General features: G+C 34.4%; 3 protein-coding genes across 3 annotated transcripts in view; all 3 read right to left on the minus strand.

Annotated features, from left to right (window-relative positions):
- Window positions 1-10,563: 10,563 nt before the first annotated feature.
- Window positions 10,564-39,613, minus strand: LOC129222021 (D-aminoacyl-tRNA deacylase 1-like). Its single transcript, XM_054856437.1, has 6 exons — window positions 39,501-39,613; window positions 26,689-26,779; window positions 23,415-23,517; window positions 20,824-20,956; window positions 16,874-16,950; window positions 10,564-13,588 (listed from the first exon to the last, which is right to left on the minus strand). Exons 1-6 carry the CDS (start codon window positions 39,541-39,543, stop codon window positions 13,565-13,567), a joined length of 471 nt encoding a protein of 156 aa, XP_054712412.1. The 5' UTR covers window positions 39,544-39,613; the 3' UTR covers window positions 10,564-13,564.
- A 10,330-nt stretch (window positions 39,614-49,943) lies between these two features.
- LOC129223034 (uncharacterized) lies at window positions 49,944-51,479 on the minus strand. Its single transcript, XM_054857598.1, has one exon. The coding sequence runs from the start codon at window positions 51,477-51,479 to the stop codon at window positions 49,944-49,946; it is 1,536 nt and encodes a 511-aa protein (XP_054713573.1).
- A 19,903-nt stretch (window positions 51,480-71,382) lies between these two features.
- The window catches only part of LOC129223035 (uncharacterized), a 1,341-nt gene continuing 634 nt past the window's right edge, over window positions 71,383-72,089 (minus strand). Inside the window, exon 1 of the mRNA XM_054857599.1 lies at window positions 71,383-72,089. This exon is cut by the window's right edge and continues 634 nt beyond it. Coding sequence (XP_054713574.1) covers window positions 71,383-72,089 — 707 coding nt within the window.

Below are 72,089 nucleotides of genomic sequence, written 5' to 3' on the forward strand. Positions count from 1 at the left end.
GTTCAAATAGTTTTAACTTTCCAAAAACTTACAGTGGCTCCCAAAAGTATTCGTACACTTACGATTTTCAATGAAATACGCCATTATCGATTCGTTAAAATTAATATTTTGGAACGGATATTTGATTATAAGATCTATGATTTATTTTTTAACAAAACTACATGAAAATTGTTAATAACATAATACAACTTGATTTTTAAAGGAATCAATAATCAAAAAGTGCCAGAAACTTGACCTCACAAAAGTCTTCGTACACTTTGAAAAAATGTCAAAAAACTAGTAAATAATCTAACTTTTTACTAAGTTATTATTTAGTAGAATATCATGCAGTATCAGCAACAGCTTTTAACCGCCTAGGAATAGATTTCATTGTTTTTTTCTTTCTTTCTTTTTGAACATTTTCTGAGTAAGTGTTCAGCAGCACTTCAAGTTTTGCTGTTTCTAATTCGTTTTCCGTTTCAATAGTGTATTTTCGTAATATATCCACCAAATATCTCCAAATATATTCTATTAAGTTTAAATCTGGCGATTGAGGAGATATTTCTAAGCTTAATGACAATATTTGAGGCACCAAACGCAAAGCGTGTGCTTCTTATCAATATCTTGATTTAAAAAAAAAACGAGGTTGTTTCCGATTGCCAAATTTTGGGCTAATAATTTAAAATTGTTTTTAAAAATATTTCACTGAACAGCATGATTCATCGAAAAATTTCAAACTTCCAAGTCCTGCACCCTCACACAAGAACACCTGCACCGTCCTGATTAACTGATCCCAACTAAGTTCTTTAGATTTAATTTCTCATTTTTTTCTATTTACAATTATGCAACAATTTAACTCAAAATGTTGAATTAATTTTTATCTTTAAGTAAGACGTTGTTCCAAAATGTTTTGAGCTTATTTATCATTGATTTTACGGCGAAAAACTTAAGCTTTCTGTTTTTCGTACGAACAAGAAAATTTCTGCTGGAAGAGGTCCCATTTAATCCAGGTAATCAGAGAACTTGGCGAATAATTTTAGAGGAAAATTAAACGAAAATGTTTCATTCAATTCTGTAGAAAATTTTTCATCACTCAAAGATGTATTTTTCATAATTTTTTTTAACTGTAAATCTCCGTTACGCTTTGTTAACTTTGCATTTGACATTTTCTTATACCTTGTTTTCGATCCGATTCTTGTCTTTAAAGCATTTTATCAAGCACTTCACTATAGAATGGTATAAATTAACTAATTTAGAGACATTTCAAACCAATTTACAGCTACTGAGAGAGAAAAAACATCAAATTTCGAATTGTGTTTTTGGTTTATGCGCATAACTGCCATTTTAAAATAATAAGCAGAATATTAGGTCATAAATAAACAAAAAATTAAAGCCAAATGACTTTACAGTGTGTCATCACAATGCAAAAATAATAAAAAACAACTTATGATAATTTTAATCATGAATTTATTCGAAAATATTTCAGTGTGCGATGACTTTTGTGGTGTATTTTTTTCTCTGACCCTACGTCTTTTGACAAATTTCAAAAATAAAATCAGGCAATATTAAAAAAAAAAAAAAAAAAACTACTGGGTGTTATTCAGAATGGCATAGGAATGGTGTGAAAAAAAATGGACTTCATATTCGAATTCAGTTTTGCGTTATTTTGATTTTACTACAAAATTTCAAGGTGTACGAACGCACTTTTGGGAGCCACTGTATCTCATTTTTAAGTTATCTGACCCCTCAGATTATACTTTACAAAGTTACAGTTATTCTTGTTTTCTGAGCAATCACAATTGCTTATTGCTTTCATTTGACTGTTTTGATGTGCTATCATTTTATTTTCCCGCCAGCACCCTCTGCAGCACCACCGTCGACCGGATCCTCACGATGCTGCTCCTCTAGCGAAAACCATCTCCAGGTAGCGTCAATATCCTACACTTACGCGCATACATACACGCACGTACAAACAAACACATACACACACACATACATACAACTACACACATACACAAACACATACACACACACGCATACATACGGACATATACACACACAACTACTCACACACTCATGCCTGCACACAGACACAAACACATATGCCTACACACATACACATCCCCCCTACCACAAACACTCATACACACAACTACCCACACACTCATACCTGCACACAGACACAAACATATTCCTACACACACATACACATTCCCCCCCTACCACAAACTCATACATACAACTACCACACACCTGCACACAGACACAAACACACACGCCTACATACACACACACACACTCGTGATTGCGAAAAACATAATTTGAATTCCAGATGTCAAAATTCAAATTAATTTTTTTTCTCAAAATTATGATTTTTTCATCACTTACAGATATGTTTTTATGCCAAAATTGTTACCTTTCATCTATTATTGCAGAAAAAAAGCCAACAATATTTTATAGTTTCTATCAAAGACTCAAAGACTTTAAACTAAAAATTTATCTGAACAATATAATATATAGTGAACAATTCATTTTAACACATATCCAACGTTCTGTTTTTCCACCCTCCTGTTTCATCTATTCCCCGTTTTCTAGTTCTCAGAAAATAAGAAAGTCTTCTAAATGCTACGCTGTCGAAGCCTCCCCTTTCCTCCAAAATTATTACAGAGCGCCTCAAATTTTGTTTTCAAGGCTCAATTCCCTGAAAATTTCCGGAAGAGAGTCCTTTGAATGCCTTGCCCTCCAACAACATGGGAGATTATGTAATATTCCGTTTTTGGGACTTCAATTTCAAAAAATTGCTGGACCCCTAACGCCAATAAATATGATTCACAGTCGCGTTTTTCAGCAACTACAACTTTCGAAAAAATTAAGAAGAAGAAACCTCTGAACTTTTTCTGATTACATCATCTGATTATTTCATGAAAAGCGCTCTCTATTAGGACTTCAATTTTGAAAAATTTCCAGAGTAGAGCCCTAGTACAGCCTTTTCCCCTGCCATCATTGAAGGTTGTCTACAATTACGTTTTTAGAACTTCTAATTCGAAATATTGGGATGGAGATGTAAATCGTTCGAAAAATCGATCGAGGACAATCTTTCGAGTCATATTTTCACTAAAGGCAACACATACGGTATATAATCGCGTTTTAAGACATTAATTTTGAAAATTTTTCAGGGAGGGTATTCGAACCTTTTCTCCCCTTAACATTATCAAAGATCACCTATAAGTTCGATTTTCGAACAAGAATTTTGAAAATTTTCCGGGAGAGACCCAAACACCTCTATTTCTACGTGCTCATCTTCGAGTACTAACCGACTCCTTTTCAAAACCAGAAGTTTAATCACCTCCATAAGCAATTGTATATATACAATATTCAATAAGAGATGGAAGCTTCGAAGCCAATTTTTTATGGGGAAAAACGTTTAAAAGCCTCCCTCCCCCCCCCCAAAAAAAATTATTTTCTGGTTGCGCCTCTGCTTCGGCCCCTTAGATTCCAGACACTTCTTATACTGTGTCCCAGCTCCCCCTACTTCTACAAAGTTCCTACGCCTCTGAATGACTGAACCTTGCAAATAATAACTTGTACACTTGTCCATGCCCTAAATGTAGCACTTGACATTTTCCAACATTAACAGCCATACCCCATTTATCAGCCCACTCCGTAATATGATCTAGATCCTCTTGCAGCTGATTTGCTTGTTTTTCACTTTCTACAATCCCCATAATTTTGGCATCATCAGCAAAACAATTCATGTTCCCAGAAATATTTCTATGAATATCGTTCAAAAAACAATGAACAAAACAGGCCCTTACACTGATCTTTGAGGAACTCCGCTTAAAACCTCACTCCATTTAGAATAATTTCCCCTCACAACTACCCTTTATTTCCTTTCGGTCAGAGAGTTTTTTACTCAAATGAAAAATTTCCCTCCTATTCCTGTATCGGCTAATTTGCTAAGTAGAGCACATGCGGTACCTTATCGAAAGCTTTTTGAAAATCAATGTAAACAACACCTACAGGCTTCTTATTGTCTAAAGCCATGGTAACTCTTATTTATATCTCCAAAAGGCGTCATTCAAAAGTTTCTAGGCGATAGAGTGCAAGTCTGTTTTTGTGGTAGTGCTATTCTGTTTCATCTTGGCTGGACTTCGTGGTTTCTTTTGCTGATGGCGTAAAGTTTTTTATTTCAATTATTCTTAAACGCTAGAATGCCGAGAGGTATCATTTCGACACCTCGGTATTTTAAAAGTTATGCAAAATGTAAAATTCGCACAGGATCCATACAAATTCTTGTGACTTTTATTTAATATGTCAGGAAAACTCACACACAAAGTTACGAGAAATTAGTTTTTTAAAAATTAATTTTATGAGTGAATTTACCTAGAACGCTTGTGTGGTGTCATTTCGACACTGCAATAATTTCATCTCCAATATACTGAATTTTTTTTTTAAAACAAGTTCTATAATAAGCGTCAGAGTACTGAAAGTCACCAATGCCTGTAAGCAAATTTTAATTTTTCCCACCTGCTTATCACGTGGTAGTTTCTGCAGGGTTCATACTCTATTTGGATGAAAAAATTCCATGACTTTTCCAAAACTTTTTCTTGACTTCAATGAAAATTTTCATGACCTCATTACATGAAGCGAATAGCACTATTTAATCTCAAATTTGCTAATTTTTGGAAATGAGCATTAGCAAAACGTTTAAATGGAATGCCACAGTCTCATTGAAGCACTTACTCATAATGGAAAAAATATAAGTGTACACTTAAAAAACTAAACTATTCTTATTTGTCTTCCTCATAAATTTAAGTAACGTAAAAATGCATTGAAACAAATATGATGATGCTTAAATGTCTGATTTTTTTTTATATGAACAGGTAGTGTCAACAGTGTATTTAATCATTCACATGAATTGACAGTATTTTGGTTCTTTAAAGTAAAGCCACATAGTTTAGTTTTTTATGTTTCTAAACCAGATCTTTTTTGAAAAAAACATTCAGCTATGAATCAATTTTTTGATTCAAAAGTATACTTGTTTTGTTTACTTATTTGCACATTTTCAAATGCATATATATTTTTAGATTCAGAAATTCAAGAACATGTTTGATTCCTGACATTGAACGTAGCAGTGGGTCGCATGGATTAGTTTTGCAGGCCGTATGTTGGGCACTACTGTTTCAGAGAATTAGAATTCCTCTTTTTCTATATTCTATTGCCTGACTAAATATCTTTATTTTCTCAAACCTTCAACAAATTAAGATAAACTCAGATAAATTTAATAATAAAGTTCCTATGTATGAGCGATGGAATCGAACTCAGATGCAATTGAATTGCTTTTTTTTTGAGTGGGCAGGGCAAAACTAAGAACGTAAATTTCGCTACTACAGAATATGAAAAATAAGAAGTGTTGAAAATAATAGGAAAATCAAAATAAGTGATGTCCAAGCAGTAAAATCACACTGCAAAAAAAGGCACGTGGCTGCTACAGAAGTGGATGCAATGAGATTTCAAAATTCAGATATTATTTTGGGATCGTTCAATTTTCCATTTTTAATAGCTTTTATGTGCTGTACTTTCAAATCACTCAAGATTTCTAATGCTCCTTTAGCTACTGTTCCTTTCTCTTTGTCCAGGGCATTTTTCCATGACTTGAAATTAATTTCCATGACTTCCAATGAAAATTTCAATTTTCCATGACTTTTCCAGGTTTGAAATTGGCTTTTTTTCCATGACTTTCCAGGATTTCCTTGACCCGTACGAACCCTGTTTCTGATGCCATATGAGCGCTCATGCATTATGATTTATCAATTGCACCGGGCATTTGGATTTTCTTTTTCGCTGAGATAGTTGATTCGCTTGCATACGTGTTGGCAGCTCTTTGGATTATTTATGATGCTTTTTATTCGAGCTTTTTATATTATTATAGTTTGAAAATTTAAAAATGTCTCGCAAAAAAGGGCGAAATGCGCAGAGAATATATTAGTAATTTGCTGGAAAAAAGGAAAGGAATGAACATGAATTTCAAAATAACAGCACACCAAAGCGCAAAAAATGTCAGGTAAAAAAATGCATTGGAAATGTGGCGACCAAAATATGTTTTTCCTGTAAAAGAGGTAAAAGAGTAGTGTATGGAAAGTGCACCAAACGTATAAATTATCTCTGTGTTTAATGTACATGATGTAGGTAAGTTTTTTTTTGAAAAATATATTCTGCATAATTATTTTTTTCCCTATAGATATAATAATTCATCTATCAATAAACATAATGTCATTTTATTATCTTATTACTATCCATAAATTAAAAAGATATTAAAACAAAGATTGCATTTATTTTGTTTGAATATCTCACTTAGTTTTGATCAGTGTCGAAATGACACCAGTCGGCGTTCTAGTGTTAATATGAATTTGCAGCTCCAACGAACTAAAGGGGGCACTGCAGCCATCGTCTAATGGAGGATGAAAAAGGTAAAACAAACGCATGCCCTAGAGTAGGAAATACTCAGAAGCCTAGTAAGTTTTTTTTGTCTGATTTTTTTTATAATTATTTTTAAATTATTTTTTAAAGTCTTGTGGATATTCTGGCCCACATATAGAAAGAAATGAGAATTCAAGAAGCATTTTCTAAACGTCAGAAATTGATGCAAATTATGTAGCTCATAGTCGAAGTGAGAAGATTGGGCACCAAGCATTTTGGGCGAAGGGAACATTGGGTGCCGAGCACTTTGGGTGCCAGGAACACTGAGCCCAATGTGTTCGGCATCCAATGTTCCTGCCGCCCAAAATGCTCGGCGCCATGTTCCCAGACCGAGTTCCTAGTTCTAAGCAGCAATTTCCACGATGTTGAATTTGATATTTATCAATTCTTGATGAAAATACATTTTCATTGTGGCCATAAGACTAACAAGAATATCATTTAATGCTAGATAATTTATATGACGTAACGATTGATTATCAAAAGAGGAAGATGATACTTCTTTGTCTTGTTTGGCTAGCGCTTATTGTTTTACAATTGTAGCTGAGTTATTTATCAAATTGCACGAATCAGTTAATTTTTTCTGTCTCGAATGTTTCTAATTTCTGAATTATAATTTGATTCTGTCATGCTATGCAAATCATCAATAAAATTTCCACAAATGGTGATATGGTGGTTTCTTTTCAATTGATCTTCCAATATTTCTTTAAAAATATTGAACTCTGTAATTCACTCATGATAAAAAACAAAATGGTTTAACTGACATGCAAAATCTCACCAAGTGTTCTTTGCTTGCACAATACTAAAACTATAACCCTAAACAAGTTTTGGTGAAATTCTTCAGCTGATAATGTAAGCAATAAAGTAAAGTTGGCGCACTATTTCGACGATGAAAATTCTCAGCTTATGTTTTTGCTTGCTCAAATTCTAAACGTTCTTTCTCGGTTAAACATATTTCATTTCGTTCCACGATAATACATTCAAGAAAATATTTTGCATACTGTCCATTCCAATGAAATGCTGCAGTAAAATAAGGTTGGTTAAATTAATTATTTTTAAACTTGGCGAAGATGAAAGCCCTAATTCTTCTGCTTTTTCTTATCAAATCCTTCTTTCGAGCTTAAGCTTTAAAACAAAAAAGAGAAAAAAAAACATTCTTACAAATGCACACAAACTAATAAAATTTTTTACCTGGAAAACGTTATCCTTTTCAAAAAAAAAAAAAAAAAAAAAAAGAAAAGAAAAAAAATCTTCAAATAGACGGGCATATTTGTTGATAATTTCATGTAAATGAGAAATATGTTAATCCCGAGTTTCCTTGTGTTTACGCTTTCGCCATTAAACAATCAACTCACTTTTTAGCAGGAAATAAGGAAACCTAACATTATTTTAAGAATCTTGAGAATACCATTAAGGCATGAAACAATTTTTGTAGCTGAAAGCATCTAAGACACATCGAATGCGTTAATAAATACTCATAACAAACTGCCTATGTTTACCAACAGACACACGTGGAACGTTATGTTTCACCCATTTCTTTAATTTTGTAAATCAGTGTAAGGTAGCTTATTCAAGCGCTGGAGTTGTGAATTAACTTATTTCTTTATAGGGTCTAAACAAAAGGGAGACCCTAAGGACATGGTGGATGAAAGCAGAGACGTCCAGATGGGAGGTCATGCCTGGATGTTCTTTTTCAGTGCATGTGTATTTGTGAGCATGGCCGTATTTTATCAGTCAGCGAAATTTGAATTCCATTTAGCAATTTGAGAGATAGCCTCACTCGCTGATCTACTGGTCAACCTCAATTTAATGTGGTTGATTGAAACACATAACATTTTTGACCACCAATAAGTATTTTTCACATGTGTGTTATTCGTCTGAGCAAGTGACCGGATATCAACACGTTCGATGAAGCATTGGTTGGGTTGTATTCGACGAGTTCAACTAGTGACTAACTACAGCATTCTATGATCTACCGGTCAACCGCAATTTAGGTTGTCGATTGAAGCATGTGACATTTTTGACCAGTAATAAGTGTTTTTTCACTGCGTTTTATTCGTCTGACGTCATTAGCTGTCATGTGATCAACCGACCGGTCAAGGTAAGGCCCCTATATATACGAGCCGGCGTATCAGCTTAAGTTCGGAGCACGTGTTTGAGTGGTTGTCTTTTCTGGGGAGTTATCGTGTTTGGTGATTATTCACTGAGAGGGATTATTAGCTGCACGTATTAAATAAAATATTATTTACAGCAAATTTGGCAAAACACGAAACTTTGCTGTGGTAACCCTAGCTGCGTAACAATGAAAAATCTGATCCAAAATGGCTAAACTTAAGCTGATGCGGCGGCCTATCTATATAGAGGCTTTAGGTCGAGGTCGTCGAATACAAGCTTGGTGAACAACCGGTTAGTAACTGCTGACGTTATTAGCCGTCATGTGATCTACCGATCAAGGTATGCGAACGCAACTCCAGTGCAGTATTAAAATTTTTTTAAGAATTCGCTTTTCACAGCTTAAATCATGAAAGGAATATGAGAGTGCTTGGGAACCATGATCATGTGGCCAACTTCACCAAAGCAAAGCCGTAGCTTGAGCGATGCATTATGGACAATGCCCTAGCTTTTGGTGACTAATGCTCTAACCTTGAAAATTACAGGTTAAAATTTTTCATGGGAGAGTCCCAGAACCCCCGCTCTCATATGTCATCGAAGATCGTCAAAAATTTTGAATTTTTTGAGCTTCAATTTCGAAAAAAATCGCCGGGGAAGTCTCCTTGAATCCCATTTCATTACCTAATGTTCCCAAAGTCATCCTACAATTTTGTTTTTAAGACTCCAGTTTAAAAAACTCCTGCAGAAAGACTAAAACCTCCCCTCTTCTTAACATCACACAAAAATCTTTAACTATGTTTTTGGAACTTTAATATCAACATATTTTTGGGGTAGAGTTTTGAACCTGATGCCTTTGCCTAATGTCTTTATAGAGGGCCTTTAACTACGTGTTTAGGACTTCATTTCCAAAAAAATTCTAGGGGAGAGCTCTCAAGTCATTCCCCTGACATCAATGAAGATCTTCTAACATTGCGTTTTTGAAGCTTCAGTATCGAAAAGTTGAGAAACAGCTCCTAACCCCATCCTTCCCTTAATGCTACCAAATATGGCAAACAATCACGTTTTGAAGACTCCAATGTCAAAGAATTTCCAGTCAAGGGCATCCATATAGGGGTGAGGGGGGGGGGCAAGTGGGGGCTCAAGCCCCCTTTGGAATTAGAACTTCCTTGCTTTTAGTACTTTTTTCTTCACAAAAAATGTAAAAACATTTCTCCAACAATTAATGAATAAGTCATTAAAAATGCCAAATTTTAATAACTCTAATCGGTACTGAAATCGGTTTCTATGAGGAAAGTATCCTGCTAAACCACGGGGGAAATATTTGAGCTCCCCCCCCTTAAAATTTTGCATATGGGTGCCCTTGTTTCCGGTGGAAAGTTCCAAACCCCGTTCCTTTTCACAACGTCATAAAAGATGGCCTACAACTGCATTTTTAGGACTTCATCATCGAAAAATTTCCGGAGAGGAGCCCCCAACTCCTTCTTTCCTCATCTTTCAACATCATTCAAAGGTCGACTAAAACTGCGTTTTTGGAACGTCTACATTGAAACATTCCTGGGGGAAAGTTCCAAACTCCATGTCTTCTGCAACGTCATCAAAGGTGGCCTATAACTGCGTTTTTAGGCCTTTAATTCCAAAAAAAAATTTCGAGGGAAAACCCCGAGCTCCCTTGTTTTGTGCTACATTAAAGACCTCTAAAATTGTGTTTTTTGAGCTCTAACATCTAAAAATATCTAAGGAGAATAATTCCTGAATATCATCCTTTTTCTTCAAGCCATCAAAGATGGCAAACCATTGTGTTTCCGAAAATATACCCTTAAATTTCAAAAAAATTGCGGAGAGGGTCCTTGAAACTTCCCTTCTTCCTATTAACCACCAAAGAGCGTCTAAAAATGTGTTCCTAACAAAGATTTTCGGGAGAGAGACCGAAAACACTTTTACTAATGCACGAATGTTCAACAGCTCAATAATCAAATTAATCCATTACTACGAGTATCTTCAAATTTTATTCATAAATGCAATTTTTGTATTTCATTATGTCTGGTACAAAAACTGGTAAAAAGAGATGCTATCTTGATAATGCAACTTTTTTTTACAAGGAAAAAGTACAATTGAGGACTTAAATGCTGCTGAAAATACTTCATGAGTCCTCAAACAAATCAAAAGTTGATGGGTTTAATTTGAATAATGGATCCAGACTATTAATAGAAATACTTATTATTATTATTTTTTTTCAAGTTTTAGTTTTTTCTTCTTGGTACTTGACACACTTTCAACTTTCATTCAAACTCTTTACATCACACACATTATTCAGAAAAAAAAATCGTGCTTCAGTTCTTAAATTTTTTTTGAATTTTATTTTCATTAGTCCCTGTCCATAATGCATTAGTCATTCGCCCCTCCTAAAAGGATCGTCTGGATCCTCCACTGTCTCAAGTTACAGCTTTAAAAAATGGAAAGCACATGATTTGATCAACATCAATTTGTTAAACATTAAAGGAGAACAAATTAATCCTTTTCATTTTTTTTTAAAAATGGGTTTTTTTAGTAATCTCACTTTTAAAATCGCAACTATTGGAAAATTTGATTTTCGAATTGAATTTCTAAAATTGCATCTTATGTTTACAAAAAAAATACAACACGAAAATTTCATAAAAAGAAATTAATACTTCAATTTCTGTTTGGGAGTTTTTTCCCCTTCCCATGAGGACGAAAATAATAAATAAGTAAAAAAAGCCAGAGTTGGAGTAGGATGTTTCAAAATTCAAGAGTCAGAGTCTGCCATTTTCCTTCCAACTCCACAGCCCTGGTTTATGTATTGCAAAGACCCAGACACCCAATTTTAGCTGCACAATGATCAAGATGATTTTTTTTTGACCATTGCCAAAATAATCTGCACATTATTATGAAGCTCTTTTTATGAAAAGTAATATGATATACAACATACAATTTTGAGGAAATATTTTTTCTTCTGACACAAAAAAGCTTCATATTGTGTAAAAAAAAAGGGGGGGGGGGAGAAGTCATGAATGATAAAAAATGTTAAGTGGTGAAGAAACTTTCACTTCCCTATTAGGCATTTCACATAAAATTTTAGCCCACAAAAATAATTACAAAACACTAATTTGAAATTAAAAAACATTTGGAGGCGCTTTACCCCCTCCCTCCAGTGTATGAAGTAATTTTATACAAAATGTGTAGGTGTTATGGGGTCTCCTGGACATTGCATAGCCAGAGCACACACACACACACATGTATACAAAAATTGAGATTTTTTTTTCAATGCATAAGACTTCAAAACTTTTAAAATTTAAACCACTCAATAACACTTTTTAAACAACACAATACAATTATAACAGTTACCTGAGTAAATAAAAATAATAGCAAAAATTAAAAGATTTCTACTTTTATCTATTGATTACAGGTATTAAAACTATCAAGATGGAGAATAATGCATTTTTTAATAACGTTTTGAGCAAGGAAGAGAGGTTTCACTATAGTGTACAATAGTGGCGACGATTCGAAGGGGGGGGGGGGGGAGCATTCCCCACTTTTTATAGAAAATATATTTTACTTTCCAATTTAAAAACCAAAACTAGAAATTATAGAAAAGAGCAGAAATGTCAAAATTTTCAGATCATAATTATTTGTTTTACTTTGTATATCTGTTTACAAAACATTATTTAGCACAAACAGTAATTTTTAGTTTTTGTATTCACTGTTTAGAAATTAGTAAATCAATTGTTTCACTTAAACAAGCCATACTTAATAAAATGATTACCAAGTTTTTGTGACATCTCAAAATACTTTGGTTCTAAATAATGTAATCCTAATTTATGTCAAAGAGTTTCTTCGGGGAAAGTTATTGTGTACATAATTCATCAAAATCTTAAGAAAAACGTGAGTTAAGCTGTTAAATTTACATCAATTACTACTCATATGCTTTCAAAACCAGACTTCACAAAGTTTCGTAGTTTTTTCTTCCTTTTTTTTCTTTTCATTTTTTTACTGCAGCAAAAAATTCGACAGTTTTTAGTTGTCTCCCCCCCCCCCCAACTTTTCAGTACCAATTGCCGCTTGTGGTGCACAAAATATGAAGGTGAGTCAGACAATAAGTTTTCTCTGGCTACTGTGAACAGAGGTATATACGAAAGTCAAATAATATAAGAAGACATGAAATATACCTCAAAACTTTGTCAACATAAGTAGTCCCAAGCATGTTGAGACATTTGTCATACAGCTTGATAAGCTTCAAAAGGCTCTCCAGGCAAACACCAGGACTTTGCATACAGATGAAGCATTGAATGGTTATGGGCTAAGGGGGCAATTCAGAAAAAACAGCCTGGTCTTGTGATGTTAGAATGACAAGGCGAGACCACAGTTGGTGACAGCAATTCAAAACCTTGTTGGAACTTTTAGTTGGGAGTGCCTACACCATTCCAGCTGCCATACAGTCCTGATATTGCATCAAGTGACTTCTATCTTTTCTCGTCTTTAAAGAAGATTCTTGGCGGAAGGCGCTTTGAATGCAATGTTGAAGTCAAACAAGTCATTAAACGCATCTTCCATATGCAAAGCCTTGAGTTTTTCTGGGTGGGCTTTTTGAAACTTATCAAGCAGTATGACAAATGTCTCAATGTCCTCGTTGGTACTTATGCAGAAAGCTGAAGTTCTGTCTCATTTTAATTGCCTCATTCTATTTTTTGACTTTCTTGCACAACTTTGACCACAGTCAACAAGGGAACTTATTTTCTGACTCCTCCTTGTACAAAATGAGAAATGCAAAAATACATTCCTTGCAAATACATAACAAACATTTGTTTGGCTTTTTAATAGAAAAAAATATTACTTCAAGCTATAGATGCTCCAAGAAGCACATAAATATTTAAAAATAGTAACTATAAAAGTATTGCATGCATGAACCAATTGAGCTTTAATTTTTAACATAACTAAAATTACGTCAGTTTAAAATTTTTGTAATTTTCAGTCTTCTTGTTCAGTTTGCAACTTCTCCTTCATTCTGAAAAAGGAAAAGTAAATTTAAGCACTCTATATGATAGTCTCACAAAAATACTGAAAATTAAAATACTTTTAAATGCGACTAAAAGAAAAATATTTATAGTTAGGTTTTGAGAAGGAATACAGTGCAAATACTTTTACAGTCCAGCTTTTTTAAATTTAAAAACAAGATATTTTAACTTAAACAAGTTATATGCTTAAAAAAATTAAGTTCAGCAGTATAAATCACATAGTACATGGTATGCGCATGTCTCAAATTTACTTGATACTGTTCAGCATAGGAAAATAGATCAGACAAAGGCAAACATTGTTTTTTTAATTGAGATATCTTTCTAAAAGTAAATGCTGAATCCAGGATTTTGTTTTTTAGAAGGGGGAGGTGTTCAGGCCTTTTTAAGGATAGTGACAGCAGGGAGGTTCTTCCTCCCAAATTTCTAAAAAATTGAATTTCTAATAATCTTCAATAATGGTTAGGGTAAGGAAAACGCTCTTTAACCCCAGCTATACCTCTGGATACTGTACTCGGTACTTAGAAATAAAGTAATTTTTTAAGAGTTTGGAGTTTAGTTTTATAGTTAAAACTTAATAATTTTCATTCTTGGTAAAAATGTTAGCTATTTAAACAGCTAATATGGTTTTATTTTTTCATCATTTTTTAAACATTATTTTGCTCTACCAAATTTTTATCAATAAATTTATTGGATTCTTCCAACTTATGCATTCTTTGATGGACCAAGTCTTGGCCAGTTCAGTACTATTCTGCATTTTAGAATTTAATTTATTTGGTGTAAACCATTTTTAATCACTTCCATCAGTTTTGAAGAGATTCGAAGATTTTGCAGACATTATTTTTATTTGTTACATTTTTTAAAAAATAGAAATATTAATGTGAAAAAAACTTGCAAACTGATAATAAACTTTCTAAGAAAAATAACATTTCATATGTTTTAACAAGGATAAAAAGGATCAACATTTTGTAGGACCATGGGCGGATACAAGGGAAGGTCATGGATGTCATGACCCTCCCCCCTAAACAGTTGACAATATTATCCATCCACATTGTGTATGATAAAATTTAAACACATGCAGTAATATTTTCAATTATTTTGGAAGTAAATATTTGAAATACTCTTTCTTTTCATTTCTTTTAAAATTAATTTGTAATGTTTATGAGCTATTAGTGCATTATTCCTGGTAGATTTGGTGCTTTTTATTGAAACCCAAGCAGTTTCAAATTTTTCGAACCCAAAACTGTGACTTACCGTATTTTCGGGAATAAGCGCCGCGGCGCATACAAGAAAAAAAGTAAAAAAATTGCCGCTGCGGCGCATATGAAGGGTGCGGCGGATACAGTGTATTTTTTTTCAAGTTAAAAAAAAATGCAAAATGCTGCTCACAGATGGCACCACATCGTTCGCTTTCATTTCGCGGAAATCCCTCGCCCTTAGGCGTCAAGTAAAGCAAAGAGGGGGAGGGGAGTCAGCGATTGCGCGTGTTTCGCTGAGGAGAGTTGATACACGTGGGCAAGCAAGCCTTATCGCGTCGGAGCAAAAGGGTCAGGGAGAGGAGGCAGCAAAAGTACTAGTAAGAGAGAGGGATGGATGTCCAGTGTGTAAAGGGAATTTACCACCCCCCTCACGAAAATGGGTTGCTTGGTCAAGCAATGTAATGGGAAACTTATCTCCTAGCTCTAATTTTATTATTCACTCACATCGTCGTGTTGCACCTTTTGCTGCCGTTCGTGCGTTCTTGGCTTATCGTTTTTACGAACTTTTTTAGAGTTGCTTTTGAAATGGCTCCTTAGCAATTGAAAAGTTATACTGCAGCCTTTTAGTTTATGGTTATAAAGGCAGAAGCAATTGGAAATCGTTTTGCTGCCAGAATTTGGCACTGACGAGAGATGCGTTTGCCGTTGGAAATCGGATAAATTAACCATCGAAAGTGATGACCAATCGAGGGATGCCGAAGGCAAAAAGTGAAAAATGGAGATATTTTTAAATTTCTTTATCGTTAATTAAAAATACTAACGAGAAATAAAAAAAATATTTTTATTTACATTTAATCCAGCTTTCTTTACTACTGATTGTGCTTTTAAGTTGTTTAATGCTGAGTGCGCGCTTATGGAAGGTGCGGCGCTTACACCGGGTGCGGCGCATACATTAAAAACTTTTTCTTTGAGAATATATTACGATGCGGCGCTTACACCGGGTGCGGCGCTTATTCCCGAAAATACGGTAGTCTGTAATGGGGGGTGGTGTGGGGATCATTCTTCAGCATGACTCTTTCCTAAAATAGGACCCGCCCCTGTGTGTGACTAAGACAATATTGAAAAGGTTAGTTTCAAAATTTAGATACACTAATGAAAAGAAAAACCATCCTTTGCTTTAAAATTAACGGATAAATAATCGGAAGCAAGAGGCCTAATCTAGTTTAAAAATTTCATCTACCTAATGTAAATTATTTCATACCAGTCAAGAACAAAAATGCTCAATACTTTGGAATTCTGCGTCATTCTGTTCCCATGTGCTAATATGAATCAATTTTTAGACAAATTTGGATTATGTGTGCAAACACTTTATCTATTTTTATTTGACTATGTTTATGAATCATGCAGTCTCTTACTATTTATCTGCAATAAAGTGCGTAACAGTTTGAATACAGAAACAATACAGCCATTCAGGGTATCTTTGAGCCATGTCCAGAAAATTTTGCGCCACTCTACCTTTTTTAATTTTATTATACTATATTTTAAAATCAGAGGGCAGAAGTCTTATTTTATGATCTTGCCAGCAGGAATGCATCACTAGGCCAATTGTTTTCCTAAGTCAAAAAAAAAAAAAAAAAAAAAGTGCATAAAGTTATCCATATTGGCTCAAAGATACTCTGAATGGCTATCTTTTGTTTCAATCAAGAGTTTAAATTAGGGATATTCAGAAGAAAGTTATTCAGCAATATCTTGTCATTGGTACAGAAAATCAACAAAATGTATTATAATTAGAAGAAAGTCATTAACTTTGACTTAGGCCAAGTAAGTAATGATCTAAATTTCACAGTTTTGACAGTCTATTGGCAATCCATTGTCCAAATACATACCTCTTATCCTGATATTTATGAAAAAACTGAGAAAAACATACACATGTGTGTTATGTGAATGATTTCTTAAAAGATGTATTAAGTTGTAAGGAACACATTCTAAAACCATAGTTAGGTTAATATTTATACAGAGTAAAACTTAAAATATAGCAGTACTTCATAGTGAAACTAGAGTAAAAAATATTAGTTTTACCCTAGGAGATTCTAAGTTAATTGTGACTGGTCCATCATTTTGAATATTAACTTGCATAAGAGCTCCAAATTTTCCATCTGAAAATAATTAACATATTTTATACATAAAATGTTAAAAAACCTTTTTTGTTGAAAACATTACCCATATAAATTATGTTGCTAATGAATTGTATCAGTGGCGGCTGCTCATTTTGTGCCAGGAGAGCCTGGCTCTCCCAGAAAAATTTAAAATAATTAAATACATTAAAAAATATCATTCAGCATTTCAGTTTAAAAAACAATAAAATAATGAAACAGATTTCAAATCTCTTGCACTCCCCAGAACACTAATACTATATAAAAAGTTTTCAAATTCTAATGGCATTGGCACCTTGCAAACTTTAAGAATGATCCTTAGAGCCTATTTGACTGGGCCCATGAAAAATTGCAAGAAATAATGTAAAAAAAATTACTATTTAGTGCAGGGTTGAGGTGGCCTGATTGGTACAGCATCAGACTTGTGACCAGAGGGTAACTGGTTCAATCCTAGAGGGTCGACGATCCACTGTCTTCATTAAGGGTGACTGGGGGACATTAAATATGCTCATTTATACAAAGTCCTTCAAGTGAAACGATACCTCTGGGGGTGCTAGGCCAGAAGTTATTCGGATTTTGATTTGGTTCTAAATTATCGAACTGTCCATAGATGGTGTTGCCATTTATTGTGTTGTCTGAGCCAAATTGGACTTCCACCTAGAAACGGGTGCTTGATTAAACGGAAGCCATACCTCTCTGCCTTAAAATGGAGTAGCATTGCTACTCGGTCTCGGGTTCCCAAGTGGCATAAGTAACAACACTATTTAGCCCCTTCATGTATTTGATTCAAATGTAACTTTTTCTGAATTTAAAAAAAATATATATTTCCCATTGATAAATGACCAACAGAACATTGTATTTAGGTAAAATATGAGATAAAGAGCCACCTGGTGACCGCGCGTAACTCAATTTTTATAGAAAGTGCAGATACAACTTTTGTGCTTAGCGCGGTAGCAAGGATGGATACAAAAGAGGGGCGATGGGAGCGATCGCCTCTCCCTTGAGGAATCTTGCACTGACAATTTTTCCGAACTGAAATCCTAAAACGTAAGTGCAGACCTTTTTTGATGATGATAAGGAAAGGAATAGGGTTCGAATCACCCTCTTGGAAACTTTTCAGAATTGAAGTAACAAAAAGGCAATTTTAGACAATTTTTTATGATGTTAGGGAGAAGGGGTTTTGAAGCATTCCAACAGAAACATTACAAAATTGAAGATCTAAAATGCAATTTTAAATTACACCTTTCAACGGAAAATTAAAGAAATAGGTTCAGGGACCTCCTTGGCTACATCTTTATATTTTAGTTGCTTTAGGGAAAAATGCTGTGGCAGCCTCTCCCCCCGTCACCTCTAGAGCATAAGTTAAAAATTCAACTGCCCCCTCCTTGAAATATTTCTAGATCCACCCTGGCACAGCAGTATAGCTCACTTCATTTTATTTTCATAAACATTATTGTGAAAACTTTAAATAGCAGCGGGCTCACCTGCTAAATTGAGTTGCCACTAAATGGCCACTAAAAGAATGGCCTAAAACACACTAAATAGCTTAAAACAGAAAATTTATGTGTATGATAGATTTTTCAAGTATAACAATGATTTCAGAACCAGTTACATTTTGGCTTATTCAGGGTGACGACAGGAACTGTGAAAAAAAGTTCCCTGACTTTTCCCTGATTAAGTTCACCCATTTCCCTGATTTACGTTATCAATGATAATGGTTTTCTTTCTTTGCTCTACTTGAAATCCATTGCATGTTTGTATAAAATGCAGTATTTTAAACGTTTTAAGTTGTGTAAAGTTGTTGAACTAAAGATAAATTTTAAAAAGATGCTACTTTTTAAATAAAATGGTTTAAAAAAAAACATATCAAGTCAATTTTTTTGGGGGGAAAAAACCCTACAAAACAGTATATTACATTTTTCTACAATGAAAAGATTATAGAAAATTCAAAAAAAAAAAAAAAAAAAAAAAAACTTTACTTCCAGAAACCACTTAGCATAAGAATTTTAAGAAACCATTCAAATTACTCTTAAAAACATATGTGTATTTATGATAGAACAAAAAAGTAATTGAAGTTATTTTGAACTAAGTTTTCAAACAGTACAACAATTGCTGCAAGAATAACAAGTAATAGCGAAACAGATGAAACCATTTGACATCCATTAATAGGGAGCTTTCCTCTAATCAAGAACATAGGTTTTAATGAATGAATACAGCATTTTAACAATTAAAAAATAAAGATATTTACTTAAGTACACAAGTAAACTCTATTTCAAATGATTTCAGTAGGTAACGAAAAAAAAAATCTTAGATTGCTTTTGTAACAAACAACTTTGAAATGCAAGAAAAAAAAAGAAATTAGTTAATTTCAAAATATATAAAAGAAGAATGCAACTTGGTTATAAAATTAAAGAATCACTTAAGTCTGAAGAAAAGAAAACCTTTTAATCTATGGTGACAACAAATAGTATGACGGCAAAAAACAAAGTTCAATTTTAGCAATTAAATTAAAAACGTGAAGAAGTACTTTTGAGTTTTTATAGTATTAATTCAAAAACCAAAGATTTCTTCTTGAAATTGTGATTACACTACGCTAACTACTTCGAGACAATGGAATAAAAGCAAAGGAGCTAAGGCATTAATGAAGGCTTCCTCTTTGCCTGTATGGTTGTTTATTTTACGTAGCGTTGAAAGCGTAAAAGGAAACTTCAAGTTAGGCGAAATAAACAACCTAACATACACAGAAGCAATCTTAGGAAGTTCATCCTGTGGTTAATAAGTAAGATTCAATACTTTGATGTTGAGGAAAAATGATGCACAAATATGCGGCAGTGTATAATCACACCTCATCAATTTAACTTTTTTTTGAGCAGATAATTAGCGGAAAATTCATAGGGAATTAGAGTACTTAATTTTGTAAAGCAAAAAAAAATTTCTTCATAAACACAATTTTCCCTGATTTTTTGTTTTTTTTTTTCAAAATTCCCTGATATCTCCCTGACTTTTCCCTGATTAATAAAGTTCCCTGACTTTTCCCTGATCTGTCGCCACCCTGTTATTCAAATATCCTGTGCTTCTTTCTCTTTTAAGCAATATCTAAACCTGAAGTTTTCAAAAATATCAAAAGCACACAGTCACATTGAAAGTTTGGTACAACTAGTGTTACTTAGAACTGAAAAATGCAATTATTATTATTAAAAATGAATAACAGTTCACTGAAAACTTCTACAAAGCAGATAATTCAACCCTGTCTTTAGGAAATAAGTTTAGTGTACAATGGTATTTTAAGCTCAAAAATTTCCTAAACATAAATTCTGTAAAATGAATTTCTAGCACAAGCTTCCAAAGTGAGAGCTAGATATACAAATTGAAAATTTTCTCATTCTTTACCCCCAATAATCATTCATAGGTGACATTTCTAGGAGCAATTTTTGCAAGAGTTTAAACAGCTAATTTTGAATTTTCTTTTAATTCTTTTAATCATCAGCATAATATTTAAGGGTTAATTTTAAAATTTACTTTACATTTTGAACTAAGACAAATTCATACTAGACAATCATGAAAAAAGGGTTCTTCAATGCTATCATAAAGCATGATAATGATGACGAATCGTCTTAACCCAATCATTGAAAGTTTGCCTGACAAAAAAAACATTGTTTGTAAATCATTCAAAATTTACATTGGCAGTCAGCTGATAAGATTTTAATTTGATTTTCAAGGAGAATTCAGAGTATAACTTTAAATTCAATGCTAGAAAAGTTTCTTCTTTCTTTTTGAGTTATGTGTAATTTTAATAGCAAAATATCAGGGCATCTATATGCATGTATTTAAAATACTTTAAACATAAATCAATTGAAAACAACAACAACAACATACCTTTTATTTTATCATCAGAATAGGCTGCCTTCATAGAAGAAAGAAAATCTGAATAAAATTTTTCAGAAGCATCAGCTGCCATTGAGTGATGAAAATCTGGCTTATTTCCTTTCAAAGTGCAATAAAGAGTAAACTACATATTCAGGGAACAGAAAAGATAACCTATCAATATATATTGAATTAATTTACTTAAGGGAAAAAATAAAAAACAAGGGGACAAAAATTTACACATAAAATGAAAATAGAACATTTTAAAAACATAAATAAGCTTCAATATGAGAAAAAAAAAAAAACCTGCTTGCACTTTTTCTTAATTAGCTGTCAATGGAAGTTGAAAAAAAATTTACTAAACTTTTAAGTTTGGTTCGTTCATATAATTGTAAATTTTAAACTAAAAAAATTAAAAATTTAGTATTAATACATAAAATAAAATTTAAAGACTAATGATTAATCTACAGAAGTATTATGCATCAAACTATAGTGCATTAGGATTATAGGGTCAAGTGGGGTAAAATAGTTCAAAAAATGACAATTTTACAATCACACAACAAAAAATCCATTGATTCAACTAGTGAGTATGATGCACAAGGTATGCAAACGAACATTGTTTATGACATTTGAAGTGAATTTCGCACATAGAATGATGACTGGTATCAATAATATACAGTTGAACTTTCTTAATACGATCACATTTAACTAAAATAAACATTTTGCTCTCTAAATTTGGTTTGCTACCTAATTACATTAAAAATTTCACGTATAAAACGTTCATTAAATTGAAAGTCTCGGTTAAGCTGAATGAAAATTTCTGACCTCTTTACTTAAAATAGTTGTAATTGAATGCTGTAATTTTCTTTTTTAAAAATTATTCATCATTTTGTTAGGTGGTTGAAGTCCAACTGTGTAAAGAGAAGAATAGAAAATAAAGCCCGAACATTTGTTTACCTGTGGGCATTTCAGTTTACTCAGAGATAAAACTGTTTATCTTCCATTGGGGATTACAACCTATTCCGCGATTGTCCTTTTTCAATATTTTTCAAAAACATTCACGTATTTTCCTGCGTATTATCCGCAAGCGGCCTATAATCCGCAGGTCCTAAAATCGGCGTAAAGAAAAAAAGCTTTGTATAATCCGCGGATAATACGATGTAAAAAAATAAAGTTTGAATTTAACATACCATTTGAACAACTAAACTAAAAACGTGAAAAGGTAATTACTTTGAAGGCTTAATCAAAATTAATCTGAAATATAATCTAAAATATAATAATTTCTTCTTGAAATCATGATGATAGTATGCTAATTACTTGAAAAACAGTCAAGACAAAGGAGCAAACGGTCTAATCTTGTGCAAATGGCTTCCTAGTTCACTGTATTCTTGTTTATTTTACATGACCTGAATTGTGTAAGAGGAACATTCAAGCAACGTAAAATAATAAACATACAGGCAGGCAGTGAGAAGGAACATGCAAGCTTCGTAAAATAAACAACATTCAGTCAGCGTACAGGCCTCTCTATCAGTAAATCTTATTGTAAATATTGAGGTTCAATGCATTGGTGTTAAGAAAGAAAAAAAAACACAGATAATCAGCGGCAGCATATAATCCGAACCTTAAAATTTTTTACCCTTTTTTAACAGCTAATCCGCGGATTATATGCAGGAAAATACGGCAATAAGAAATAAGTGATTTTTTTTCTGAATGTACTAATAGTTAGATGACAATATGTGTAATAGTAGTAATGTTTTTAAAATATAGGTAAGCATCCTTTCGTTTTTCACAGTTGTTACAAATAACGGCTAATAAAAACAAATTTGTGGAATCTGACACTTTGTATTAACCGAGTTCAACTGTATATAGTGGCAACATATAAAGAAAAAATTAATTTTACATAATTTTTAAGGAATGTTTTTTGAAACTGTCCTATTTTACCTCATGATTTATTTTACCCCACCTGACCCATTATAAAAGCTTAATTAAAAGATGTTAAGTTGGATGAAAATAACATGTTTGTAGTCCTATTTTCAATAGACAATCATAGGCATAAAAATCTTTTTTTTTTTTTTGTTTTAAATTTTACAGACTATTGTTTGTATTAACATTTTGATAGATTTGTTGTGGCCACTAGATGGCACCATCACACAGCGAGATTACTTCGGCACGGTTAAAAGCTAAGCTGGTGAAGGTTATTTAAATGCAAAATTACGTTACAATATTTTAAGTATCATATTAATAAATGTGAATATTTTGTATAAGAACCATTTATTTAACATTGTTGTTCAGGACAACTTTCCTAATTTATAAATGTGCTAATATAATTATTTGTATTTTTTTGTATGTATTAACTGTCCTCAATAATAACTGTAACATTAACTGAGGAGGAAGAAAACGATGGTAAACAATGTGTTGAAATGTTTAGCTGCTTAAATTACAATTAAAGATGTGATTGAGTTTCAAAGTAAAAATGTATTGATGTTTATCTTTACACGCAACCTACACTTGCAACTTACCAAATGGTAAGGCAATAATAGATTTATAATGCAAATGTATACTATTAATGTCACAAACATATAAAAATGGAAGACTTTTATTACCTGGCTAATACACAAAATTTCATATTTTTTGTCTTGTACACTATGAGTCCACCTTTTTCCGTTTTCATCTTCAAATATCCTAAGATTTACTATCTTCCGTACCCTTAAAAGAGGGGAAGAAAACCAGTTATGTACATGAAAAGAAAAAAAAAAAAAACAGAATTACTCATTAGTTAAAGAATGGCTTTTGAATATTTTCAATCCTGTTTTCAAATTCATGTAACATTTCTGAAAAACATGATATAGCAATTATACTCTATATTTTTAAAACTAAAGAAAATAAATTGAAATTTCTTGATTTACTTCAAAGATCACTAAACTCAGGTAAAACACAAAACTTAAGCAAGTTTGGTATTGCTCAACATAGTGTGCATTTGGGATTTCAACCATTCTTAAATTTTCATTCAACTGTAGTACTTTTACTTATTTAAAATAAGTTCCTGTTTTAAAATATTCAGGCTTATCATTCTGAAATCTAAATTTTATATGCCTTTACAGTCGACTCCCGCTACAACGTGATCTGACTTACGCGAAATGGCTATAACTCGATTTTTTCACCAGTAAAGAATTTTAGACCTAACGCGAATTCCTCCCCCGCAACACGAAAATTTTTGAAAGGGAATCACGATGTGTACATATCGGCTTTGTTATTGGCTACTAAAAATGTATTTTTGGTGAATAGATCTTCATCCCTTTAGCATCACTGGCAGCGGAAGTTCCTACACCATACTAGTCTGAACATCGCTTACACAAATAACTACTCCTCATTTTCCATTTATTTTTTTCATTCTAAATACTCTGAAAGTTCATGAAATATAATGACACCTATGAGCGCTGTTTCATCTAAAGTTTGTGAAGATAGAAAGAAAAAGAGAAAAATTCCAACAATTAAAGAAAAGTGAAAGATTTTAAGTGCTTGAACAACTTTAAAATGCATCGAAGATAGCACGACAATTAGGTATGGGGGAGTGAATCTTCCATATGTATATAATTAAAAGTAAAAAAAAAGGAAATCCGTAAAAGTTTACCGAGTAGTATCTAAGCAAAATGCAAAAATTATGAAAATGCAAGCTGCTCTTGTATTGTGAATTTAAGAAACCAGGAAGAGGGATGTTGCCACAGATGGAAACATTATAAATGAACAAGCGAAGCAACTGTATTGTGTATTTAACTATAAGAATAACGTTTTGATCACACACAGCATAAAATATCATCATCTTCACTTTTTTAAGTTACAAATATAATTACTGGATCTACTGTACATTACAACTGTGCATACTCAGGGGTCGATCCAGGTTTTATTTTTTGGGTCCCCATTTTGTGAAAAGGCAAAATATTTTTGTGAAATTTCGTTATTTTTGTGAAAAAGCAAAATATTTTTGTGAATTTTCTTTATTTTTGTAAAAAAGACCTTCTCGTGATTTTTTTCTTGGAAAAGATTATATTAAAGCATTTTTAGCTGTCGTATCGTTGTAGAAAAGCCTTAGACAGGTTTCAGGGGTGATTGCAAGTTCTTGAAGAATACCCGAAAGCTGTCAAGAGAAAATGCGCTGGGGGAGGGGGGAAGTAAGACCCTTAACATTTTATTCGTAATTTGACACATACATTACATTTATTGCTTTTTACAAATATACATATGCAAGGCACACTTTCTTAAGGTGAAAGTCTCACAACAGATTACCTGTTTGCCCCTCTCAAATACTTTAAGAGCAATGAAAATTGCACATGCTGCTGAACGTAATGATAACTCCTAATAAATACAATATGAACAGACTCAAAGATATCACATATTTCTTAACACAGAAGTGAAATACTCATTAAAGATTCCATATATGTGTTTGAAAAACTTAAAAGTAATTAAAACCCAAAATAATACTGCACCAGCATTCAGCGTTTAATTTTTTGACTTTTGACGTTCTTACAGAGTAGGTATTTCGTTTAAAACTTTGCAATTTAATGATGTTAATAAATATATAAGAAATTTTATTTGTTTGCCTCTTAACAAGGTACAGTAAACATCAAAAATGCGAAAAATTCGTTTGCCATGGCCGATGTAAGGAAATCAAGATCTTCAAAACAAATAAAAATATAAAAACAGCATGTAAAATAATTTTATTTTAAGTAAAGTTATTTTAGAATTGGATTTTGAAACTCAACACAAATTAATACTAAATATATATTGCGTAGTCAAAGAAAAATTTAAGATTTCCCTGAAAATAAGCTACCAATCACAAGTGTCCCTCTCCCGTCCCCCCTCTGACGCTCTCAAGCAAAAACACCTCACGCAGCAAGCAAAAAGATAAGATGGGGGAAGGTTGAAGAGGCTCCCGCGTAGATGCGTACACATTTGCGGTTAAAAAATATTGTGAAAAGGCTGCCTTTTTATAAATTTTTGTGAAGGGGCTGCTTTTACGACGCAGAATTTTGTGAATGAGGCCGCTTTTGCGATGGGGAATTTTGTGAATGCGGCCGCTTTTGCCATGCAGAATTTTGTGAAGGGGCAAAGCAGCCCCAATTTGGCGCTGGATCGACCCCCTGATACTGTACATACTCTACTGGTTTATTTTATGTCTCTTTCCCATTGATCACTGATTTTGTGCATCGTAGCAGTATTTCTGTGGAATAAAACGCTTTTTTCTAAATACAAATAAAAATTCAGTTTTTTATGTAAGAAACAGTAATTTATAGTTAAGAAATGGTTTTCAACAGTTTGAGTAGTTGTTTACAAGTGTCTAAAATAATTGGGTACGTTTATAAAAGTTTTTACACATACCCTTTTCTACAACTCGAAATTTCAACCTACGCGAGGGGTCTTGGAATGCATCCCTCGCGTAAGTCGGGACTCGACTGTATTTTCAAAATATTTTTCCACTTGTAAAAAGGACATGGAAAGATACTTCCCCCCTCCCCTGATTTCAGCAGGGAAACAATTGAAAACCCTCATACAAGACCTCACATTTTCAAAGAAAACGGGAAACATATGAAATAATGTACATGGTATGGTCATACAAGTAGTTTCTACGTAACTTTGACCGAACATGGTGAAAATAAATGAAATAAAAAACAATCACCAAGATTAAAAAAGCACCAAATGATGTACCTGTAGTGGAACAGTACCAAAGTCTGGAAACAAATAAAGACCTGGAATGCATAAAATTCTAAAATCTCCACATCCCTTGGTTTTGAATAGTGCTCATTTGAGAGTTGACTATTTAATTCATGGTTATCAATGTAATTTTTTTAAGTATATTTAAGAGCTAAATGACTTACTAACATATAATCAATATCTTTTTTAGTATCATTCCTTGAAATTCCAATCAAGATGCATAATCCTTTTCCAATAGAACTTATGACTTCATCACCAACTGAAAATATGAATAGAACAATAAAAATCAAATAGTTACAAGCAAAACAGGGGTGATAGTAGACTCAAGTAAATTTCTGAAGTGATGTGAAATTTTCCGAAAGTAAGAGGAAGCTCGACCCCCCTGCTCTCCTTGCAAAAACTCTTCAAATATGAATATAAAAATCATTAAAAAAAAAAGTTTTTTTTTAAAAATCATTTTTCAGCTTTAGAATGTGTTGTCAAATTTCAGAAACGGCAATTGAAAATTTTCGGAATTTTCTGATTACAAACACTTTTGAAGCAAGGTTGGCAAGATTTTAGACACTATGGTAAAAACCCTGGTTTTTACCATCCTGTCCAAAACCCTTGTGCGCAAAACTGTCCGAAAGTGTCCAAAACTATATTTTTAGAAAAATTGCATTCTGTGAGAAAACATTAAAAACGGAATAAAATGTATCAAAGTAATGTTTTATATTGAACATTTATTCAATGGAGAACATTCAACTTATTTATGCAGCTGATTTTAAACTAATTACATTGTAGTTAAATTCTTGATTAAAATTTCAATTAGTTTATTATTAATTCTTTTTTTTTTTTTTTGATAATAGTAACCGAATATCCCTATGTTCATACATATGTGCAAAGGATAGCAGGTTTGGCAAGGTTTTTACCATCCTGTTCACTACCCTTGTGTCCGAAAGTGTGCAAACCTATTTTTTGAGAAACTATATTTTATGAGAAAATATCAAAAACAGAACAAAATTATTTTTTTGACAATTAATATATTTATTCAATGTGAACATTCAAGTATAAATATATATGTAACTTATTCATGCAGGTGATTTTAATTTAGTTGCGTAGAAGTTAAATTCTTCATTAAAAATTTCAATTTGTATGCAGGAGTTTTTTTTCCATAAACAAAAATCTTTGACATTTATGCATGCATGCAAAGCAAAAGAAAGTGTTCAAAATATAATGCAATAATTGACTTAAGTGCGATAAATTACAATATTTTGCAGTTACAGAATGCTACATGAATTATATTAAAAATATGAACTGAAAAAGTTTTATAATATAAGTTTTCAATCATCAATCTCTTGTTCTTTAATCTATGATTTAAAAAATAAATTTCGTTGAAACATTATGTAAAACTTATTTGCAAAAACCATTAAAAAAAATTAAGAATTTTTTTTTGCACCTAAATATTGCACATTTAATAACATTCCTTTTAATTATAAAGGATCTGAAATTAGTTGTGAATTTCATCTCATAATTCTACGAACTATTTGTTACATAAGGAAGTTTTTATGTAATAGTTATTAACAATTTTTTTTTGAGTAAAGAATCTCTTAAATGAACATTTTGGAGAAAAATTTATGAACTACTCATTAATTAAACCTCAGTAATGTTTATATTAATGCATTACAAATATTGCAGTAAATACAAATTGATTAGATTGCACCCCTTTAGCTTTAGCATAGTTTAGGACAGTTTCGGACAATTTCAGACAGTTTTGGACGGTGAAAACCACCTGTCCTGTCCTAAACCCCTTTTGGACAGTCGAAAACCCAATCCTGCTTTGAAGCAAAAACAAGTGATGAAGATTTTTTTTTTTTTAAACTGGTGACTTAAATTGAGGAAAGTTTTGAAAACGTGTATCATTTGAAGAGTTTCAAAAGTCTATAAATTCTGCAATTCGATGCTTGCTTTAAGATTAGCCAGGAAATCAATTTGCTATTTATTCATTTTCGTTTTTGGCAATGAACAAAAAGCTTGTCCCCCAACTCAAGATGTTTCTCTGTGATACTAAATGCTTAATGCATTTCACTCAAAAAGTGACAGTCAAATGGACCAAGATGATGATTTTAAAATATAAATATTAAGTGATTGAGGAAAAAATTAAAATTGCCATGGTGTGATGCGAACACTGGATTCAGTTATAAAGAACACTAAAAGTTTCATTCAAGAGAAAGTATTTAAAAATAGTAGGGTTAAAACCTGCTGGGTCAGACATGACGAATTTGCAACATAGAATTTGTGTGATTGCACGTTATTACCGTTTGCTCTTAATTGGTATGCATGTCAAGTTTAGAATTTTTTGTGAATGAAAGTTAGATTTGGATTTGTGAAACAGAAAGAAAAATATTAAGAGAGTTGTAAACAGTAAAATCTTATTAAATATGAGAGACATAATAAATGAAAAAAATATTCAAAACATAAAAAAATTCCATAAAAATATTATTATTGTATTCTACATTCACCCATTAGATACATTGTATAGGTATTCATTGTGATTCGTTGCTTTTCCAAAACGTAGTTTTCAGTGCATTAATTAGTATTGGAATGGGAAGGAGTTACACTTTTTAGACTGGAGTAAATATATAACATGCTCAAACTTGGAACAGTGTCTCAAGTTTGGCCATATTTGCGATTTCTTAAATTTATGAATATTATACTGAATCATTATAGTTAAGTGAAGATGAATGTGCCAATAATGCACTAAATAGCCAAGAAGAAGGGTAACAAAAATACATTTACAGTGCAACATCATTTACCTTCTTATTAGTAAGATACTGACAGGCCCCAAAGCAGAATACTACTAAATTTCCGACATACCTCACAAGGTTGTTTGGTTTAAACCATGGTTTAAACCAAGTGTTTAAAAAAAACCATGTGGTTTTTTTCAAAAATGTGTTTTTTTTTTTTTTGAAAAATTTCATTGTTTTCCCCCAAATATTTTTATAATTTTTACGTATTATTACAAAGAGTACCACCTAATTAATGCAAAGTAACTAGCAAAGCTTTATTGATGAATTACAGATTTAATAAATTTAGAAACTTATATTTTTTAAGGGTATGCCATTTTGCTAAATAGTTTTTATTTTTTTTTTCTTTCTTTTCTAAAATCTATGCAGCTTTTCTATTACAATGTACAAGGCAGACCAACTAAGTTTTTCTAAAATTACATAGAAAAAAAAATCCAAGTAGCTTTTTTATACATTTTTAATTATCATTCTTTGTCATTCTTTTGCATTTCAATAGTCCAAAAACCATATTTCAACCAAAACTTCATATACTACCTTATTTGCCTGATTACTTTAGATTTATTGAGATAGATTATGTATAGTGTAAAAATATCCTAACACTAGAATATTTAAATGACAGGAGAAAAAAAAAACTAAAGAAGTCTAAGAACACTTAGAGTAGGCATAAAATTGTGCTTATATCTGAACACTTTTTGCATCCCAGGATAGACAATGTAGTCAGAGCAAGAAAAGAATGTATAAAATTATGAAAACAGAAAATATTCATGGGTAACTGTGCTCTTATGGAAAAAAAAAAAAATAAAATCATGCCAAATTTTCACCTTTCAAAGAACTTTTTTGACCCCAATATAATAAAAGGAGTCTCACGTATGAATGGTGGAAGAATCAATAAACATTATTTTTTTTTGACAGTCTTCATTATTAAAATATGTTAAAAGAGTATTGTTATTTAAGTTAAATGAGGCTATTAATTAAAATGATTTTTGTTTCTTTGATAAAAAAATTGCATTCCTAAATGCATTCAACCAGGAGAAATATTGTCTGCAATGGAAAACACAATGATTTTCTTAAAACCTACTTGTTCTATTTCTGTAATTGTTGTCACTGATACATTAGGTAAATAAGTTACATGATTTGTAACTTTTTTAAAAATCTTTAAACAAAATATGCGTTGATCTTCTGATTTTTTAAAGTTGTATAATGTACATCAGACTTATGATTCTTTGTAGATACTACAAAATATTTTCCATGTTTAAGAATGTCGAATTTTAATTTTACTTTTTTATTTGTAGTAGATAGCTATGATTATGAGGATATTAATGTGAAAGAATTTATTCTTGTTGATTTGTAATTAATAATGTCTAAACTATCACAGTAAATTATTTCATTGATTATTTATATCGAGACTAGTGATGTGGATCGGGTAAATACCCAGCGGGTAGGTAAATATTTTTTGGGTATTTACCCGGGTATTTACCCAAGGCCTGGGTAAATACCCAAAAACTGGGTATTTTATAAAAAATGCAAAAAAGTGAATGAGAATTTTTTTTAAAAATCTAAATTTGAAATAATTGGTAAAACTGATATATACATATGCATTACACAGTTTATAAAAATTTTTATTGAAAGACTTGATGAAATCATGAAAGAAACATATCGTGAACCAAAGAATCTTTCTTTTCAATGTCATAATTGGAGAAGTAAACCAATTCATTATGAACTTCAGGATTTCAAAATCACAATCTAGGTTAGTCATATCCAAAATGAAAAAAAAGGAAGCATGAGGGATGTTTGGAAGAATAAACTGAGAAGTTATTAAGACACTATGGTGTTATTTATTTTATTGATATTTAAGTGATAACATGGAAATTATAGAAACAGTTTTCACATTAATAAGCAAAAAAAAAAAAAAAGCACAATATTCTTTTCTGTTGCCTTGCTCATTTGCATTTGCTCCCCTGTAGGGTGGGAAGGTAAATATTTTTTTGGGTATTTATCCGAAGACAGGGTAAATCCCCTAGTAATTGCGCATTTTGCAAAAAAATTTTAGGTAGTATTAAAAGGTGACTATTTTTTTTTTTTTTTTTAAACATAAACCCTAAAATAAAAGATTAAAAATTTTAAATGTTTATGTATATTATGTGTGTGTATATATATATTTGTGTGTGTGATACAGAATACACCTGAACAATTGAACTAAGTTTGGAGGAAATTTCTGCATAAGATATAGGTAAATAAATAGTAATAATAAATTGAGCGACATTTCGTTACATTTTGATGTCATGCAGGGATATATTACTGGGTTATGAAAGACTAGGACCTTAAAAAAATGATGTTTGCTTTTTTTTTTGTAACCAGTTAAGCTTTTTTCTTTTTGTAGAATGGCTTTTTATATCTGAAATTTGGCTATCAACATTGATTAGGCATATCCAACACATTAATATATATCATCATAGATATATGTCATATCATATTAGACTGCTAAGCTGTTTCACACAATAATTCTTTAAATATGTGATCAAAATACAATTTTTGGGCAAAAATTTATTGTTTTGTATATGGTTGATTGTATATATACATAATGGAATACATACAGAAAAGCATTTTAGTTGAATATAAAATTTTGAAATAAATACCCGGGTATTTACCCATTTTGGGTATTTACCCGGGTATATACCCTGGGTATTTACCCCTAAAAATAAATACCCGGGTATTTTACATCACTAATCGAGACCCATTTACACATTGTATTTTTTATAACAGTTGAAGATTTTCGAACAATATTTTTCTGTAGAAATCTCTAAGTATGAAGAAATGAAACTACAGAATTTTATTCTTAATTATTTAATTAATTACAAAGAAATTAGGTACAAATATGAATATTAAACATTCCTTAACAATTAATTGATTAAATCTTCATGATTTTCCTAAAATAAAATTATTTTTCTTACAAATAATAATAAAAATCAAATAAACCAGGTTTAAACCGAAAAAGCCTGGTTTAAACCAAAAAACTTTTTTTTTTCAAAAAAACCGGTTTTTATGTCAAAATCCAGGTACCTCGCAGAACAAATGCCTCAGGTGCAGAACAATTCTGTTCAAATGAGAGAAAAAAACTAAGACAATTTTCTGCAGAAATTCCAGAAAAATTTGTAGAAATTCAGCATAAACTGCAGATTTTCTACAAATATCTTCCAACTAAAGATATAATGCTGCAGAATTTCCGCAGATTTCTCCAAATTAGAAGAAAATCTCTGAAATTTTATCCAAATTACGCTTATTCAGCGGGAAAGCTCGCACAAATTGTCGGAATTTTATGGATCATTTGGAAAATGTTTAGATTTTTACTTTCAACTTAAAAAAATCTGAAAAATTTGTGCAACATTAAGATATTAGCAGAAAATTATCTCGATTGCTTGCACTTGCCTTATGCCCTTAATCGCCATAACAGGATGAGATTTTTACGACTTTTGCTGGAATCTTAGCTATTTATGTTTGTTTCGTAATGTTTCTCTCCTTGTTTCACTTTTTCAGACCTCAGAGCGATCCTATATTTCTTATAAATCTGAAAAGATTCTGATTTTTCTTGCATTTTTGGTTCCCTCTCCCTTATTTTTCTCCAATCAATCTTCATCCACCCCAATTTCTGCCATAAACGTATGTTTCGGAAACATGCCAACATTGAAACACGTGTCTCGTGAAAATTGTGTCTTGCTTTAGATTTCAATCTCTTTGTATCCTGAATATATTTCAAGTATTTTGAGTTATTTTATCATACTATGCTGCCATAACTTGACTTATTTAATTTCTGTAATTTAGGGATTTATTAACATTATTTTATTTGCTCATTCATACCTTGCAAAATGAATTAAAAAAAAAAATGTAGTCTGACACCCAGATTACGATTTTAATAAAACTTAGCAGGTTTGCTTTTTCCATGCATTTGAAAACCTATGCGCAAGGTTTAGGTTTTACAGCCTGTTCAAGTATTGGGGATTTTATTGTGTTCATGATCAACTAATTTTGTAACGCTTCTATGCGTAAATGCTAGAAGTACTTGCAGAACAATTTGGGCAAATGATTTTACTTTGCAGAATATCACAAAGTTATTCTGTTTTAGGGCTGACAGGTGTACAACAAAATAAAAACTTTGAACAAAATTCTTCAAGAATGTCCAAAGTTAATCTGTCCCGAGTTCAGTAATTTGGCAGTAATTACTCAATTTTTATCTATGACTAAGAAATTGGTTTCAACATCTGCTAATTATCACGCATACATTCTAAAGAGCTTTTTTGTTTAGTCGAACTGTAAAAAATACTGCTACAATCCATACTAAGCTAAATAGCGATAATAACTTATACAGCAAAATGTTTAGGCAAAATTGCTCGAATAACTTATTGAAACAGACATGACTGGTGCAACAGATACGACAAATGTGACAGACGTGACAAAATTTAATATTCTATATTTCACTCAAACTTTAAATTTATTTTTGTATTTTGAATTTTTTCCCTTAGAGGGTAAATACTATTTACTATTTTACTTACTTTCTAATTACTGTTTGAAAAGTAAGGTAAGTCATAATCATCTACGTCTAAATCATTGTCATTATTGAAATCTAAATAATTCAGACATCAAAAGTTTTGTAAAAGTTTGCTGAAATTTGACAACATTCGATAAAATCCTAACACAGATTGGTAGATTCATAAATATCCAAACCGCTTCTTTAGAATTGGGTACAAGTTCTTTTCGCATGTGAAAGGGTAAATTTTCCAAACAGTTATTTTCGGAGTTGGAGCAGGGAAACGAGAGGTACAAAAGTTTAAAATGAACGCGGCTAATGGCAACTAAATCTGGAACAAGCTCACTTACTTGCAAAATGAAGTAGGCTGATAGTGTTGCCACTTCTAAAAAACTGTAACAATGATACCAGAAGTAAAACAGAATAGAAAAAAGTTTATGCTCCATGGTTTACTTCTTCAAAAAGCAAATCTAAAGTTGAAAATTTGAGCAGTGCCCCTAATAATTTGGTCTTCTACAAACGGACACATAAATAATTACATCATCCAAAAGATTTATCAAAAAATGAAATTTTAAATAAAAATTTTCTATTAAACCTCCGCTTCATAGCGGATAATCCCCATATATGCCGGATATCCTGTCCGGAGTGGGTTCCGCTTCATAGCGGATAATCCCCGTATATGCCGGATATCCTGTCCGGAGTGGGCTGGTCGGATCAGATAGTAAAAACTCAGCCGGATAGTTATCGGATATCTTGGCCGTCGCACGCAGCCGTGCGGGGACACGCTACGTGGACCCCTCGGATGGTGAAACCTAAGGCTTACAGCTAAGTGGTGAGGTGTGTGTGGCAAAAAGTTATGGGATATCCGGTGCAACTCTAGTTTTCAATTAAAATGTCGGTGTTGGGCAGTTCTCAAAAGGTGGGAACAAAAAAGTTAACTTTGAGCAATTTCAAAAATTTTTGAATTTGACATCAATTTTGCTTTTATTCTATAGTATGCATACCTAGAACACAATATATAAACATGAAAAGACAGCAGGTATTTGTAAAAATTGTTAATTAGCAAATTAAATCAGCAGTCTGTAGGTAACAGATTTTGGACATTGTTGTCCTGTAGGTAACGGATTTTGGACATCATCTTAACGTAAGTTTCACCATTTTTGACAATTGTTAATCTGATTTTTAACTTTTCTAATGAAAATTTTATTTACTACTTTTTAAATTTTGCAACTTAATAATAAAGAGGATATTAATGAAATACTTGAAAGGCTATACATGCTGCTCCTTACATATAATAAAGTTTTGGAATGATTTTGAAGAAATTGATGCAAGGTTAAAAAAAAGCTTCAAATTAAAAATAATACAATTGTAAAAAGTGGCATCAGTTTTAATAATGAATATTTTTTCTAATGTCATAAGAATTAAAATGATGTCTAAAAAAATTATTGAAGAAAGAAATTCGTATTTCTATTTGGAGATCGTTAAATTATGTTTCCAAAAGAAAGAAGAGAAAAAGAATTCTAAAATAATAAAAGCAAAAAAAAAAAAAAAAAATTGCTAGCGCAGGTGATAAAGTCGCCAAAACTGGTACAGCTGACAATAAACTACATTTGTCAAATTGGAATTCCCCTCTGGTAACCTTTAGCTTATCATATACTGTGTTGCCGCCAACGGAGGTTTGCTTGGCGATTTTAGCGCAAAATGGCTTTTGGTTCGATCATAACCAGCCATGTTTCTACTGTAATTTATGTATTGTTCAATGTGTAACATATTAATTATGCAAAATACCAATGGATTAAAGAAGATAACATTATAACAACGTTTTTTATTGAGGTTAGAAGACAGTAGATCATCAAAAATTATGAATAAATGGACAGAATTATCGGCGTCAAGATCGTAACGCCATTTGGACATCTCACATGTACGTTTAAAAAAAATTATTTTTTTTCTAAGATACTGCATAAAAGCTTATGAAAACACTTTTAAACAATTAAAAATTGATTCTGAGGCTCGATAAACACCTTTAAAATGAAAACATCATATACGTAGTTCTCAAAAAATAGCATTGTAAAGATCGTAAATTTTGGACAATGCATCAAATTTCAAACTTACTATTTTCTAAAATCGTTTACAAAGTGAATAATCTGTGGTACAGATGTGATATACCCCCCCCCATTTGGCGACATTCGATTTTTTTGCACAAAATTAAAATATTTTTCTCGCCAATGAGGCGATAATTTTTTATGTATGGCATCCCTGGCCAAACTAACCTGTGTTTAGCAACCCGAAGGCAATCTTACAGATCTGTTCAAAATTTTTTACTTGGGTTGTTTGGGTTTCACGTAGGAGAGATACGTGGTGTTGTTTCGTGCAATATACCTTACAGGAATGCTTATTTTGTGTTAGTTTAAACTCAGTAGTTGTGTTTTGAAGTAAAAACATTAGAAAATGCCAGTTTCTTCAAACTTGAAGGTTAATTAAAAGTTAATTCCAACGTGGTGTGTATCTGTAACGTGCCATTGTCATATGATGTATTGTTTTAGACTGAGTGTGAATATTTATACCATATAAAAAGGTAAGTTCTTTATTTTAGAATTCAAAAAAAAACCTCTCACTTCCAAAAATTCTTTGTTTTTACAAATCCTTGAGGGGTTCTTGTAGTTTTTAACTTTATTTTTACTGTATGTAAATTAATTTTGCAGAAATAGTATGGTTACTTTGTTCTAAAAGTTAATTCTTATCGATGCCACGAATTATTTAGACATTAACGTGCCTCCTTTAGGTACTGAATTTTATGTTAACAATTGAAAGTTCTTTCGGTTGTACTCTTAAAAATGCTGAATTTTATTAATAAATCTGCACAATAATGATGCATATTTCACACTTAAAACTGTGTCATTATTGTACACTGGACGGAAGGAGCCACCCTTGGGTGTACATACACATGAATATGCATAATATACATAAATATACATAATTGTGACCATACTCCGACTGTAATGTATATTAACAGTCGGAGGGATAACGGACCGAGCGGAGCGAGGTCCTGGCGAGCCCTCGGTCTCATAGTACTTTCGTAATGAGACCGAGGCAGGGCCGGCGAGCCGAGGTCTCATTACGAAAGTACTATGAGACCGAGGGCTCGTATCCCGGAGAAATGATGAAAAAAAAATTAATGCATTAATTTCGACTTGTAATTAATACAATAATTTATTTCATTGTATTTTAATATGTTTACAAAAACCCCCGGCCCTGTACATTTTTGAAGCATATATTCGTGATGTTTTTTGTTGTGCTTTTATGTTGTTTTTATATATATTGTGTTCTGAAGTGCTTTGATCATTTTTTTAAATCTGATTTTTTTCTGTTGGCGCTAAAAAAGCATCGCTAAGAAAGATGTATGACATAAGTCGTCATACATCGTTTTCTTGGCGATACTTTCTTGGCGCCAACAGGAAAAAGTCGCCAAGGGTGGGGTACATCACATCAGTTCCTAATCTGTCTTTACTTTTGCTATTTGTGTAAAATATTAACAAAAAAATATTCAGTGTAAGATTCATACCTTTAAATTTTTTTTGAAACGTATGGAAATAATTTAAAAAAAATTTTCTTTAATGGTACATTTGCTCAGTTAACGTTTTGGTATGTCCAAAATTGCGCCTTTAGCAAAGAAAATATTTTTTAAAGGGCATTTAAAGAGCATTTTTTCCATAATTTATGTCCATTCTTGTCTCTATACAGTATTATAATTTAACTCAAAATTTTTTGAGTTAATTAAAAGGAAAGTCATTTGGTGTTGAAGCTTCAAAGTTGAGGTCTGTGTTTGCTCCCACCTTTTGAGAACTGCCCTGTTATTAAGAATAAAATGGTCGAAGCTTTCAAATAAACATGCTTTTTTAAAAAAATTATGAGGAATTTAAATGCATCAAGGAACATGAAACTACGTTAAAATAAGGGTAGAATTACGGTAACCAGGTCGCGGCGATAAATATTTCATTCTGGCAACCCGCTACCTTACCTTGACGACGGAGTAATTTTGGTAACCCTACACCAAAGCTGATTTGCTATTCGTTTGGCCAATCAGCCATTTCAGAATTCACCCATAAAATTGTAATTTATTTGTCCAATAAATCTTTCTTTTTTTTTTTTTCAATTCCATAGAATAATATTTTAAGTTTTCTCAAAGGAGATTTTTTCTCAAAATTGGCAACATATTGTGTTTTTTTTAATTTTTAGATCTTCGAAACATTTTATGAAATTTTACATCGCGAAATGTTTGTCACTTTTAACTCTTTTAAATTATAGATTTAAAAATTAGTTATTCATACCTTTTGGATAAGTTTTTGGAATGTGTTTGCAGTAAGTTATTTCCTTCATGTTTTATTACTCTATCTTAAATTTAAAATTTATTAATTATCGTAATCACTTATTCAGTAAGTTAGAATTATACTTTTAGTTATGATAACGTTCTCTGAATGGATATTCTGATGTGATTCAACTTATTTAGTAGATAGTTTTAGGTCTTAATTAAACGGTAAGTATTTTTAATGTCTTTTTCTCAGATTATTTCAGACTATGTCGTGTTCTATCCAACTTTTGCTGTTGTTAAATTTCGGTAAAAATTTGTTTCATTTTAATGTTCCTTAGGAAATTAAACATGTTGATAGAAAGTGTAGCACCATATACGTCATGAAACTTTTTGCTCACATACATCATAATATTTTATTTCTTTTTCTACAGAAAAAAATGAGTTCAATATTACTGCAATGGGAACGTAAAGAGCAGTATCGGCAAATTTTAATTAAAATTTTTTTTTCGCATTTTCGTCATGCGTTGTACTTCAACTTTCTTGTACAAGCTTGCTTACTTGCTTTCCACTAAAAAAACAAAAAGGTCAAATTCCATCATTTCGCTATTGTTAGTACCGAATCCAAAACACGTTTCTTTTTATGTCTGAAACATTCATCTCTGTAGGTACTGCGCTTTATCTTCCCTCGTTTAAGTTAACATCTTGAAAAAAGTTACCTCTCATTTGTCTTTTCTGCAAACTTTATTTCAAAGTAAGAAAAATAATATAGTTCTATAAAAAAAAAAGAAAAAAAAAAGGCTTAATCATTTGTTTCTTTCCATATTTTGCAATATTTTAAAAAGGAAAAAAGAATTTTTATGCTTTTTTTTCCTTTACGGTTGCAATCAGAGAAAGAAAATGGTTAATAAACAGTTGTAGTTACCTAGGTGATAGTTTGAGCAATTCGGAGCTCCGCCTCGTCTTTGGGTCAACTCTCATTTGATGATTTCTTTTGTTTACATTGGAGCACTTGGTTTACATTGAGTCGTAGATGCCAATTTGGCAGCTTTTGAAAAAATACGCCAACGCGACCCGGTTACCGTACTTCTACCAAAATAAGTCTTTCGGTTTATATGAACTGGAAACTGGGTCAATGCAGCAAAAAATAAGTCACTGGTGATTCAGCTAGGAGAAGTTTAAACACAGAAGAATAAGGAGAAAATATTAATACAAACTTAATACACATTTATTTGTTTGCGTAAAATTTAAGCTTATGTTCGCACAATGAAGAAATGCATAACGATTTGTATAAATGTAGATATAAAAGTAATAAATCAATGATTTTTTAGTGGGAGAAAAAAATAACAGAGTAGAAAAAAAGTACCTGTGACGCTTGCACTTCTACATCTTTGAATTACGGCCCGCATTTTCAGTAAAAAAAGTATTTCACGTCGAAGAAATGAAAGACAAAAATTACAATCACACACGAAATATTTAAAATTGTAAACAATAACAATAGTATGTTGATGCCAAACTAAGTATCTAAATACCACTGCTGACACCATAAAATCAGAGCACGGAGGAGAGCTTGAAGATAAATCCAGTCCCTGACCAGAAGAAGATACAAACTACTCTTTATTAAACATATTAGAATCCAGAACAGAATATTTTTCTATGTTCTTTATCCTTAAGGCTTTTAAAAATCCTTCAAAATTCCAAAACGATAGATTTTTTTTTAAAGTTAAAAAACACAATGTTCTATATGTTAATTTCTTTAAAGGAAATTTAAAGATAGGATTACATGTGATTTACTTTTCATAAAATAAGTTTAAGAAAAATAGATTTATAAAAAATAGGAAAATCAATTTTCATCGCCGCAGACGACGAACGGGGGCAGGCACGGATACATGGGATCGCCCATCCCTTGAGGGACTGTCCTACTATCTACGGGTAATCTCAAGTCCATCATTGAGTCATTTATGCGGGTCAATCACCCCCCCTGCATTAAAAGAGGTGCAAGTTAACCTTTTTCGATTTTTTAAAATGGGATTTTTAAGTAATCTCACTTTAAAAATCGCAACTATTGGAAAATTTGATTTCGAAATTAATTTTCTAACGTTACATGCATCTTAAGTTTACAATAAAATACCACACGAAATTTTCATAAAAAGAAATTAATACAGTTGGCTCTGTTTAACGACTTTCAAGGGACCACAAAAAATCGTTCTTAAGTAGAAAAAGTATCCTTATGATTTTAACACTATAGTGAACCATCTGGGGACCACGAAAGCCGTCTTTAAATGGAGACAGTGCCAGATCTAGGAAGTTTCCGAGGTGGGGCAAAACTTCAAAATGCCGCCCTCCCCCACACACATATATATCTTGCTTTAAATTTATTATTTAAATTCATTATGTTCTAGGCGGAAAAAGGAAACAAAGGCAAACAGGTTCGAGGGTGAAAAAAAAAAAAAAAAAAAAAAAAACCTAACCTGCAAGGGCGCACAGAAGGGAGAGGGGGCACACCGAGGGCTGGTTGGTCAGTTCGCCCATGGAAGCATTACTCGAATTTACCGCCCCCTGAAGTTGCCGCACGGAGCAGGAGCCCCGGCTTGCCCCCCCCCCCGCCCCGTAGATCCGGCTCTGAATGGAGAAAGTCGTTAAATAGAACGTCGTTGAACAGAGAGCCTACTATATTTCAATTTATGTTTAAGTGTTTTACCCCTAGGTTTTTCCCCCCTTCCCGTAAGGTGGGGAATTGAAAAAAAAAAAAAAAAATAATAATAAGCCGGAATCGGAGTTGAAGTCTGAGTCAGGAGTTTCAAAATCAGGAGTCGGAGTCTGCCATTTTCCTTCCCACTCCACACCCCTGGTCAAAAGTAAATGAGCCTGACAATTTTACTGCAAAAGGGCTCAGGTCATTTTTTCTTTTTTTGTTTCTAAATAACTATACTGTCAGGATTTTATTAACCGTATGATTTAGGTTATTGTCACCCGTAGGTTAATGAAAATTCCCCCCCCCCACCCCCCATGAAATTTAATATTATCCTTGCAAAAATCGCGCCTTAATAAAATCGCGTGTTTTCAAAATTGGAGAAAATTAAACTTTACGCTATTCTTCATACAAATACAGTCGATTCTGGTTGAGAGGACCACTTTGGGAAGGGACCATTTTGGTCCTAATAACCGACGGGTCCAATTAAGCAAATATGACCTGTTAGCTTGCAACGAGTTCAACATTGTGTTCATACCAATACGGTTTAAAAAAAATAAATATCCTTCTGCACAAAAAACAAAATAAGAAAAAACAATGTCAAATAGCTCAAATTGTAGATTACTGCAGACACGTGTTTCGGCGTTACAAGGAACGCCCTTTTCAATGAAAAAGAAATGAGTATGGATGAAAAGAGATTCAACAAAAGCTTTCGACAAAAGACATCCCACTATTGTCGAATGTCTTTTGCATTGAAAAAGGCGTTCCCTGTAACGCCGAAACACATGTGTGCAGTAACCTGTAATGTGACGCAGTTATTTCTTATTTTACTAAAATACGGTTTTAGTTATTCCTACCAGTCAATATCGATTCAATTCGATAACCAGAAAGTAACTAAAAATGTGAGATTGAAAAAAATAAGGGCTAAAAGCACTAATTGACCATTAAAACTTCCAATGAAATGCAAATTACGTGTTTTACAACTATTTTATTTTTTTGAAAAAAAATTACATATTATGATTGTGCAAACTGAAGAAATTTGATATTTCTCTAAAATTTTGATCTCTGAACAAATGCAATGGGAGTTTCGTTAACATGTTTCCCCCTTTAAATATTACTCGGTTTAATTGAAAGCTGCAAGAAAACGTTATTAATTTTTATTGCAGTAATAATTCAGTTCGTTGTTCCACTTAAAACTCGCGCTTCCAGAGGGCGATTTTTAATTTTTTTTTTTCAATTTGTTCTCATGTTGCTTGGTACGATTAAACGGATTTTCGGTCCCAACAAGCGAATAAGATAAGGTTTGTATAATGGGATTTGTTTCGGTTCTTTAAGATTTGGTCCTAATAAGCGGCTGGTTCAATTAACCGGTGGTCAAATTAAGCGGATTCCACTCTATATAATATGCATACAATGAACATGTTTTACAAATAACTAAAAGGCACTTGAAAACATTTTATTTTTGCGTAACAATGCGTGCAGCACATTTATTGTTGAAATAAGGAAAAAATAAATATAATTTTTAACAAATATTTTGACTCATTCAAGATTTTTGGACTGAATTGATTTTTCGATTTTCCATGCATCAGAAATTATTACGATTAAAGGAAATCCTTCGTCTAAAAATTTACTAAAGGTAACACCTGATACAATTAACAATCATTAGAATAGGATAACGGAAGACAACTCTTCCACTTCTCCCCCGAATGGTAACAAGATCTTCTCGGTTTTGGTGGGAGATGTGGAGTGACTTTCCGCTCATCCAATTGAGAAACTCAGAAAAACAGCTGGCTTGATTGAAAATTTAACAAAATACAGTAACCCCATCAAAATCAACATTTTGTGTACATAATTCGCAACTCCAACGAACTATAGGGGGCACTGAAGTCACTGTCTAATGGCGGACTTAAAAACTAAAACAAACGCACATGGTAACGAAGAAAATGCTAAAAGTGCTGTGATTTTTGTTCGTACGTATGATTTTTTCGCTTTATTCTTTTTAAATTAATTTTCAAAGTCTTGTGGATATTCTGGCCCACGTAGAAAGAAATGAGAATTTAAGAAGCATTACTAAACGTCAAAGATTAATGCAAACTACGTAGTTCGTAGTTCTAAGCAGCTATTTCCACGATGTTGAATTCGATATTTATCAATTCTTGATAAAACTAAATAATAATTGTGGCCTGACAAAAATAACAATTAATGCTAGAAAATTCAATATGACATTACAAATTGTTATCGAAAGAAGATGATACTTTTTTGCCTTGCTTGGCTAGCGCTTATTGTTTTCCATTTGTAGCTGAGTTATTTCTCTCGAATTCCCGAATCGGTTAATTTAAAAATTTTCTGTTTCGATTTTTCTAATTTCTGAGTTACGATTTAATTGTGTCATGTTATGCAAATCATCAACAAAATTCTCACGGATATAAGGTGGTAGTTTTCTTTTCAGTTGATTGACCATTATTTCTTTTCACTTATCGAATTCTGTAATCTTACTACCATTTTATTCCACTCATGATAAAAATTAAAAATGGTTTAACTAAAAACGCGAAATCTTGCCAAGGCTACTTTGCTCGCACTATACTAAAACTATAACCCTAAACAAATTTGGCGAAACCTTTCAGCTGAGAATAAAAGGAATAAAGTAAATTCTTTCTCGGTTATTCATTTTGTTCTACGATAATATATTCAAGAAAATATTTTGCATACTGTCCATTCCAACTAAATGCTGCTGTAAAATATGGTAAGTTTAATTAATTTAAGATTTAAAAAACCCCCATATTCTTACAAATTCATACAAAACAATGAAATTTTTTACCTTGTATAACGTTATCCAAGTTTGTTAATCCAGAATTTTCGCTTTCACCAATTATTAAGGAAATAATGAAAACTAACATTATTTTGAGAAGCTCGAGAATACTACTAAGGGACGAATTAATTTCCGTAGCTGAAAGCAAACTAAGACACATCGATTGCGTTAATAAATACTCAGAACAAACTGCCTGTGTTTACGCCAACAGACACACGTGGAACGCAACGTGGCAATGTTTTAGTTTCATTTGCAGTTTTGTAAATCACCGCAAGGTAGCGTATTCGAGCGCTGGAGTTCCGAATTAAGGTTGATTGCAATTTGAAGAAAAACATATAAATGATTTTTTTAAGTACAATTTTGAAGAGAAAATGATGTTACTTTAAAAAACAAAAATGATAAGGAGAATTAATTACAAAATGATTCAAAGTTATTTAACATTTTAGAAACAACATATTTTTCAAAAACAGTCTTGATTAAAGATAAGAATGATTAAAAATATACTGGTGCAGTAACAAAGTCATGATCAGTAGAATGTCACAATTGGTAATATGGTCATAATCAGTAAATTGTTAGCTTTAGTAAATTGGTGGAAAACATAACTCAGTTTTTTTTTTTTTTTTTGAATTTCATTAAAGTAAGAGTTTAAGAGAAAAACAAAATTAGCAATACATGTTCACAAAAAAATTTAAAATTCTCAGACCCTAAATATTTATTTTTTCTTTATTTCAATGAGGGGAAAAACAAAGATTTGTACTTGTAAATAAAATTGAGAAGATTTTGAACATTTATAAACGCATTTTTATCAATAAAATAGTAGGTTTTCCAGTTTGAGTCGGTAATAGAGGGGGAAAATTTAAGATGTGTGGAAGGCTTGAGTAAACCTACAATCGAAAAGAAAATGTTTGCACCATTTCTCCACAGATGCAATCTAGAGAGTTGAGGAGAGTTCTTTTAAAAACGTAAGAATGAGTTAATCCATGGATTGGTAAGAAATTGATTTCGTTATAATAGGAACTCGATGACAACTTTTTGTACAAAATTATTAACAATTAGAAAGTCGCCCGTCAAGGTATGACGGGTGAAAATTGCTTTTACATTCGAAAAAAGCCATTGCCTGTTTGGTGATATAATTTTGGTTGATATAATTAAAAACCCTGTTTTGGTTGATATAATTAAAAACTGAGCGTATGTACCTATGTATGTAACTATGTAAGTACACTGGTGTGCAAAAATTAAGGACGAGACTTTTTTTTTCAATATAACTTTGTACAAAAGCTTTCCAAATCAACACATTTAATACCGTAAGATCCCCAATACATAAGGATATGTGTAATGTAAGCAACATTTACTAAAAGAGAAATCAGAGAGATAAAAAGAAGCTTTATTGAAAAAGTAGCATGGAGCGCAATGCGACTGAAGGCCGAAACATCCCTATGATGGGTGTCCAGCAAGAAACATCCGGTCTTTAGTAGGGGATATGATCTCCCCCGACTGCTAGGCAGGTTTCACAGCGTCTGTCCATGCTGACAATGAGGGTATCAATGAGTTGTTGAGGCATTGCTGCCCATTCGTCTTGCAGCGCCAATCGAAGCTCCCTAATCGTTACAGGTGGTAAGGTACGAGCTGCCAAGCGTTTGCCTAGAAAATCCCATACATGCTCGATGGGATTGAGATCCGGAGATCGTGCCGGACAATGCATACGTTCAATATCCTCAGTCTCTAAAAGCTGTTCGGCAGCTACTGTGCGATGACATGGCGCATTGTCGTCCATGAAAAGGAACTGCGGACCCATAGCGCCTCTAAAAAGACGCACATATGGAAGAAGAATCTCGTTACAATAACGGGTCCCGTTGACTGAACCTGTGTCGAAGATGTGAAGGTCTGTACGACTACCAAGCATGATGCCTCCCCAAACGAGAACACCGCGACCTCCATACCTTTCCCTTTCAATGATGTTCGAGGGATGATTGCGGCTTCCCCGCTCTCTTCAGATGAGTATGCGATGAGAATCGCTACTCAGACTGAATCTGCTCTCATCTGTAAAGAGTACTCGTCCCCATTCATTGTCTCTCCAATTCCGGTGTTCCCGGCACTACAGAGAACGCCTTCTCCGATGGGCAGGCGTTAGAGGTACACACCGTATAGGGCGTCGTGCAAACAGACCACCACCGTGCAGTCTTCTGGCCACGGTAAAACGCGATATCGGTTGTCCAGTCACCTGTGTCGTGTGTCTAGCGATTTCTCCCGCTGTCTGCCGCCTGTTTCTTCTGGCCCATAAGACAATACACCGGTCATCTGCGATTGAGGTTCCTCGTGAACGACCACTACTGAACCCCCGGATAGCTGTTCCTGTAGTTTGAAATTGTCTCCAAAGTCGTGAAACGATGCTGTGAGCAATTCCGAATCCTGCAGCCACATTGTCCCACTGCGGCCTTCCTCCAACTTCCCAATGATTCGACCTCGGGTAAAAGCATCCAGATGTCGTCTAACAGATTGATTATTCGCCATTTCTCGCTGAGGCAGCAACTCGGTGTGATTTAACTGCTATACGGCGTGCAATCTCTTTGCCAGAAATACTGATCTTACACCGACAACATGCTTTATACTACTCAGACCCCCCCCCCCATTACGTCTGCCTGCATATCTGCGCATGTGCTACCGTACATCACCTTACTTAATCTCCTGATTGGTCTTTCTGTCCGCTGGTAGAGCGGACAGAAAGACCGATATATTGTCTTATGGGCCAGAAGAAACAGGCGGCAGACAGCGGGAGAAATCGCTAGACACACGACACAGGCGACTGGACAACCGATATCGCGTTTTACCGTGGCCAGAAGACTGCACGGTGGTGGTCTGTTTGCACGACGCCCTATACGGTGTGTACCTCTAACGCCTGCCCATCGGAGAAGGCGTTCTCTGTAGTGCCGGGAACACCGGAATTGGAGAGACAATGAATGGGGACGAGTACTCTTTACAGATGAGAGCAGATTCAGTCTGAGTAGCGATTCTTATCGCATACTCATCTGGAGAGAGCGCGGAAGCCGCAATCATCCCTCGAACATCATTGAAAGGGACAGGTATGGAGGTCGCGCTGTTCTCGTTTGGGGAGGCATCATGCTTGGTAGTCGTACAGATCTTCACATCTTCGACGCAGGTTCAGTCAACGGGACCCGTTATTGTAACGAGATTCTTCTTCCACATCTGCGTCTTCTTAGAGGCGCTATGGGTCCGCAGTTCCTTTTCATGGACGACAATGCACCATGTCATCACACAGTAGCTGCCGAACAGCTCTTAGAGAGTGAGGATATTGAACGTATGGATTGGCCGGCACGATCTCCGGATCTCAATCCCATCGAGCATGTATGGGATTTTCTTTGCAGACGCTTGGCATCTCTTACCTTACCACCAATAACGATCCGGGAGCTTCGATTGGCGCTGCAAGACGAATGGGCAACAATGCCTAAACAACTCATTCACACCCTTATTCTCAGCATGGGCAATCAGACGCTGTGAAACCTGCCTAGCAGTCGGGGGAGATCCAATCCCCAACTAAAGACCGGATGTTTCTTGCTGGACACCCATTACAGGGATGTTTCGGAATTCAGTCGCATTGCGCTCCATGCTACTTTTTCAATAAAGCTTCTTTTTATCCCTCTGATTTCTCTTTTAGTAAGTGTTGCTTACATTACACATGTCCTTACGTATTGGGGATCTTACGATATTAAATGTGTTGATTTGGAAAGCTTTTGTACAAAGTTATATTGAAAAAACCGTCTCGTCCTTAATTTTTTCACTCCAGTGTATGTCCAAGTTGTTGTTAATCAAATAAAACTTCGTAAATCCCGGGTATACAATTTATTGTAGACGACATGACATACACAGGATATAATTCTTAAACATATTGAGCAACTTAAAACGTATAATAATAGTATATAATTAGCTTAGAACCGTAGGACGTATAATAACGACAATTCAAAAGAAAGTAATTCTAAACATTTTCCGTTGCCAGGTTCACTAAACATAACTATAGTAAAAACAGTGTTGCTAAATTATCAAACGAGTTTCAACATACTCCCACCTTTTGTATTGCAAATAAAGCTGGTCGCAATACAAAACTACAATAAAATAAAATACATAATAAATAATTTCAAATTATAACAAAATGAAAGACAATGATGAATAATGCAAATAATAGTTAACACAATTTTAAAGTCACAGTACGAGAAAAAAAATAATTGAAGTCTACAAGTCCAAACGTTGTGGAGGGACTATTCGTCGACCACTGCGGGTTTGTTTCACTGGCTGAGGTACCTCGGTCATGGGAATGAAAATCTCAGCGCTAGGGTTGAGGGTTTTTGGAATAGGAACTGCTGTGGACTCCAAGTATCCAGAATTGATATTAGCTGCCACCTCCTTCCCATTTGCTGGTAGGTCTGATGGCAAATCACCGATTGACATTTCGAGAGGATACAGCCTCTGCAAAGGTCTAACGAGGTAGCCATTAGCAACTCGTAGTTTGGCAATTCTTTGGATACCATCCCTGCCAGGATACAGTTCAACAACACGACCTAATGGCCAGTTCAATCTCTTAGTGTCCTCACATCCTATGAGAACTATTTCTCCCACCGAAATTTCCGGCTGTTTTGATCTAGATTTTGGATTACGTACAAGTTCACCTAAATATTCCTGCTGGTAGCGTTTTCGAAAATTATCGCGCAAACTTTGTACATAACACATTCTTTTTAATAAATGCTGGGAGTCAAGGATGTCCAAGTCATGTGTTTCTGATCCTCTTATGTCTTGTATGAAATGAGCTGGAGTTACAGGTGTCATTTCATTCGGATCGTCCGAGATATAGGTGAGTGGTCTCTCATTAATGACACTTTCTGCTTCGCACAACACCGTGAGCATCTCTTCGAATGTCACGCAAGCCTTTCCCAAGCACTTTCGTAAAATGTGTTTAATACTACGTACCATTCTCTCCCACCAACCACCATACCATGGCGCGGTGGGTGGGCTAAAATGCCATTTGATGTTTTGCAAGGCGCATTCAGATTGTATTTCCTCCCAATTCAATGATTGAAGGGCTCGTGATGTTCCAGTAAAATTTGACCCCATTGTCAGAATACATTACAGAGCATCTCCCTCTTCTAGCGAAGAATCTTCTCATTGCTTGCCGGAATGCTTCAGCTGACAATGACGTGACGAGCTCTAGGTGAATGGCTCTATATACAGCACATGTGAACAAAACAATCCATGCCTTGGTACCTTGACGTAAGTGTAAAGGTCCTGCCAAATCTACACCAGTGACTTGGAATGCAGAAATGCGTTTTGTTCTATCAATGGGCAGAGGCGCTGTATTCGGCTGTACTGGCTTGCTTGAATGTCGCTTGCAGATCACACACTTGCTTATAACCTCTCTAACAACCCTCCGACCGCGAGGAATCCAGTAGAGCTCTCGAATATGATTCAGAGTTGTCTGAACACCACTATGCATCAAAACTTTATGAACGTATTCGATGTACAGTCTCACGATGGGATGATCTGGTAGTACGGTTGGTTTTCGAAAATCTTCTGGGTCTTCACCCAAAACTAACTTAGTTTCAACTTTTAAAACTCCAGACTCTTTGGAAAATCGTATAGACTTCGAGTATTTTTCCTTCAATTCAGCATGCAATTCTGTACCAATTTAATGACGGCGAGTTCTGCCTTCTGTATTTCTTCACATGTTAACTCGGAGATAACTCGGGTGGACTTATTCCTAGCATTATTTATAAATCTCAGCATCCAAGCTACCATTCTTATAACTTTGCTGTACTTAGAAAAGTATAGAAGCTTCTTGCTGAAGTTTTCCTGTAAGTTAATATTCGTGCTGCAGACAACACTTTTCTTTCTTTCAACTAAAACTTCTTCAGGCATCGTAATCTCAGTATTTGGCCAGGTATTTTCTTATTCTTGTAGCCAAGTGGGACCCTCCCACCATCGACTATCTATCAGCTCCTTCCAATTACAAGAACGCGAGGGCAAGTCGACCGGATTCATAGATCCTGGTACAAATCTCCAACTATCGACATTTGTAAGTTGACGTATTTCTTTAACCCGGTTACCGACGAAAGTATTCCACGGTTCTCCTTTCGTTATCCAACTTAGAACAACCATTGAATCGACCCAAAAGGAAATTTTTAAAGGTTGCTGTATTGCTTCTAAAACGGTACTTGCTATTCTTGCACCCATTGTAGCTCCAAGCAACTCTAAGCGTGGAATCGTCGGTCTTTTCATCGGAGCTACTCTGGCTTTGGCAGTTATTAATTGGACAGAGGTTCCCGTTTCTTCTTCTCAACAGTTCCTAGCATTAATCGACGAGGTATTCTGCACTGTTCTATGAGATCAATATGCTTCACCCAGTGTTGATATCTATGTTGAATATTTAGAGGCAGATCGTCGTCCCAGCCTATCTTGTTTTTCCAAGCTTCTTGAAGCAATAATTTTGGAAGAAGAGTTGCAGGTGACGTAAATCCAATAGGATCGTATATGTTGTTAACTACAGAGAGAAGCTTTCTCTTTGAAAGGACCTTTTCTGAAGTCGTTTTACAGCCAGCACAATAAAGTTCATCTGCATGAGTGTCCCATTTCAGGTCAAGTACATTCTGATCTATACTTTCTTCAATTCCACTGTAAGCCTTGCATCTCAATTCAAAGGAACCCTTTTGCATTACTTCTATAGCTTGCGATTTTAATTGTTCCAGTTCTTCGCTGGTATTCACACTCGTGACTAAGTTGTCTACATAAAATCCTTCTTTTATTCGATTGATCGTGTTTTGCAGGACTATTGATTGGAATTCCTGCGATTCAAGATGAAATTTAATCGTGGCATTTAATAAGAAGGGGCTTGATGAAACGCCGAAAACAACACGACAATGCCTGTAAAATTTCATCTTAGTGTGTTCTTTGTCTTCCCACCAAAGGAATCTTAGGTAGTCTCTATCTTTGGCAGCTAAAGAGAGTTGAAGAAATGCTTGTTTAATGTCTGCAATTACTCCAATGGCACCACAACGAAATTTACTTATGAGGCGAGGGATTTCACTTAATAAACTTGGTCCTGTACTAAGACAGTCATTTAAGGAGGCATATCCGGGGCGTTTGCATGAAGCGTCAAAGACTGGCCTGACCTTCGTGGTAGCGCTTGATGATTTAACGACTGGATGATGTGGCAAATAATGACAAGCCTTTGAACTTGACATTTCAGCTTCGGTCACCTCCTCTATGATGTTATCATTCTTCCACTGCTGTAAGACACCATCATACAGTTCGTAGTAATTGTCTTTCAAAAGACGCTTAGTAACGGTGCGAAGTCTTGCTTCTGCCTGGTCGTATCCATCATACAAGTGAGGATGTCCTGCTAGCCATGGAAGAGCCACCTCATACCTGTTGCCAGTTTTCCGAATTGTCTCTTGAAAAAATGTGACCGTTTCTTCATCTAGCTCCTTAGTTGTTTTCCTCTCAGTGGGATCTGTTATACCCAAAGATTCTAAGTCCCAAATTTTGTGTTTCTCTGAGTGATGCATACATAGCGATACCATATTTATGCTGTTCTTCTTTCCTGGACCTAAAACACTGTATCCGAGTTTCGTTTCTACGGCTGTTATACCAGATGGCAGAACTTCTATTCTTCCTGTTAATATTCCTCCCAGAAAGTCAGCACCGATGAGCATGTCAATAGGAGGAGTTTCTGGACCTATGTCTGTTAGTTCAATTCCTCGACGTTTTAATTCTTGTTCTAAATCTGGGTCACGTATGCGAGGCCAAGAAGAACATATCTTGGGCTGGTCCAAAATTGACATGTTGCACGAAAACCTTCTATCGATACTCTGAACGTTGATGTCATAGCGACCATATTTAACTTCAGCTGTTTGCTTACCACCGAATAGTCCTTGAGACAATAACTCTGTACCTGAAGGTTTTAACCTTAACTCTTTAACTACTTGGTTGGTCACGTAAGATCGCTGTGATCCATCATCAAGGAGGGCTCTGACATAAATTTCTTGATTTCCATTTCTTAAACGTATCAATATTGTTTTCAAATATATAACCTTCTGAGGTGTAAGTTCCGTAAATAAAGTGGATGTATTCAGTTCTATCTTTGATTCATTAGGGAGTTGAACCTTATTTTTTCTAGGCAATTCTGGGCACAAGATTACGTAGTGTCGCTTTCCACATTCAAGGCAATGAATATTACTGCGACAGTTTTTCGCCATGTGTCCAATCTTCAAGCACACCAAGCAGCAGCGTCTACGTATTACAATTGATTTTCTTTCTTCTGTACTCATTGAGGCAGCTTTATGACAGTCTTGACTGTCATGACTTTTCTAACAAAAAATGCACTCAATCTTACAAGGCCTTTCGTAAGAAGATATTAAACTCATTGCTGTAGGTTCATCTTTGCTTGAAGATTCCTCCTTACCTTTTGCAGGTTGACCAAAAGCTCTTTCAGCAAAAGCCCGATGTTCTTTCCCTTCTATCTCGCGACGAAGAAATGACATCAACCTTTCCAACAGTTTCTCTTTCGTAATTTGGACGGTTTCTTCATCATCCACCTCACTGTTTAATAAATATCTATCCCAAGCCTTTAATACATCAGTTGGAAGACACGACTCCACAACCGGATACAACATGGCAGCATAATTTTGCGTAGTGACGCCTAATGTTTTCAGAGCTCTTAAACACGAACCGAGCTTGTCGTACAAATCAGAAAGCTTAATGTTAGCTCGGTTGTTTACCAATGTTAAAAGATCTCGTATAAACACGTCAATTAATAAATCACGTCTGCCAAACCTGGACTCGAGATGTTCGATAACCTTGGCATAATTTTTCTTAGATGGTGGATAACTTTCTACTATATTGCGTGCTTTCGAAGTAGGCTTCAATGATGACAGAAGATACTGAAACGTATTCTCTTCTAATATACTAGTATCTTCATGAATACGACTGTATTGCGCCCAAAAGGCAACCCAAGTCCTTGGCATTAGGTCATATTCTTTCAATTCAATTTTTGGAAGCTTCAACTTCCCAATTGCAGCTGCATCAGTTGGCGAAGAAGCGCCAATTGTACTACGCCTTAAACAATGCTCATATTCTGTTTTAAGTTCAATAAAGCGATCTCTATACGTTTTTATTTCATCATATTCCTTAACGCTTTGCTCGTAAATTTCCAATAATTGAGCATCAGCACTAAATAAACGCTCGGCTTTATCCGCCAACTTATTAAATATTGCGCCAAGTTCATTACCTCCGACTTCTTCTTTCTGTGTTCTTTCAAATTGATTACAACTCGTGGCAAATAACCTTCGTAAATTAGTTCTTTCTTTCCGTAATCTTTCAAATTTTTCGCATTTCTGAGTGACAACGGCATCATCTTTGTCTTCGTTGTCAGACATTATTAGCTATTCGAATCAGAAAATACAAAGTTCAAATATCACGGACGCCACTTGTTGTTACTCAAATAAAACTTCGTAAATCCCGGGTATACAATTTACTGTAGACGACATGACATACACAGGATATAATTCTTAAACATATTGAGCAACTTAAAACGTATAATAATCGTATATAATTAGCTTAGAACCGTAGGACGTATAATAACGACAATTCAAAAGAAAGTAATTCTAAACATTTTCCGTTGCCAGGTTCACTAAACATAACTATAGTAAAAACAGTGTTGCCAAATTATCAAACGAGTTTCAACACAAGTTACTGCTCCCGAACGAAAGTGAACTGACCATCGAACTAGGTGTCGATGGATTCGTCATCTTCCTGTCTTTATGTTTGGATATTTAACATAATCCTCCGGTAATAATTAGCGGAGATATCAATAAAAAACTATTAATTATGAGATTTAGGTTTGGACATAAAATTCCTATTTTTCGAAGGCATTCCTCCGTTCAAGTTATTATTCAGTGCTTCATCTCAACTTTCCGTAACATTGCTTTTATTAAAATTTATAACGTGAGGAAAATAGTTGAGACGAAAGATCTGTTACCATTTTTTAAAAATCGAATATGAACAAGTAAATTTCAAGTAAACTTTGGTTTTAAAGGTTTTCCTGTAATCGGGGGAATTAAAATGTTTACTTTTTGGTTATTTTTCCGCAATCTGCCGGAAAATTTTATTGATTTTTTTTTGTTCAATCCTGAGTGTTGAACACGCGTCGCTTGACATAACTTTTATTTTCGAGGTGGACCGTGCAAAGCCTCGTTTTCATACTTGAAAGTGCAACTAACTCCAGTGGATTAACCCTAAACTCCAGTTGGTTTATTGTTGACCCTTTTATCGTTTCTTCATTCCCCTGAAATGGAAGTCTTACCAGTAAAACAGTTAAGTTACCGAATCGAGTTCAGTCTTGTTTCAATAAAGCCTTTCCCTGCATGTTAAATTTTACCAAAATATATTATCAAATTATCATGGCGTGGCGTGAGTTTCATTGTTGAAACACGCGGGTTACTCGATCATCGGCTATTATTTATATTAGGATGTACCAGTCCAACCACAGATTGTATAGAATTGGCAAACGTCCAGACGACGAGTCCACCTGAAAGAGGATGAAAAGTAAAACTGTGATGCTTGTGTTCCACTCATTTGAATGAGACTTGCTTAATTCAGAGGCTACATCTGCAAAAGCTGACATACCTAAAAATTAAGCGATGTATACATTTCCGCCTATAAACCGGTTGTTTGCCTTTCCATACAATCCGTGCTCTGACAGTATATTAAAAAAATTACCAACAACACGGCCTAAAAGTAAAATGAAAATGATATACTTTTTTAAGAAATGGTTTTAAAACTAGTGTTATGTGTTTTAAAAGTTGCAATAATGTCACGACCAGATAAGAAATGCTTCACTACTCCGTTGTTACCCCCCATTAATGAAAATAAAATTCGGACGCAAAGCATAACACAAAAGTCATGATTAGTAATTTGCAGTAAAAAACAGAGTAGATTTGTAACATTAAATGACAGTTTATGTAAATTTGCCAGATGAAAGAATCGTAATAGTAATTTCATATAAATTACGAAAATATTCGAAGACTGACTTTCAACTATTACGAACAAGATTGTCGAAATGGATATGAAGCGAAGTAAATTAATTGCAAAAATTCATTTTGAAATGCGTTGCATAAATGATGAAATGATATTACTTTTTATAATGTTTTTTTTTTTTTGCATGCACAAATAAATTCAAAGCCATTTTAATCTCATTATTCCAGTACATAAAGATTGCAATTAAAAATTTAATGATGTTTTCTGCTTGGAATAAAAGCAAGTAATTAGGCATATAGACTTTTGAAATGTTGAAATAAATTATGAAACCATTAGGGGTAATGACGGGCAAGTAATTACCAAAAGATTTTAAAAAATAAGAAGTGTTTTATAGAAGTGGAAGAAAAAAGCCTCATTAAAGTATAATGAAAAATCTATGTTTTATGGATGCTTCTGTAATAAAATTTTAAATTAGGGGAAATAAAGCTGAGAAATTATGAAATTAATAGTTGAACATTTTAGTGTGTAAAGTGAAGCAATAAATTGCAGCAAAATTGAAACAATAAAGAGCATTGATGATAACAATAATTATAATAACAGGAGATAAATAAATAAAAACGCCTTGAATGAATTTGGTACATGAGCGCATGAAATGATTATAATACTTAGCGAGTCATTTTCGCCTCTTATTAAATAAGTTCATCAGTATTCATTGAATATCCACGAGGAAGGTTCTGTAACAACTTTTCCATTTTATCAATTCTGTAATTGCATTAAACGTGGAACATATGAACTGCAATATTTGCAGCAGTTTAGCATAATGGAATACTTCCGCGCAAAAATTAACATACTCATTCGGGATAACTCAGAATAGTATGGATTAATTTGTAATTATTTGCAGTAAATGAAACTGATGAACATGATTTGTATCATAGTAAATTAGTGAGCTTCAATGCTGAAAACATTCGGTGTAGTTGAGATTTAATTTGAAGTATAAAACGATTTTGATTTACTTTTACAAAAATAGGACTATGATTTTCTTTGATTAGCTTATGGTAAAACGAAATTTTTCTTATGAATAACCGAATGCTCTCCAAATGTTGGTCGTAAAGATTTTAATATTAGAATATTTTCAAAAAGTGGCGAAGTAAAACCTTTAGTGCTATATTGGGCCATTCCACGGAAAACGGTCATGTTGTCCCGCGCGTGACTTCTCATATATGTCATTAAAATAATACTTTAAAACATTAATGAACAATTTTTTTCTGCTTAATAAATTTCAAACTTATGTTTGATATCTTAAACAAAAAATTTCGTCATTACCCTTTTGAAGTTATTACTTTTTAATGAAATATATAAACCGTCACATGTGGGACAAGCGGTTGACTTTCCCCTGGAATGGTCCTATTAGGGTTGCGAAAACGTTTTCAGAAGAAAATTTTAAGATGCCAAGTAACGTATTTTAGAATCCCAATAAAAATTAAATGTGAAATATTTGCTCAGCAGAAAATGGAAAATATAGCTGTGACATCTTTTGCTGTTTTGCCTTTGAAGTGTCCTCCCCCTCCCCTCTAAAGATTTTTCTTTTAAAAAATTGTTGCATTTTGTCAAATTATTTATTCAGAATTTATTACAGTGGTAAAAAGAAATCTGGTAACTATGAAGAATGTGAAAACAAAGCAATACAGGTAGTCACGGAAGTTCTGTTGTTGTTGCAAATCTCCGGTGTTTAGCAGCGCTAAACCAGGTCTATGAAATTCGTCACTCTCAAAAAATCCAACACCAACATTGGATCCGCCAAAAGATCCAATCTTGAAAGTCCCAGACAATTCAGTATATGTTCGGGGTGGCCTGATGGTCGGCACACTTCACACAGGTTGGAAAAGTCTTTTTTCCACTGCAATAAGTCAAAGATTTTAGGTGTCCACTAATGAGCCTAGTGATGATCGTCTGATCTCGCACAAAATCATAGCTGGAGGATAGGAACAGCTTCTGTTGTCAAAGAAATGACAGGAGCACCAAAAGGTAGAAGTCTGACCAGGGGCGTAGCTAAGGGGGGGTTTTGGGGACAAAACCCCCCTGAAATGTTTGTCTCAAAAAAAAGAGAAAGAGAAAAGAGAGGAGAAAGAAAAAAAAAGAAAAAGAAAAAAATGAAAACGACATTTTTCTGAGTAACAAAGGTCAAAAATTCACTTCGTCCCCCCCTCCCAATGACATTGATAATCTGCTACATGAGTGACACTCAAGCATAAAGATGCCTCCCTCTGCTGCGACAATTTTTGATAATTGACTGAAATTTGACACTTCGTTTTAGAAATGAGATTGATTTGTTAAATCCACGTATATGTAGCCTTTCTTCGTCATTCATTCCGCAAATTGTTAAATATGTTTAATTTTATGAGTGGCGCAGTGGGAATATTGCATACAGTCGAATCTGTATATTTCGAATTTCACAGGAAAGAAAAAAATCGAGATAAAGAGGTTTTGAGATACGGGGGCTTTAAGAAACGTTATAGAAATTTGGAATATGATGGTGAAAATTTGAAATCGATACTAAAGACAATGTGGGTTGTTGATTAAAACTCCTCTGTATTAGTTTAGTTAGTTGAAAAAATCTTATACTTTCTTTTTACTCGTATCATTTCGGTTTTCTAAGGAATCACAATTTTAAGGAAGAGAGCAACCAAAGAACAGTACTAATCCAGATAACAGAGTGAGATGGCTTTTAACTTGAATGATCATTAACCATGAACTTGAAATGTTCATCTTAAATGTCAAACCTATGAATTTCACCCCTTTACTCTTCTTCTAAAAAATCTCTTTAAAAATTTCTTTGCTTTTGTTTTGTTTGACACAAGTTTCGGACTTGAGGCACTCCATTTCACAGTATGTAAGATTCACCTCCCTCTTATTTTGTTAATACTAAAAAAGTTTATATACACACACACACACACACACACACACACACACACACACATATATATATATATATATATATATATATATATATATATATATATATATATATATATATATATATATATATATATATATATATATATTCACACAAACAGACAAAATACAAATGAAAAAAGCAAGAACATCAAAATAGAAAATGAAAAAGGTGAACCCAGGACCAACACTTTATCAAGGGGGGGGGGGACATATATACATATATATATATATATATATATATATATATATATATATATATACACAGGGGCGGATACAGAGTATCATTTTAGGGGGGGGGGGGTCACATGTGGAAGAATGACTACTCCCCCCCATGAGTGAACCTGTGGTTTTGAGTACGAAAATTTCCGAAATTGCTTGGGAGGCAAAAAAAAAAGCACCAAATCAGCCAATAAAGCAGTTAGTAAAGCATAAAGCTACTAATTAATTTCATAAGCAATGAAAGGAATCAATATTTCAAATATTTACTTTTAAAAAATACTTAATGAATTGAAGAGACAACTGAAATCGTTTGCATTTTATTCAAAAACTGTTTGATCACAATGTGGATGGATAATATTGTTGACGGTTGGAGGGGGGGGGGGTCATGACCCCTATGACCCTCCCTTTGTATCCGCCACTGTATATATATATATATATATATATATATATAAAATAAGTAACCCCCCCCCCCCCGAAAGTCGGGTCTAGCTACGCCTTTGAGTCTGACTTTGCTCCGATGCCTGCAGACCTTAGCTGGGCATACGGAAGTTCTTGATGTGCAAAAATAAAAGCACGAAGAAACGACAAATATTTTTCTTAGAAGATAAATTTAATTAATCAGATTCATAAATCAACACGTATTTAATTGACGTTCTTTGTCTTATGCATGCAGTATTTCCTAATGTATAGTTGTTCGCCTTAATTACTTTTTCTATCATTAAGTTACGGCATGAAAAAATAATTAAGAGCGAAAGGCTCAAATTAAAGGACTTTAATGAATTAAATAATCACTTTTTAATTAAAGAAAAATCAGAGTAAGAAGCAATTGTTTAAATTTGACATCATAAAAAGCTGGGAAATGCGTGCTCTAAATGCCTTAATCAAGGGCTAGAGATAAAAATGTATGAAAAACTCGTTAAAATTGTTTATTTTTGAGAGTATTATTGCAGAAAAAGGGACGAACGCTGTTTAATAATGAATTTTTCTTTTGGTCGATAATATATTTTTGTACCTGCAGAGGATTCAAAAGGAAGTCAATTATGTTTGAATAACCAAAAAAAAAAAAAAAAAAAAAAGAAACTTAATTGGCTGTACTAAATAGAAAATGTCTAAAATTGAAAAGAGGAAAATGATTAAAAAAAAGAAAAGAAAAGGTAATTAATGACAGAGAAGTGAATTTTTAAAAAATGAAGAAAAAATACTTATTTCCAAAGTATTACAGTATCAGTATTAAATTTTGAAAATGACTTGTGTTATCATGTACCTTGATCTTTAAAGGTGTGATTATTTTCTGACTGGAATCCACCACATGTCTAAGAACCTAGCTAAAATATGGCCAGAGTGGGCTCATTGAGAGCCGCTGACTAAAATATTTTAGTTTCACTTTGTCTCCCAAATTTCCATACATACATAATTTTCCAATTTACTAACCTTACTGCAAATCTTACGTATTCCCATACATGATTTTGTTGGGAGGAAAAATGCAGTGAAATCCTGGTATAGCGAATTTCAAGAGACTGCAAATTTTGTTTGTTGTAATGGAATTGAAGCAATGTATTGGAAGTTAAATCGGGACAGAAAATTGATTTCGTTAATACGGATATGTTGTTGTATTGGTATTCGTTGTAATGTATTTTACTGTATCTAATTTCTGTTTGACAGATAATAAACAGATAGCTATATATAGGAAATTGTTAATGTTATTGTTAAAAAGTTTTTGAAATAAACTTAGTTCAATAATTAGCAACATTACCAGTACGCATGGAACTTATAAAAAAGTAACCTACAACATCAGTTATGAAATATTTGTTTTAGCAACTTTTTTCAGTATTTGAAAAAATCCATAATAAGGCATTGCTTCCTCAAGGTCTTTTGGGAACACTTTTCTGAATCCCTTTTCCCGCTCCTCGTCTACCGTATCTAACATTTAATATTTATCAATTTCTCTTTGTCTAAAATGTGTAAATTTATTTGTGTTATTTAACTTAATTATCTACTGCACTTTTTTTTTGTAATAACAAAGGCAAAAGAAATTTAAAAGAACAGTGGAAACATTTTGATGGAATATGAATGTTGTTTTTCTTGCCTTCTATGATAATAGTTGTTCTTGCTTAATTTCTTTCAAATTTATTTCAAAAATTTTCTCATGAAAAATATTTGCTAAAGCTGCTTAATATTATTAGATTATCCGGGGGGAATTATTTGATTATGTGGGGACCTTTGACATTGCGTCTGTGAGGAAATATTTGGTTCCAGAAGGTTTTATTCGTATAAGCGGGGTATTCGTATATCCGTTACCCGATTAAGCGGGGCTGACAGTATTTGGTATGTCTGTTTTGGTGAAAGAAAAAGAAAAAAAGATTTATTCTCAATTCGCATGTTGATGACAACAGTCAACGAACTACTGCAATTCAAGTTTTAATGATTCTAATTCGGAAATAATTCCGATTTAAATCGAGAGGTAAAAGTGAATGCGTGCAAGTATCTGTAAAGAATGTAAGCGCTGGAACGTACACGACATTTTACGGTCGACAATGGTGTTCCGATTCGTAAACTCGCTCCCAGAAAGCGTAAATGGGGGTGATTTCTATGGCGCTTGTTAATGAGGAAAGTTTGTTCCTCAGTTTCTCCGATCAGAAAGCCCAAATGCGTTTGCATATCTTTAACGCATTCAGATGTTATTCGAAACTAAGTGACGATGAGAGGAAAGATGGATCTTTCTTCGAAACTAATGTAATGGAATGTTCGACCTTTATGCATAAATTACAGCTTTCAGCTAAAACTGAGAATTGCTTAGGATACCGTTGAGAATGCTTTTGAAAGTAATCATCTTTTCGTACTTTAAATATTTGGAAGAAATTTTACTGGCGAAAGATTTATAATATGCCTCTTCTGTTTAATGGTTCTTGAAAGCAGACATTGATTTTCAGAAAAAAAAAAAAAAAAAAAAAAAACACAAATTTAACCGGCCTCTAATCTAACCTGGCAGCATTGTAATGCTGTGATTAGGATCTGCATAGCCTTCATAATACTTCCAGGTTAGGTTTTCCCAAACCCCGGCAGGAGAATATTTTTCAGTAGTCTGCGATGGAGATTATATAAAACCCAATAGTCGTCTGCAATGTAGACCAGTATTAGATTAGTCGTAACACTATTATGAATCAGCAAAACGGAATGATTGAAAATAAAATGCTAAACTATGAAGTTACGAGTAAAACGAAGATTAAAAGGATTTAAAATAAAATAGAAAGCTGAGGCACCGGTAGCTGCAGGAGCAAGTGCTTTTGACCTCTAAGTCACTGAGGACTCCTGCATAGATTAAGACGCAATTTTTTGTTTTTATTTCTTTTCTATTTCACTTTGAACTGTATTCTTCTGCTTGAAATTTGAGTAATTCGTGCAGAGTGAGAAGGGAGAACAAAACTTTTCAATTCAGAAATAGTCTGAAATCTGAGACAGGCGTCACAGCGTCGTGCTGTTTCTGCTACTGGGCCCCCAATGTATTGAGAAATAAATTTATTACTGCTTGAAAAAGAAAATCTTTTTTTATTGCAAAGGCAAACGAACTAATACATTCATTGACCCCCATGTGTCACACAGTGACACATAAACCAAAAACATGGAATGCGAGTTAATTTTCTGAATAAAACAGAAACTCCTGCTTGAAAACAGGACTTAAGCTCTTTTTCTGTGTTACACCTTTCTGTGATATGGATAATTCAAATCCTGGTTTATTTCTTAATTTAGTCATTTCCAACTCTTCTTAGATGCAACACATGCTCAGACTTTCGACTACACAATACTGAATATAACTGCACAGCACATTTACGAATTTCCTTAAAATTATATGCTATACTTTCCATTTTTGTAACTTTTAGAGCTGTAATACGTGTTAATCCTCAAGAATACTTTGAAAAATTTAAGTTATCTTCAATGAGAAAGCACGATTCCATAGAATGTTACGCAAGTTCTAAATGAAAGCTGTTCAAATATGAATGCATACCTGATGGAGTCCAAAATATAAATCAGTTCAAAATATTCAAAATAGTGCTTGTAACTTAAAATTACTGCTCTTAAAAAATATCATATTAAAAGAAAGCATTTTCCCTCAATTTTTAATTGAATGAAAAAAGTGGCGTTCCAATAGAAGTTTCAGAAAAGATTTATTTTCACAACCTCTGACTCTAATAAAAATCGATGAACAGTCCCGTAACATTAACGTAGTTGAAATATTAATGAAAGTTACTTGCTGGCTTTCGAAATAGTTACCATGCATTGCTAAGATCTGATTTACATGTTCTGGAAACTTCATAAGAAGTTTTTTTTTTGGATAGAGTTCAAAAGCTCAGTCACACAGTTTGAATGTCAGGAACATAGTCAAATCTCTTTCCTTTCAAAGCAAGTTTGAGTAGTGGGAATAGGAAGAAGTCTAAAGGATTGAGATCTGGCAGTATAGTGGATGTTCAATTGGCCCCACCTCCTATTTTGCCAGGAACTATGTAAATAGACTTTCAACTGACATTTTCTAAATTCATGTTTTTGGTCTCAGCTGAAAATCAACGCACTAAACAAGGACTTTGTAAAACACGTCTTACACGATACTCAAAAGGCGCTCAACTGAACTGTGGAGACGAATGGTCATCACTTGTCGCTACGTAGGTGTAGCTTTTTGTTTCGCCAGATCGGTTGTTCTGACTTCATTCACTGAATTTTATTGACAGAGGTTGTATTTTTATGGTGTAACTAAAGTTTAAGTTAGCTAAATACACATAAAAGGACAAATCTACATTATGAATGGAGTACTGAATATGTCCAGTCTACTAGCGGAAGGGGTGCTTAGCACTCCCGCAAGCATTTTTAAGTGTTTTGAAAACCACAGCAACCATGGAGCCGCAGCCGTGATTAATTTTTTTATTTTCTTCTTCTTTTTCACAAGTAATTGGGAAGCAGTGATCTATCAAAAATGGATTATCTTTGGGTCACGATCTACTGTTTTTAAGTTGCTATTTTGCAACTTTGCACAAAGTCAAAAATTTATGTTGCATTTACATACATTAATATTTTCGTACAGCAGCCATCGCAAATTTCATAAAATGTAGATTTTTTCTTCTTTTGTTGCATCAAGTTTCCACCCGTGTAATACTAAAATAAGATTCAAGAATAATCAAAGTAATTATTGGATAGTATGGAATCAAGGAAATACGAACTACATTGTGAAATAATAAAAGAAGAAAAAGAAAATGATTACGAAACAGCTAAACACTTCCTTAAAAGATAAGTGGCACATTAAAAAAATGTAAAAAAGTTGCCTTTTTTTTCTATTTATCAACGGAAGGACTTGATTACAGTCACAAACGTATCCTTTCAAACATCTTACAGTACAGATGCGTGTTTGTACTTAGCATAAAATTAGGTTTTTACTTCAAAATAAATTCTTAATGCTGGCACTGGCTATAACTTCTCCTGCCTCAAACGAAAGAAAAAAAGTTTCCCATTCATATTTAACATACATACGTACAAGGTGTCCTGAAAAAGACTGACTGTTTTCAAAAATTTATAACAGGGAAATGGTTAGTGATAAAAAATAATTTTTGTAGAAAATTCATGTGGTGGGCCGTAAGTTTCGTCCCCCCAAAATTCCAAATTTTAGTTAAAAAATATCCAATAGATGGCGCTGTAGATTGTCAGACCGTAAATCAACGAAAGACAGAACATTGCATCATAGTTTTCGAAAAATGTTTTAAGAAACAAAATTACACAACAATATTTTCAAAATGCCTACCGCCGGCTGCAACCACATGTCGTAATCAGAAGAAAAATCGATGAATTCCAATGTATATATATTTTTTTGACTTAGCTGCCTATTATCTGCAGCGCCATCTATTGAAAAAAATTTTGAACTAAAATTTGGAACTCTGAAGGATGAAACTTATGCTTCACCACATGAATTTTCTGCAAAATTAATTTTTTTTTATCATTAAGCATTTTCCCGTTATAAATTTTTGAAAACAGTCAGTCTTTTTTAGAACACCCTGTACTTACGCATATTTTTAAACGCGCCTTACAGTTTTAAGTGTTCCAAAATGCTCTAAAAATAGAACAACTTAAGTATTAGTCATGAAACCCTTGCTTCAGTCATTTAGACTCCAGAATTGATGTCCAAAAGTGTGTTCTGCACGTGACTGGTAAATTTAATTAATAAAATTACAATTAAAATAGATTTTGGAAAAATGTTTTCGCTTAACTCATCACACAATTAAAGTTCTTTCACTAGGTCAGCAAAACCTCAAGTTTAAGCCCTAAATATTTTGTGTTCATATTAAGCGTGGATACAGCGCATAGGTCATCACAATTGCTATTAAATTTATCGTCTACCAGTGTCATAGAGCTGCCTATGTCGCCTATTGAACTGAGTTGTGAAGTTTAATTTGATTGATTTGACCAGGTTACAAATACAGTATATGATAGTGTTTCTTTATATACAGGGTGTTTCGTTTTAACCTGCAAGACCTTTATTTTCGCAACCGTTAGTCCTAGGTGTATTCTTTCAATTGCAAAAATGTTCAAAATCAGATGCAAAGTTAAAATATTGGAAATTTGAAGCAAAAATAAAAATGTGACAAAAAATACAAAATTTAACTCTTTATACGAGTCCTAGGTCCCCTAACTTATATTTAGGGAACTAATCTCCATTGAAAGATGTGACCAACACAAAAAACATTTGTGCGATCAAAACTCAGGGAGATATTCCAGTTCAAAGTTGTAAGGGACCATACAAAAGATGAGATTGAAACTCAGCGCCCTTTCAGAAGAATGACAGGTCGTCAAAGTAAGAAAAACAAGGCATTTAAATTTTTCACTGCTATTCAAAAATGAATGCAAATGTTAGGATGTGACACGTAAAAGCATACTGCAAAACATCGAATAATTTGAAAAACCATACTCTATGCACACATATAATTTTAAACACACGTTAACTGCTATATTTTCCCCCAAAAGGCGTTATTGACGGCGAGTGAAAAATGGCGTAAATTACAAAACGCTGCGTTTCATATCTCGGTGAATATTGGTCGCACTATTTTCAAACTTTTTGTGTTGGAATTGTTTTTTAATAAGTTAGGGGACCTGGGGCCCCTAAAATATATAGTATAATAATATGGGGGAGTACTAAAATATATGGGTATAAAAAGTTACATAAGTTACATTTTGTATTTTTTGACTCATTTTGATTTTTGCTTCAAACTTTCAATGTCCTAACTTTGCATCTGATTTTGAACATTTTTGCAGTCGGAAGTATACAACTAGGACTAACAGTTGCGAAAATAAAGATTTTGCAGGTTAAAACGGAACACCCTGTATGTAAATACATACATATATATATATATATATATATATATATATATATATATATATAATTTGAATTTTGACTTTTTGAATTCAAATAATTTTCTTCGCAATCACGAGTTGCGACAGGACCCTACTCATGGGGCCTATTGTTTTTAGAATCGAATCCTGTCCTCCCAATCCTGCTCCTCCTCCTGGGTAGTTACGTGTGTGCATGTGTGTAAGGACGTATTTGCGTGTAGACGTGTGTGTGAGAGGAGTGTGTGTGTGTGTAGGCTGTAGGACATGGACGACACCGCCCTGGAGGAGGGGATTGCGGTGGACAGTGCTTCTAAAGGAGGCTCAGGACCAGAGGAGCAGCTCCTGCATGGGCCTGTGGATGGCAGTGCTGCAGAGGCCCTTGGTCCGCTCTGAAAAAGGGACTTGAGATCAAGGACGGCCAAATAAAGACAATGAGCAATCGTGGTAAAAAAAAATGAATTTTGAAATTTTCAATTCAAATTATGTTTTTCGCAATCACGAACTGCGACAGGATCGTACTCATTGGAGTTATTGTTTCTAGAAACGGTGTCCCCCCAAGCCTGCCCCTCCTCCTGGGCGGTTACGTGTGCATAGTTGTGTGTGTATGCGTACACCTGTGTGTATGCACGTAGGAGTGTGTGAGTGTATGTGTGTGAGCGTGCGTGTGTGTAGGACATGGACGCCTCCGACCAGGAGAAGCGGATAGCTCGGGACCGGAGGAGCCGCGACTGCAGAGGACGGTGGGCGGTGGTGCTGCAGAGGCCCCTTGTCCAAGCTGAAAAAGGAACCGGACGCCAAAAACGGTCAAGTGAGGACAATAAGCAATCGTGATTGCTCAAAAAAAAAAAAAAAAAAAAAAAAAATTAATTTGAACTTTTGAATTCAAACTATGTTTTTTGCAATCAAGAACTGCGACAGGACCCTACTCATTAGAGTTATTGTTTCTAGGAACGGCTCCTGTCCCCCCAAGCCTGCTCTTCCTCCTGGGCGGTTACGTGTGCATAGTTCTCTGTGTGTGTGTGTGTGTGTAGGCTTGTGTGTGTGTACGTAGACCTGTATGTATGCAAGTAGGCGTGTGTGAGTGTATGTGTGAAGTCGCGTGTGTGTGTCATCATGGACGCCTCCGATCAGAAGCGGATAGCTCATTACCGGATGAGCCGCGCCTGCAGAGGACGGTGGGCCCCTGTTTCAAGCTGAAAAAGGAACCGGACATCAAAAACGGTCAAGTGAGGACAATAAGCAATCGTGATTGCTCACAAAAAAACCCTTTCGAATTTTCAAAATTTATTTGAATTTTGAAATTTTGAATTCAAATTATGTTTTTCGCAATCACAAGTTGCGACAGGACTCTACTCTTTGGTTACTACCCCATTCGCCTGTTTCTAGAAACGGTTCCTGTCCCTAATCTCGGGCGGTTACGTGTGTATAGTTGCGTATGTGTAGGCTTGTGTGTGTGCATAGACCTGTGGGTATGCACGTTGGCGTGTGTGTATGTGTGTGTGCTTGTGTGTAGGACATGGATGCTACCGATCAGAAGCAGCGGCTACCGGGAGGAGTCGCACCTGCAGAGGACGGTGGGGTTGAAAAAGGAACCGGACATCAAGGACGGTCAAATGAAAACAATTAGCAATCGTGATTGCTCAAAAAAAAAAAAAAAAAAAAAACTGTAATTTGAATTTCGAAACTTTGAATTCATCTACTGGTTAGAGTTATTGTTTCTAGAAATAGCTCCCCCGCCCAAGCATGTCCCTCCTCCTGGGTGCTTACGTGTATATAGTTGTGTGCGTGTGTGTGTAGGCTTACGAGTGTGCACGTAGTCGTGTGTATGTGTGAAAAGGCGTGCGCGCGTAGGCGACTGTGTAGGAGCATGCGTGTGTAGGACATGGACGCCACCGCCCAGCAAAAGTGGATTCCGGGGGACAGTGCTCAGGACCAGCCGCGCCGCCGCCGGTGGACGGTGGTGCTGCAGGCCTGGTCCAAGCTGAAAAAGGAACCGGAACATCAAGGACTGTCAAGTGGGAACAATAAGCAATCGTGATTGCTCAAAAAAAAGCCAAAAAAAAAAAAAAAAAAATAATTTGAATGTTTGGCATCTTGAATTCAAATTATGTTTTTCGCAATCACGAGCGTGTGTGTTTGTGTAAGCGCATGTGTGTGGGTGCGTGTGTGCGTAAGTATATGTATGCATGTGTGTGAATGAGTGTTGTGTACGCGCGTGTGCGTGTAGGCGTTCATGTGTGTGTGTGTAGGCGTACATGTGTGTTTGTAGGCGTTCGTGTGTGTGTGTAGGCATGTGTGTTTGTGTGCATGCATGAGTGTGTGTAGGAATGTGTGAAAACGTGTGTTTGTATGTGTGTGAGCGTGCATGTGTGTAGGACATGGACGCCTCCGACCAGGAAAAGCTCAGGACCGGGGGACAGCCGCGCCTGGAGGACGGCGGGCGGTGGTGCTGCAGAGGCCCTGTTCCAAGCTGAAAAAGGAACCGGAACATCAAGGACGGTCAAGTAAAAACAATAAGCAATCGTGATTGCTCAAAAAAAAAAAAAAAAAAAAAAAAAAAAAAAAAAAACTGTAATTTGAATTCCGAAACATTGAATTCAAATTAGGTTTTTCGCAATCACGAGTTGCGACAAGACTCTACTGGTTAGAGTTATTGTTTCTAGAAATGGCTCCCCCGCCCAAGCATGTCCCTCCTCCTGGGTGCTTACGTGTATATAGTTGTGTGCGTGTGTGTGTAGGCTTACGAGTGTGCACGTAGGCGTGTGTATGTGTGTAAAGGCGTGCGCGCGTGGACGACTGTGTATGAGCATGCGTGTGTAGGACATGGACGCCACCGCCCAGCAAAAGTGGATTCCGGGGGACAGTGCTCAGGACCAGCCGCGCCGCCGCCGGTGGACGGTGGTGCTGCAGGCCTGGTCCAAGCTGAAAAAGGAACCGGAACATCAAGGACTGTCAAGTGAGAACAATAAGCAATCGTGATTGCTCAAAAAAAAAAAAAAAAAAAAAAAAAAAGAATTTTTGGCATCTTGAATTCAAATTATGTTTTTCGCAATCACGAGCATGTGTGTTCGTGTAGGCGCATGTGTGTGGGTGCGTAAGTGTATGTATGCATGTGTGTGAGTGAGTGTTGTAGTGTTGTGTACGTGCGTGTGCGTGTAGGTGTTCGTGTGTGTGTGTGTGTGTGTGTGTGTAGGCGTTCGTGTGTGTGGGGCATGGACGCCACCGCCCAGCAAAAGTGGATTTCGGGGGGACAGTGTTTAGGACCAGCCGCGCCGCCGCCGGTGGTGCTGCAGGCCTGGTTCAAGCTGAAAAAGGAACCGGAACATCAAGGACTGTCAAGTGAGAACAATAAGCAATCGTGATAGCTCAAAAAAAGCCAAAAAAAAAAATAATTTGAATTTTTGGCATCTTGAATTCAAATTATGTTTTTCGCAATCACGAGCGTGTGTGTTTGTGTAGGCGCATGTGTGTGGGTGCGTGTGTGCGTACGTATATGTATGCATGTGTGTGAGTGAGTGTTGTGTACGCGCGTGTGCGTGTAGGCGTTCATGTGTGTGTGTGTGTGTAGGCGTACATGTATGTTTGTAGGCGTTCGTGTGTGTGTGTGTAGGCATGTGTGTTTGTGTGCATGCATGAGTGTGTGTAGGAATGTGTGAAAACGTGTGTTTGTATGTGTGTGAGCGTGCATGTGTGTAGGACATGGACGCCTCCGAACAGGAAAAGCTCAGGACCAGGGGACAGCCGCGTCTGGAGGACAGCGGGCGGTGGTGTTGCAGAAGCCCTGTTCCAAGCTGAAAAAAGAACCGGAACATCAAGGACGGTCAAGTGAAAACAATAAGCAATCGTGATTGCTCAAAAAAAAAAAAAAACCCTAATTTGAATTCCGAAACTTTGAATTCAAATTATGTTTTTCGCAATGACGTGTTACGACACGACTCTACTGGTTAGAGTTATTGTTTCTAGAAATGGCTCCCCCGCCCAAGCATGTCCCTCCTCCTGGGTGCTTACGTGTATATAGTTGTGTGCGCGTGTGTGTAGGCTTACGAGTGTGCACGTAGTCGTGTGTATGTGTGTATGTGTGTAAAGGCGTGCGCGCGTAGGGGAGTGTGTATGAGCATGCGTGTGGTTGACATGGACGCCACCGCCCAGCAAAAGTGGATTTCGGTGGACAGTGCTCAGGACCAGCCGCGCCGCCGCCGGTGGTGCTGCAGGCCTGGTCCAAGCTGAAAAAGGAACCGGAACATCAAGGACTGTCAAGTGAGAACAATAAGCAATCTTGAGTGCTCCAAAAAAAAAAAAAAAAAACCCCGTCTGATTCCAACATTTCCCTATTGTTAGTATTGAATCCGAAACGAATTTCTTCAAATATCTCGAAAACTCTTTTCTGCAGATATGCCGTTTATCTGCCGACGGCAGTATATCTATATATATATATATATATATATAACGTAAGGAAAAAATTAGTACAACTTGTCCCACATGTGACGGTGGAACCACCCTTAATACTCTGCTTTTGACTCCAAAAATAGATTAACAAACATTTGCAGGCGGAATAAAATATCAAATTCATGCCACAAAATGTCAAACATTTCAGCAATATTTCTTTATAAATAGTCATCATCGAAAGGATTTTTTATTGAAATCAAATTTCCTGTGTGAAGTTTTTTTTTTTGTCGGGGCAGATTATTTTTCATGGTAAGATATTTGAAAAGTTTAAGTGGAAGAATGGGACGCAGCTTGTGTTTTTAATATGAAACTCTCTTCCGTTGAGTTGTCTAGGCACGACTGCTTGAGCAACAGCTGTTTCTTTTCTCATATTCAATCCTCTTACGGAGATTGGAGTTCATGCCACGTACACTTCTCTTTTCACACGCTATCTTTCAACTCAGTCACTTTTCTTTCAAGTAAACAGTGGCTAAGGTTTCTAAACGAAAATAGCAGGTTTGTTGCGAGAAGGAAGGGTACTTTTTCTGTTATTTTTTTCACGATCATGTTTATTTTCGTATTAGGAAGGAAGTCCATCGCTATATCAAAGTTGGCGCCTGCTGATACAAACATTAAAAAATAGCGAAAGTTGTTTAAAAATTGTGTGTGTGTTGTTTTTAACTATAAATTATATTTCTTTGATGATGAGGAGTGTATTTACTAAACTTCAAACTCTGAACTTTGTGGGCTTGGTTTTGTATCTATTATGTAAACGACAAGCAAATGTTGTAGTTCTCAATAACTGAAAATTTAAATTAAGTACAAATGGTTGCTGCCTCTAATTTCCAAATAACTGTGGCAGTGAAAATTATTTCTTAATCTGGAACTCATTTAGTAAAATAACTCAGCTTATCAAACATATTTTTGATTTGCTACAGCACGGAAAAGTTGCAAATGGTGAAGGGGAAAAAAAGGGTAATGTGTTTTGATTGTGCAATATGCAATATGGATTAATATCCAAAGGAATGAAAGAGGACTTCTGTGTTTCTTTAGAAGTTTTGCTACAATTTTTTTAGAACAAGGGTAGTCACATTTTTTGCAAGCATGGGATACACTTATGAGAAACGAAGGAGATCTGGGGCCGTTAGGTTAACCTAAGATCAATATTCAAGCTCATAAATAGCATTACAAATGTGTTTATCAATTATATCTGGCTGCATTTATAAATTATGTATTTGTTGCGCATCGAAGAGAGAAGAAATAACATCATTGATCAAAATAACAACAAAATTAAGAAAAAATATCCCTATTCTGCTGAACTTATAAATGTAAAATACCACGTGAAGAAAAAAAAAAAAAAAAAAAAGCAGACACGTGTTTCAGGGTTACAAGGAACCTTGTAACGCCATCCAGCAAAGATATTTTTAATACGTAGGAAGAAATATGTTTTGGGCCGGACCCCTGCTGTAGGGAAAAAAACTGCATCAGGTACTGTACGTTGCGCCAGAGGAAAAATTTCCACGTACACAAAAAAACCGTAATTTTATGTGTGCAAAAACAAGCCACACAACATCATTGAGTTTTCAGCCAAAACTGCCATTTTTATTTATCGTTCCATGGAACAAGACAAAAACTGCGCCCTCTATAAATTAAAGTAGAAGTTAAGAATTAAAGTAGAAGTTATTAATTAAAATAGAAGTAATAAAAATAAAATAGAACCAAACATTCTCCCCGCCCTGTCAAGAGTCATTCTTGACAGTCAACTGGTAACAGTACCAGTTTCGAGATGGATCGCCTGAACAGTCCACAGTTCGTTTTAATGTCCACCACGCGTGTCTTAAAATCAGCTCCAGGATGTACAGCTACAACTCGTCCCATAGTCCAAGATCCAGCGGGACCACTGTCCTTAAGAAGAACTATATTCCCTTCTCTTACATTTGGCTGTGGCATTCGCCATTTGACCCGCGACTGTAGAGTTGATAAGTAGTCTCTTTTCCAGGATTTCCAAATTCCATTTCTCATGGACTGCACTAAATTCCATCTGGAAGAATAAGAAAGATTATTTACCGGAATATCATCAAGGGAACTAAGAAGAACATCTCCTATAAGAAAATGAGATGGCGTCAGGACTTGAACTTCCAAGCTACTGTCGCTAGTAGCAACTAGTGGACGGGAGTTGAGGCATGCTTCAATTGGGGTCAATAAATTGGTTATCTCTTCAAAAGTTAATACTGTTTCGCCAATGACTCTTTTCAAATGAAATTTCATTTCCCAAAGCCCGCCAAAGTGCGGAGAAGCAGGTGGATTAAAATGAAATTCAATGTTGGACTGAGATAAGAAAAAAGCAATGTCCTCATTTTCATTCACAGATAATAAGAACTTCTGAATGTCGTTGAGCTTCCGTTCAGCTCCAACAAAATTTCGACCATTGTCACAAAATATATGGCGCGGTG

Source organism: Uloborus diversus, chromosome 5, assembly GCF_026930045.1.
Source record: "Uloborus diversus isolate 005 chromosome 5, Udiv.v.3.1, whole genome shotgun sequence".
In the NCBI taxonomy this organism is placed as follows: Eukaryota; Metazoa; Arthropoda; class Arachnida; order Araneae; family Uloboridae; genus Uloborus; species Uloborus diversus.

What these genes read in the sequence shown, in the direction of transcription:
- LOC129222021 (XM_054856437.1), bottom strand. Translation starts at nt 39,543, where the DNA reads ATGCGGGCCGTAATTCAAAGATGTAGAAGTGCAAGCGTCACAG. An exon ending in TAGAAGTGCAAGCGTCACAG is followed by an intron (nt 26,780 to 39,500) that starts GTACTTTTTTTC and finishes TCATATTTTCAG; the next exon opens with TTGGTGATGAAGTCATAAGT. An exon ending in TTCTGATGATAAAATAAAAG is followed by an intron (nt 16,951 to 20,823) that starts GTATGTTGTTGT and finishes AATTATTTTCAG; the next exon opens with ATGGAAAATTTGGAGCTCTT.
- LOC129223034 (XM_054857598.1), bottom strand. Translation starts at nt 51,479, where the DNA reads ATGTCAATTTTGGACCAGCCCAAGATATGTTCTTCTTGGCCTCGCATA.